Source organism: Varanus komodoensis, unplaced genomic scaffold, assembly GCF_004798865.1.
Source record: "Varanus komodoensis strain SLA01 unplaced genomic scaffold, ASM479886v1 scaffold67, whole genome shotgun sequence".
In the NCBI taxonomy this organism is placed as follows: Eukaryota; Metazoa; Chordata; class Lepidosauria; order Squamata; family Varanidae; genus Varanus; species Varanus komodoensis.
This window is the reverse complement of record NW_025336308.1, coordinates 2,076,617-2,146,825: the sequence shown is the minus strand read 5'-3', so window position 1 is coordinate 2,146,825 and position 70,209 is coordinate 2,076,617. Positions and strand designations below refer to the sequence as shown.

At 53.2% G+C, this 70,209-nt stretch overlaps 1 protein-coding gene and 1 long non-coding RNA gene across 2 annotated transcripts; one reads left to right on the top strand and one right to left on the bottom strand.

Annotated features, from left to right (window-relative positions):
- Positions 1-5,502: 5,502 nt before the first annotated feature.
- LOC123033815 lies at positions 5,503-14,993 on the bottom strand. The gene is made up of 3 exons (XR_006416647.1): positions 14,822-14,993; positions 14,494-14,658; positions 5,503-5,975 (listed from the first exon to the last, which is right to left on the bottom strand). It is a non-coding gene; the product is annotated as an uncharacterized LOC123033815 (long non-coding RNA).
- Positions 14,994-51,205: 36,212 nt separating this feature from the next.
- LOXL1 (lysyl oxidase like 1) lies at positions 51,206-69,698 on the top strand. The gene is made up of 7 exons (XM_044450558.1): positions 51,206-52,864; positions 61,764-61,872; positions 64,073-64,210; positions 64,893-65,049; positions 65,956-66,051; positions 67,073-67,188; positions 69,468-69,698. The coding sequence occupies exons 1-7, from the start codon at positions 51,661-51,663 to the stop codon at positions 69,472-69,474; spliced, it is 1,827 nt and encodes a 608-aa protein (XP_044306493.1). The 5' UTR covers positions 51,206-51,660; the 3' UTR covers positions 69,475-69,698.
- Positions 69,699-70,209: the final 511 nt, after the last annotated feature.

Here is a 70,209-nt window from a genome sequence, read left to right as displayed (position 1 = left end):
ACTGCTCCTGCCTATGTCGTCTGGAGAAAGGGAGAATCGCCACCTCCGCCATCTTGCCACACCGGAGTGTTGGAGAGGGTGCTTTTGGCAACCAGCAGAACCCAGAGAAGGGCCACCACAGATGGAGACCTTCTGTCTTGGGGAGAAGCAGGAGATGTTCTGCAGGCTCCCCCATACACGTTGCCCTTTTTCCAAGATGCAAACCTTCCCTGGTTTGATTTTCTTTGGAAGAGAGAGCACTGGAGATTTCGGGGGTAACATTTGCTTTATTTGCAAAGATGAAAGCAGGGTATTCGTTGAAACTCTCCTGCAAGGCAGCTGATGTGCCACTCTGCTGAGAAAAGAGGGAGGTCCCCCTTCTGTAAGCACATGGATTTGCAGCTGGGTGTCTCCTTTCAAAAGCACAGTGGCATCCGTTTGCCGGTTGTGGCCGCACCAGCTCCGGACAGAAGCATCCGACACCCATTCTGCCCCTACTGGTCTATAATCTATCGATCATAAGCATCGATGGTTGCCACATTTTTGGGGTCAGTGGGAATTTGGGGAGAGTTCCATGGGCCTTCCTACCAAAGGGGGGAGTTCCCTGATGACCACAGACTTTCCAAAGAACCATTTCCCGAAAGGTAAACCGGAGAAATAGAAAAACTGTAACTCAACAGCTGAAGTCTGAACTCCGATAAAGAAGGCCATTGATAACCAAACAGCAGCCCAGTTGCCCAGTCAATTCAAAATAGTAAGAGGGAGGCATCGTGAGCCTGGCTGGCTGGCAGATATGCCGGGGAGACCCCAGACAGAAAAGATTGGCTGGAAGTCTCCGACAGGAGGCTGAGATGCATACCAAAAGATGGCATTTGAGTATCCGTGGCCCTGCAAAGCATTGTTGTAGCTCATCCACCAGAGGCCCTGCCAAATGGAACGCCTTGAAACAGAGTAGGAGATGGTGGCTCAGACAGCCACCTCTGGGGAAGGGCGAGCCCCACCACTAGCTGTCCCAGAGCCTAACTTCAGAAGGGAGGTCTCCCAGCATGGGATGGCTGGGGGTCTTAACCGGTGGGGCAGACCAGATGAGGGGTGGATATGTGTCTGCTGGATACCTTAATTCTGGCGCGTCATCTGCACCTCTTGCATGAGCAAGCAGCCCTTGGTATCTCATCTCTGAAGAAAGTTCAGGCAGCAAGTGATGGAAAAGACCCCCTCCCTTCCTGGGGATTCTGAAAGATATATGCCCATATATGTGCCCATATATGCCCTCCCGCCCCCTACGATCGGCAGCGGATGCCCTTCTCCGGGAACCCTCCGTGAAGGATATTAGGAGGGTGAGTACCCGGAGGAGGGCCTTCTCTGCGGTGGCGCCCCACCTATGGAATGCGCTCCCCAGAGAGGTCCGCCTGGCGCCGTCGTTATTTGCTTTTCGGCGCCAGGCAAAGACCTTTTTATTCAAAAGTTATTTTAACTGTTAATTTATTAATTTATTATTATTGTATTTCTAGATTTTAATATATCTAGCCGAGATGGTACCAGTTTTTAAATTACTGATTGTATCTTTATGTTTATTTTATGGATGTTGTGAGCTGCCCCGAGGCTTGTTGCGATGGGGGAGGCATAGAAATGTTATAAATAAATAAATAAATAAATAAATAAATAAATAAATAAATAAATAAATAAATAAATAAATATGCTGCCAGCCTGTGCAGGCAACACTGGGCTGAATGGATGAAGGGTGCAATCCACTGAGGTGGCAGTGTCCTGCATCTAAGCACCCCCATCGCCTGTGCAAGTTTTCAGAGCTCATTTTCTGGTTCCTCTGACAAGGTTCCCACTTACGGTCTGACACACACGCTCATTTCAGGAAGGGACACAGCAGACCTTGCTACGAAATGTTTCCACCAGCCTTCTCACCCCCCCCCCCCGCCTGCTCTTCTCCGCACCCACACGCCCCACCACAGCGGCCTGGCTGCCGTTCCTCCCGTTGGATGCACAGCCAGCAATTTCCATGGGTGCTCGGCTACTTAAGATCAAAATAAGCAAACACGGACGGGAGAAAATTGCAAACGAAGTGGAGCGAGGCTGCCCAATGAACTGTAATATGTTGAAAGTGACCTTGACAGACTTGGTAGAACCTGGATTTGACGCTTATCGAATGAGACAGGGGCAGTGCGGGAGGGGAGGGAAGAGACTCGCGCATAACAAGCCACAGCCCCACAGCAGACGCACGCTTTGCATGTGCAAACCTGGCATTTCTAAGCGGATAGGAGAGGACCCTGGCTGAAACTTGGGACAGCGTCTACCAGTCTCTGTTGGCAGTACTGGGCTGGATGGACCGGTGGTCTGACTCAGGGACCTGTTTCTCCCCACACAACAAGCCAGGGCATGGGTTGGCCATGGGTAGAGTGTGGTTCTTGTCAAACTGCCAGCTGTTATTGAATTATGGGTTGTTGCGTTGTGTGACTCCAGCCATAGTAACAAGCTCTGGTGACAAGCCATGGTTTCTTAACCATGACCAACCAAGACTTTCCTCCTGAACCATGGGTTCGCTTCATGGTTAGTAAAACCATGGCTTGCAAGAGTGGCTGGGTTCAGCCAACACAACAGCCCATGGTTCAGCCACAACCCAAGATCCAACCCATATTCAACCTGGCTTGCTGTGTGAGCACCCAGCCACCTCTGCTCCTGTGTTCCTTGAGCAGCTCAGCTACAGAGCTAGAGTGGTCCGGCATGAGCTTGTTTTCTGAAACGCGCTGTGTGGATTGGGGCCACTGCCTATGGGCTGAGCCCCTCTTCTGAACTGCACACACCTAACCCTAATCCCTAGAACCTCTTGTTAGGTGGCCTTCCACAACCCGGTGTCTTCCAAATGTGTTGGCCTGAAGTGCCCATCATCCCCGGCCAATTGTAAACCAGCCCCAGGCTGGAAAAGGCCAAGTTGAAGGAACTCAGCAATGCAAGGAATGACGCAGAGAAGTGGCTGAGCTCACGTTCAGGAGGGAGCACTGAGGCAGCTGCACTTCCACGGGCAGTCTAGAGTCGCATCCCATGATCCCTCTTTTCCGGAAAGCCCTTCCGACTCAGTGGTACATGCGGGATGGGTTCCCTTGGCCCCGTCTCTGTCTTGCAGGTCGCCAGGTGTCTTTCATTCCACTCTCTGCTCACTGGTGTAACTGGACATGGCTTCGGGATGTAAGAGAGTCGTATGCGCTTGTGCATTAGCTCAAGGGTGCATTTGCTCAGATCCCCTTGAAAAGAAAAGAAAAGAAAAGAAAAGAAAAGAAAAGAAAAGAAAAAAGAAAAAAGGCAGTCCCACATCTCCCGGTTGGGTTGATAGACACCCCGGCTCATCTGCATCGGCTGTGGATTTCTCTGACATCTTAGAAGCAGCTTATTCTTCACACGGTGGAGGTCCTGGGCTCCACTGCCCCCAGGCCCAGCACAGCTGGGCATTTGCCAAGGGGCCACACTCCAAGGGGCCGGGGCCCGGAGTCTCCTGGCGCTGCTCCTCGGCCCCACCATTGCAGCCTGCCTGCTCACCTGCCCCCGGCAGGGGCTGTCGCTGCCTGCCTGCTCGCCGGCCTCTGCAGGCCAAGCCAGCAAGCGGCAACCATGAGGAGCAAGAGGGAGAGAAGTGGCTGCAGCGGGCGGCAGCGGGGGTGAAGGATCCGGCGAAGAAAGGGCTGCACTGAGGGAGCTGAAAACGCCACGCTGGGGCTGGGGCTGGGGCTGGCTGGGGAGCCGAAGGCAGGCAGGCAGGCAATGGGGCGCACGCAGGCTTGGAAGGGCTGTCAAGTGAGGCCCCACGGCAGGTGCAGCCTTTGTCCTGCAATGGGGGGCTTGGAGCTAGCGGGGAGGGTGTAGACCCGGGGAGCTGAGAGAGGCCGGGAGGGCACAACCCTGCTCGTGTTTAGGCAGGACAATGGTGAGCTGGAGCACTTTCCCTAGACTGGGAAGAGGTGGGTTCAAATTCTACGAACACCGTGAAATCCATGGGGGAGGGGTGCAGGGATGGGCCTGTGGTGAGCCCCCTTACTTATTGGTAGCTCCCTGTGCAGCATGCCAGACCAAGCTGCTGTTACTTCCCCTTGGGGTCTCTCGTACGTCTGAAAAAGCTTTTACCACTTCCTGTTGATTTACACTGTGGTTTTAAAAGGTTCCCTCGCTCTTTTTTGCTGATCTGTTATTTTAATTTGCTGTTCAGCGATTTTAAGAGTTTTCTGTTTTAATGGATGTGGTGTGGTTTGGTTTGGTTTTTCTTTTTTGCTTTTTGAGTGTTCAGATACAGAATCTGCATGTCACTTTCAGGCCTCCAAAACAAGCTGGGGAAAGAGCAGAACCTTTTTCTCTAGGAATAAAGAATAACAAAGAAAGACCCCTGTCGAAGGTGATGGATTATATTTCCACTGAAATTGTTCTTGCCAAATTTGCCTCTGGATCTAAAAAGGAGCACGTGCAAACTTTATGCAAATCTGAGTCCTCTTCTAGCTTTGGGCAGGTCGGGGGGGGCGGGGGGAGTGTAGGGGCCACCCATGCTGAGGCGGGTTGCCTGCCCCTCTGCCTTGCCCCCTTCTCCCCACCACACGGCCACTTCTGCGTTCTCCGTCCAAGCACAGGCACGATTGCAGCCACCGGCCCTGCCTGGCGTGACCGGGAAGCTCTGCCCACCTGCCCAGCCCCTGGCAGCAGCGGATGAGAAGGAAGACCCATGGCAATAGGGAGCACAGAGGAAGCAAGTTGGGGTGCCGAAGACCAATGCACCCCGGTCGTGGCAGGACTCAGAGCTGGGAAGCACATCAGACCAGAAGGCAAAGCCCCGGGCAAGCAAAAAAACCCTGCCTGGGGAGGTTTGGTTCGCCCTGCAGTCTAGCATATTCCTTTTTACGAATTGAGGGGCTCTTGGGAGAGAGAATGCCTTAAAGACACACACACACACACACACACACACACACACACACACACAGAGAGAGAGAGAGAGAGAGAGAGAGAGAGAGAGAGAGAGAGAGAGAGAATATGGAAATTCACATATGCAATCTGTGCAGCTCGTTTTTGTCCTATGGGCCTTACCCTCAGACCTCCCACTGGCCCTCCCTGATACATGTTTAACCAAAAGGAACAATGCCGCCTATTGCTCCGCCATTCGAGGCCTTTTCCTGCCCCCTCTAGAGAAAAAAACAAAGCAAAAAATGGGTGCCCTGCTCGCTTGGGGCATTTCCTATTTCTGCCTCTTTTCTGTACAACTTTTCTTATCTTCTAAATGAAGTGTGTCAAGCTGCATTAGTGGAGATTCCCAGCCAGGGAGCCTCCACTGCAGAAACAAATATTCCGGCATCAGCAAAATGTCTGGAATAATAAAAGGCAGATGCCGGAAGAAGGAAGCTGCTGCTCTGTATTAACATCCACTGGGCATTTTCATCCTATATTAGATGCTCTAAATAAGATATTGGCAGGTTTTCTGCTCAACCTGCAAGAGAAGATGTGGATGCCCGGCGCCTCCCCATTCTTCAACTTTTCTGTGTGCAAGTTACAGCATTCCCATGGGCGCTACATCTTTGTGGGAGCTGACCAAAAACCACCAAACGTGGAAACCCATGGAAGCATCTTTTCAAAGGACACGTACCACGTTACCAACCTGAGACACGGTGAAGGGTGGGATGTGAAAGCTTTAAAGAACTAAATAAATATGTCATCACCACAGTTCCAGGAATGATTGTCTTGGAGAGGTGCTGGGAAGGCAAGAATAAAAAAAATGTCAAAAAGAAGCCATCTTTCCTGTTCATCCTTTATCTGGAAACTTCAAAGGCGATGACCTGGTGCGTGGCCAGGTTGGAAAGCTGTTTTGCTTCTTGCATGATCAAAGCACAGAAAACCGTTCTCTTTTCCAGTAGATAAGTGGAGTCCTCTGGCCTGTACTCGTCTTAGTATTGCAACAGCTGTTCGCATTCATTAGCACCCCAGTGTGGTTACAGGAGGCTGCACCTGTTGAACCTCTGCCCAAAATAATTGAGAAAGAAAAGGTGATTGCCAGTGAAAAATTCAGAAACCGGTCCTGTTGTGGAGAGAAAAGTAATCAATCACAGTGTGACAGATCTATTATACATACAACATTCTCTTATCATAAATATATCTTATGATATATTGCAGGGTGATTAAAAAACTGGTACAGAAATGATAGGGTTCTTGCATTATGGTTATAATACACATATAATTGATCTGTCACTTGGGTGGTTGTTGGGTTTCCCCCCCTAGTATATCATTTCCCAGTTCTGGTGATGCCTCCAAATCATTGGAGGACCCACACCAGAAGTTGGGTGTGTTAAATATGAAAGGCTCATAACGGAGAAACCAGAATGATATTGAGCTGCTGTGGCAAAGCTGGAAGGACTTCAGGCTGCCAGGTAGCCAGGTGCTTGCTTGACTGGTGGGGTCAGGGATAAACCTGCACACCATGGCAACCGCCATGGCTCTTCTCCATGGCATATAAACCCAGACCCTGCATGTGCACACTTTCAACGTGAATGAGTTGTTATGGGATGGAACACGTCCTCGCGTTGATGTTCTTAGGATGAAGGTTCCGTACACAACACATGAGGTCTGCTGGACCATCAGCACATGTGGGAATTGTGTCAACCCACCTCAAGGAGGTTTCCTCAGAAGTTGGCACGGTAGAAAGCCCAGTTGATGGCCCAAACAGCTGTCCTTCAGGACAAGTTAGGCTTTCTGAGTGGATGGCCGTGCCTTTTGGACCAGTGGAGGCTGGTGGACCCAACCTCAGTGGGAAGTGAATCCACTCCAGATGGTAGCTTGAACTTTACAGCAGCTGTCCATGGGGATGGACCCATCCCTGCTTCAAGTTCTGCCCCATGGATAGCTCCGTGACTGATCGGAAGGCAGCCAGGAGTGGGTGGACACACCGCTGCACTGGCATCCAGGCCACCAGCCTCCCCTGGGAACAGCCACTGAGAAGGTCTGAAGAAGAGAAAGAAGCTTCCATCTGCCGTCTCCACATGCCCTTCGCACTGGCTACTGCGCACACTATAATGACCTGTTAGAATCAGGAAAGATTTACTGTGCTTCACAGTGTTCATATATTAATTGTACCTGAGATCCAGCTCAGCAACATCCAAGAAATATGGCCCAGATTTTTTTAAAATTACTTTTTTTTTTACTATCAGTGCTGTTGTTGATGAGAATAGAATCGTCTGTGCTGTGATTGAGAAATGAGCGAAGTGACAGCTGCTGGTTTCTTTCGCAGGTGAAGAAGAGATTGCTCCAAAATGAAATTGTTTCCATTAATTACATTCCATCCCCGCTGAGATTTTTTAACTAGATTATTCCTTTTGAGCAGCATTCCCTCAATTAAAAAGAAAAAGAAAAAAAGAAGAAGATGAAAGGCATAGCATGTTCGATGTGTTATTAAAAAAAAAAAAAAATCAGCAAGGAGTAAGGAACTTGGGGTCTTCTGTGTCTCCAAAGTTGTAAGTGGAGCTGAGCTGTGTGTAGCAACTCCATGTCGGTGGAGAGGCAACCATGTCAGGGGCTGTGGAGAAAGAAAACAAGAATTCCCTGTGATGGAAATCCAAACCCTGCAAACTCATTGGAGGGCGGCTCATGAAAATGACTTTCTGTGCAAACTTTCTGTGCAAATTTCCACAACTGCAGTCTCGGCTTCCCCGTAAGCTGCCCGCGAAGGTGCTTGTTCACACTTTTGCCTGGTTCACAATGGGCAGTGCTGTGCACCAAAGACATTTTAGACTCCAGACCAATCGGTCTTGAGGAGAGATGGGCTGTTTTGATGGCCGATAAATTATTCCAGTTCCAAAACTGGAACTCAGGTTTCCGTTCTCCACATACCGTACCGTACCACCATACCACGCCAAACTGCTCGATCAACATTCCCCATGTGTTGCCAAGAAATACATGCCATCCCTGATCAAAATAATCGCCTGACTATGTGTCATTTCATGTCATAAATGCACTGAAACCACAGCCATGCCATGACTGTGAGGAGAGACTGGGAGAACTGGGCATGTTCATCCTTGAGAAGAGAAGGCGGAGGGGGGACATGAGATCCCTCTAGAAGTCCCTCCAAGGCTGTCACAAAGAGGAAGGCCAAGACCTCTTCTGGCTGATGCCAGAGTGCAGGACACGGAATAATCTAGTCAAGTTGCGACAGCCCCGATTCAGACTGGACGTCCTTCTCTGCCTAAGCTTCCGTAGGACTGCAGCTTTAGAGATTTAAGCATATAGAGTGATATATAAGCATTATGAAAGCAATAGATGATGGAGAGCCCTGTGAGAGCTTTAACAGGCCTAATAAAATAGGGAAATGACAGATGGATAAGAATGAGGACTGGAGTCTCTCTCTCCCAAGCGGGAAGGGCTGGAAGTGATGAGCGATCCGGGGCCCTTTCTCTTCCTTCCGGCAGCTCTCCTCCTCCAACCCAGCCAACAGAGCTGGCCCTGCCACTCGGAGGGAAGGCTGGGGACTCCTCGGCCCGTGGGAATCCACCGCTGCCGCAGTTCTTACTGGAGCTGCGCGGGAGCTGCCCGTGGTGCTGGAATCCACGGGCAACGCTCGGCTCAGCGCTGTGGAGCAGCAGCGCCACTCCGACGACCCTCAGCCTGAAGCTACGGCAAACAGAGCTCCCCGCAGGTGGGGGCATCCGCGGCCCTCCCTGAACCCCAGGCAGAGTGAGGTGACCCCCCGTGGCAGATGCGAGGAGCTTCCCTGCTAGCGTCCCATCCATTCCACTCCCTTGAGAATGGAGGCGGGGGCTCAGCTTATTGTACACCCCCTAAGCATGGCTCCATCCTCTGGGTCAGAGGAAGGGCTCTGTCCTGTTGCACTAAAATTCCAGTTGCTGGACCTCTGACCCAGACCTTGGAGGCCAGGCAGGTATATAGGGCGGAGGCGTGCCGTCAAGTATCCAGGTCCTAAGCTCTTCAGGGCTTTATAAGTCATCACTAGCACCTGAAACTGGTCTTTTTTGCAATTTTCACCCCTGGTAGACAGAGCAGGGCTTATTGGGTGGGTTTATCCCCTGCATGTTGCAGCTCCGTGCAAGGATCGACTAGACACTCTGCCGGAAAACGAGGCCCCTCCTCCGGGCTTCAGAGCAAGGCCAGTGGAGACCAGAGACCGAGGGACAGGTGCTCTCCGTTTCATTTTGGCACTTTAAAAAGAAATTGCTGGGAAGTGTTTCATCAGCGCTTCTGAGAGGATGCAACCGCACACGGGGATCAAAGCAGGGAGAGAATTTTGCCTGGCTGTTCGCTTCAGAACCTGATCAAGTCGGTAAGTCCTCCTTGGCGACCTCGCTGCCACTCAAGATCAAGTGAACCAGACCGTGGGTTCGGTCATCCTATTGAATTCCAATCAATACGTTGTTCCTGCAGCTTCACAGAGTCAAGAACAATCGAAAACACCTTGCAATGATGCGCCCAGCGAGAGGCCGTAAATTTGGTGTCGCCGTTCTCTTCAGTCAGTGGAGTTCACAGTTGCAACCTGTCATGGCAGCTTTCTGCATCGTGGGTGCTTTAAACTGATCCAAGGAGGTCCAAGGAGGCGGACATCTATTTAGTATTCATCGCCACTACCACCACCTCCAATGGGCTGTGATCTGGTCTAGGGAGACTGGGGCTGCCCCTTTATCGTTTTGGTTTTTTTACGGTTTTGTTGGTGGTGATATGCCGGCAAACTTCAGGTATATTTATTTTTTTAAAACATTTCTAGACCGTCCCTTACCGAAGTCTCGCAACAGTTTAACAATACAACAATATAACACAAAACACAGCATATGTGTCTTGTTACACCTGATTTGGTCTGTTTCCCCCGACCTGCAGAGACGGGAGCTGGGGCGTACGATCGGCTGTGAGACAACCTCCCTTCGAAAGCTCTGCCTGCAGCTCCCAGCACTGAACCAGGGGGGTTGAAGGCGACACGGACGCCTTTCCAGCTTTGCCATTTCTGCATTGGAAGGATCACCAGGCCTGTAGCAACCATCAACGTCATGCCAGGAAAAAGAATCGGAACCACAGTTTCAAAATGAAGCACCGCACCTATAATCAATAGGCTGAGCTTTTTCTCCTCTGCGCTGGAGTTCTCGGCTGCCTCTCTCCTTCCCACCTCCGGACCGTCCTCTTTAGTCCCCATGGAGCAGCATTTCTAAGATACTCCCTTCCTGCAGAGACTTGATAAAGCCTTTACAAGTGCTAAAATTACTGAAGTAAACAACTTGTCTCAGTCCTGCGGAGTAAAAGGCTGGCAGGAAGCCACCTCGCAAGACGTGCGCTTGCAAAAGAAGCCATGCCATGCCCGGCGACGCAGTTCCCACATTGGCAAGTGCACTCACGTGAAGTGGCAGAGTAAACATAGAACAATGCTTGACCAGGTGAGCCCTGGATCCGTCCCCAGCAAGCGATGCTGTTCAGGAAGGAAACGGTTTCATCTGGAAAGGTGCAGAAATGGGCAAGGGGTGGAGCATCATTCATGAAAGCAGAGGGAAGCCTGGGTCTCTCCAGTAGGGATGCATGAAGAATCCATTTGCAGAGTGGAGATCCACTGGGTCCCCTCCCCGTCTCCAGTCTGCTTTATCGTGGGCCTGGATTCTGGGTGAGCATGTCCGGCAAACAACCCACGAAGAGCCCGGGCTTTGGTCACTGTGGTTGGTTATCTCGGCTGGATCCACAAAACACAGCAAGCCACTGTTGAGCAACAACTCACAGTTCAGCAACAACCCATGCTCCACCCTTGAGGGTGGGTTATTGCCTGTCAGGCGGTGATCTGGAGTTTTGCCCTGAACGTGACAGTCTCCTTATTTTGACTTCTCCTCATTTGCGTTCAGCCTGATTCGCTCCTGGAACGTGAGTGCTTCTGCTGCACTGAATCTGGTCCCTCGGCTGGACTAGGAGGCAGCCCCTCCCTGCCTTCTCCTTCCCCATCCAGAAGGTGGCTTTGCTCTTCCGGACCTACCTGAAAGTGGAACGCCGCCCCCATCCCAAAACAGCATGGACAAGTAGGAAGATGCAAAAGAAGTCGGATTCCCTTGTGAAATAGCAGTTTGATATTAAAATATTCACTGGATTTAAGTCAGAATCGGAAATGAGGGAAGTGGGGCTTCTGAACTAGGGAACAGCTGGGAAAATAAGTGGAAAGTGAAAACCTGCAGAAGGCTAGCATCCTTTCTTGCAAGCTTCATCTGGATCCCAGACAGACTGTTGAGCACATGCCGTGCCAGAAAGCTGCCTCCCTCCCGAGTGTCTCTGCGTTCGTCACCTACCTGGACCAGGTATGAAAGAGGATGTGCCCCTCATGGCCAGGAAATTGATACAGCCCGTAAAGGGCGACGTGCCGTTCTCATTAAGGCAGCAAGTCACACTGGCAGAAGTGGAGAACTGGGGAGCTCTTGGAAGGGAAGAGCTGGCAAGCACGGCAGCAGCTGGCAAGCCAAGGACCACCCCCGGCACGGTTGGCAAGGACGGGACCGTCCGCCCGCAGGGCTTGATCCATGGCTTGTTAAGGCAAGCAGAGGCGCACTTCAAAGCGTTCCACATCGATCTCGTCTGATGTGAAGTGATAAAGGCCGTTAGGGATGCCAGGGAAACCGTGCAAAGGAAAAACGATGGGGCAGAACCGCTCCTGCTCGGAGTGTTTGCACCACAGGTGAGAAGGCAGGAGCCTTCCTTGTGCTCTTCCCGGTGCCAGGTGGAGCACTCTTCCTTCACCCCGTCCTTTGGGCAACTTTGCAAGCAAAGCCGCACTGAGGGCTGAAGCGCAAACCGCATGCTTGAATGCCGCTGCTGCTGTGACTACTGCTACCATTATCACATTCATGCCCCCCTCTTTCCTCCTCTTGCAAGGAACACGGGTGCTTATATGGCCCCCCACCTCTGCATTTTATCCTCAACAGTCCTGCAAGGTAGCTCAGGGTGAGAGTTCAACAACTGGCCCTAAGTCACTTATGGACCAAAACAGACACAGATATTTTTCAAGGAAACAGAACTCTTGGGGAGTGCAGGTCCCATTTGCAAGCAGAAAAGACACCCCCAAAGCCACACTTAAGCAATATCTAGAGAAGCTCAGGACTAGAGGAATATGCACCATATTGGCCGGGTGCGGGGGGAGATTTTTCAGATCTTCAGTTCTTCTTCCTCATGGGGCAAGGCGTGCCAGCAGTGCAGGGAGGGAAAACCACCTCCTTGAGCTCTCCGTCTTCTTCCTCTGCCCCCTCTTGCTTGCCGCTCTGACTTTAGCATCTCGCTGCAGCCGCACTGGCCCACTGTGTTGCCCAGAGCTAACAATTCCTGGTCCAAGTTTTGCAACTTCCCACACATATGCCATTTCCACATATTGCTCTAGGGCCTGGGATTTCTAGAAGCCATGCGGCGGCTGCAGGTGGCAGGGGGCACACAACAGCCACGTCGATCCCCAGATCAGGAGTTCCGGTTTGCTTCTCCGGGAGAATTCAGGTCTCTCCCCATGGCGGCCAGACGCCAGCAGCACCGTCCAGGCCCAGGGCCAAGTTGCAAAAGCAGCCGATCAGAACAGCCGTGCACGGAGAAGAAGGCAGGGTGGCAGGAAAGCCAATGCCCCTTCCAGCCCTAAATCCGCCATTCAGTGTCCTGGCCAGGAAGAGAGACCAGTTCACACATCCAGGGAGATCTGTCAATTTCGCAACAGACCTCCTCTGCAATTTATGAATTTATGCGGCAGAAAAACCTTTTGCTGACGCTATTGATCGTGCCTGTAGGATGCAACAACCGAGCCGGGTGGAACAGAACGGCCTTCCACCCCACACTCCCATGTGCTGATTCTGCTGAAATGGGGTGGGGGGTTGTATAGGTTGGAATTGGGGCTGGTTTCCCAGTTTTTGGCTTTCCACAGGCCTGGAGGAGAGCATTCCTCAGAGAAACAGGGGCGGGCACAAAAGTTTATTAGCGATGGCATTAATGACTGTAATTCTTCCCTAATCAGGAAAGAGCAGATCCCAGGGGTGGGAAAGAGGAAAAGCAGGCCTTCTGTTAATCTCGCAGATGCCCGCGGTGAGCCAGCCAATGCTGTTTTCTTAATGAAAGGTCACTGTTGTTACCAGCGGAGCTCATTTTAATGACTTGGCCTTGGGCTGGCTGGTTCAGTTGGGGAAGCTGACAAAACATTTTGTTTTGATCATTCTTTCATTTATAAGTGTCCTGGCCGGCACTGTTGACACAATGACTGGAGGTATCATTAGAGCAAACGGCAGGAGATGACGCTAGTCATTAGAAGAAGGGTGGCGGGTCGGAGGAATTGTTTCCATGCTGCATTCGCCACTCATCCAGACATGCGCCTTGCGGGCCGGCCTGCCGCATCCTCGCCTAAATGTGGCTTTGCAGGGAAAGCTCCCAATCAGAACGGCAGGCCCAGGGGCCACCTGTGCCCCTGCATCAGCCACCATGGCCCACATAACCTAGGCAGGTGGGGACGTCATCCCTCGGAAGCGGGGCACATGGGAAGCTGAGCACGGAAGGGGCTGAGCTGGATCTCTGGAGGGCGCCTCCCCTTCGAGGAGCAGCCAGTCGGTGGTCTTTGCCCAGAGGAGCCCATCCAGTGAGACCTTCTTGGGGGGCACCAGACCAGGGGTGGGCAAAGGAAAAGGGGCAGGGAGAAATACAAGGCCCGCCAGCCAGTCACCCATTACGCCTTCAGAGCAGCGTTCCGAGCTTTTGGAACAGAAGCTAAGAAACCTTTGATTTTGCCCATGGGTAAAAATTCCTACACACAGGATGAGATTCTGTGCTAGAACGGACTTCTCTTCCAAGCTCCCATAGACAAGTTCACTGCTTTCCAAGCTACTAGTGGGGTCAGGTCACCCATCCCTGGTGGGATGGTCCAGTATTTAGCCCCGAGCATCACTAGTGAAAGGATGTGAGCGAGACAGAGAGAGCTTAGAGTTTCCGCTCTCCCTCTCTCTCGTCTCCCACCACCAGATCTCAGAGCTGATGAGCGAGTGGCACTAATTCCTTCTGATCGGTCACTTGCCTGGGATGCCCCTTCCCGCTGCCTGACAAGGACGGGGCCAAGAGTGTACTTCAAAATCCATCAGTGCTGCTGTTGCGTCTCTCGTCTTCTTCAAGCTGGCATTAACCCTTAACCTACTCCTGGCAAACAGCCTTCCTTGACAAAGTGTTGTTTCTTGCACTGATGCGTCCTTCCTACCTCCGCCACCGTCACCAAAACCAAGGACACATCAAGGATCCACTGAGAAGCACGAGAGAAGAACTTCCTCAGCGGCAATGCTAAGAACTATTTGAGAGGGAGAGAGATTCCACTTTCATGGAGAGCCCACTGTATTTTGAAAAGCCGCTGGAATGTTAGGATGCCCTATGCATGATTGGGGCATTCCCCCAGGGGAATCCTGGGAGCTGTAGGACTTTTTTCTGCTAGCTGGGGGATGCTGGGAGCTGTAGGCCTTTTTCCCAAACACGCGTAGGATCGTGCCATTCATAAACTGAGGTTTGCGTGCCCACCTGCCATTTCTCTTCTCAGCAGCACTCGAGCGGCATTCCCCTCTCCCACGCAGCTGTGGCCCCACGCCGAGCCCCACAGGAATTGGGAGCTTCCATACAACTGGACCAGAAGGGCAGGATGATCGGCAGCATCCGTCCAGCCCAAAAGACTGCTGGACCAAGCACCTGTGAGGAAAAATTAACAATTCTTGGTGCGTGCTTTGAAGTGGGGACCCTGCGAGGGTCGGTCCCCTCAGAGCCGCCCCTGCCCCGAGGCTGCTCGGCGGTGCCTCTCCGGCTCTCCAGCTGCAGGACCGCATCCTCCTCGCATGAGACTGGCTGCTGTTACCTTTCCGGAACGGAAGGGGCCTTGTTGCTACGGCAACAGGAGCTGGGAAGCTGCTGCCTCTCAGATGCTGCGATGCTGCTGCCGCCGCGCCGAGCCAGGAGGAGCTTCTTTGAATTTACAGTTGATGGCAATCTGGCTGATTAGCTATAAGTGTGCAGAGAAGACAGAAAGAGGGGGAGGAAAGAGGGGCTGAGAGACCAAGTGAGCGAGAGAGAGACAGCGGGGGTGGGAGGGAGGTGGCAGGGGCAGGGTGATTCCACACAGTTTTTGAAAACGCTCAAGGTAATCACTCAGATTGGAGCCTTTCCCTCTCCCCCCCCCCCGCCCCCGCTATTGCGGAACTGTTTACTTGTTTAGTTCAAACCCCCTCCTGCTCCATGGTTGGTGTGAAAATCAGAAATCCTGGCCTGCTGAACAGGCATGAGCCCCCGGTTGGATAATGGCATCTCAGCTCGAAGCACCAGTCTGCTTCCAAATGTGTGGGGAAGATTTGCCTGCAGAAGACGGGAAGGGGCACCCGGGAGGGACCACCACCAAGTTTTCTCCTTAGTTCGCACTGCTAAGGAGAAAACTAAGGAGAAAACTTTCCCAGGCACGTTTTCTCCTGAGTTCGCACTGCTACCAAAATACCTTCCTGCTTCTTGGAACCTGGGAAAGCTACGAGCGCTGCCCCTTGGCCGCTTTTGGAGATGTCTGAAGGCTGTGTTCATTCTTTGCCTGATCATTCTTCACCCCAAGAGCACGGGATGCGCCACAGACCTGTTGACACCCAACTCTAAATCAAGCTTTCACCTTGTTTCTTTTCTGCTGGGGTTGTCCAAACAAACACAACATCATACTGCGGACTCACACAGATGTGGGAGGTGTCCACGCATGGATGGAATCACCCCTTCGACATGTTTCACTGTGGGTGACTTTTCATGGTTTGCATCTAAACGAGCAGAGAACCCTTCCCCAGCTGGGTGCCGGGGAATTCGTTCTGTTTCCATTTCAGTGTGACCCCCCCTAATTTTGCATTTCCTAATCACTCTGAACTGAGGCCTTTGCATTGTGGTGCTGGAAAAGATTCCTGAGAGTCCCTTGGACCGCAAGGCGACCAAACCGGTCAGTCCTAGAGGAGATCAACCCTGACTGCTCTTTGGAAGGCCAGATGCTGAAGATGAAGCTCAAATATTTTGGCCACCTGATGAGAAGGAAGGACTCCCTGGAGAAGAGCCTGATGCTGGGAACAATAGATGGCAAAAGAAGGAGGGGGCGGCAGAGGATGAGGTGGCTGGAGGGGGTCCCTGGGGCGGTGGGTGTGGGCTTGGGTGGACTCTGGGGATGGTGGAGGACAGGAAGGCCTGGAGGAATGTTGTCCATGGGGTCGCGATGGGTCGGACATGACTTCGCGGCTAACAAAACCATTCTGCTGATCCGGATATCGCTTCACATTCACACTTCTCTGAATGTTGCTCTGGAGTCTTCCAATCAAGCAATACGCATCTTGAAAGAAAACAAAATTGCATGCTATTAGTACAATTGGTTAAAAAGCGTCTCTTAGGTAAAAATGCACATAAAATGCATGTATTAGAAGAAAGCCCACAAAGGGTCATAACTAGTTTTGTTGCTGTTGTTTTGAATTTGTCTCAATATTTAGGATGCACTGAGATGTGACTGAAGAAACTCTCAGAGTTTGAGACAAACTGAACTTAATGAGAAAGTGAGAAGAAGCTGAAATGGGCAGACCCATCCGTTCCTGCTCTCTGGAGGGGTTGGCCCATAACTCCCATCATCCCCAGCCAAATTAGGAGGCTAAGGACACAATCCTATGCGTGTTTAGACAGAAAGAGTTCCTACAACTCTGCAGGTCTTTTCTCTGTCTAAACACACATAGGAGTGTGTCTTAGACAGATTAAATACCTGCCTGACACTGTTCTGCCAGCAAGGACTGAACAGGAGTATCTGTACCTCCTCCATCTCTTCTTCCCATTACTGTACATCCAATTTCCCAGTGAATAAAGAAACAGAAAATCTGGCTCATTCTTGACAGCTGGGCCGGAGCTGATATTTGATCAGGTCTTTTAATGAGCTTTTCTCAGTCAGTCAGGCCCAGCCAAGCGAAACCGGTGGTCGTTCCGGCCGCAAGCAGAGCTCGGCTCGTCTGTCAAGGCAAACATCACGTGAGGAGGAGGAGGCGTGATGACCGGCGGACAAGAACTCTGCATAAGGATGAGACACACACTCCTAAGAAACACCTCTGGCTCTTCCCCAAACAGCAACGGGTCTTGCAACACCTTCAGGGCCAACACATCGACCACGAGAACTGGGCTGCAGAGGCGCCTTCTGCTGGGCGCAAGAGGCTTGGATGCTAGGGACCTCACTCCCCACCTGGAAACGGTGACTCTTCCCTCTGAGAGGACGCAGGACAGAGGGGCAGGGGCGTGGATCCTCAGGCCCCAGGCCCTCTGGGGTCCCCACATGGCCACACCCCCTTCTTTGCCCCTCAGCCCCGTTCCTCCAGGGGTCCCCCGGCTTTGCACTGCTCCCCCTCCTTCCAACAGGCTGAAATTCCTCTCCTAGAGGCTGAATGACTAGCTGAGAAGGTCTGCCGCTCTGCTGGCACCCGTGGGCGTCCCTGGCCCTCCTCACCCCTGAGATGCGCTTCCTAGCGCTTCTTCGAGAACCTCGCCAGAAGCCTCCCCACATCTCCCTGCCCCCTGCCCTGCCAAGTCCTGACCCTGCTGACTGCGAATAAGAGCCGTGCGCCACCGCACCCGGGGAACTGATTTCGGCAGCCGCGTCGCCCACCGCGAGCCCTTGAATCGCACAAAAGGCGCATTTCGTGGCAGCTTCGTAGAAGCCTTCCCAAGCACCAGGGTGAGAACGAACAAGGTGTTGCTGTTAGTCCGAAAGTTCACTGCTCACGCCGACACGCATGCCCATTCCACTCTGGGGAGTTTTCCAAAGACAAAATGGGCATTTTCCCCCTTCTGGGGGGCTGTGGAATTGCGGGGGAAAGGCACTGAGCTCCCTCTTGCCTTTGCTCGATGAATTCCACTTCTGCACCAGATGACGACCGTAGACTTGCATCCCGGGCCAATCACTGCACTTGGCCTCCAGCAGAACGTTTTACGCAACCCCCCGGCCCCCAAGAAGGGCTCCCTCTGCCGGCAAGCAAATTGCCAGCCAGCTGCCTCTCGTCTCTGCAGCCTCCCGTCCACTGGAACACGCTCCTCAGAGAGATGCCAGCTGAAGCACGGACCCTGCGTTCACAAACTCCGATCTTGCTTCCCTTGGAGCGGGGTCCCAACACACCGTCTGCACATGCCAGGCGCTGACTCCAGTCCAGTGCGGGTGTGCACACCTTGCGAGGATCAGAGCTGCACCGTGCCAAGGCCATGCAAAGTGCAGGTTGCACAGAACTGCATGCAACTATCTGCCTCGTTGCAGGGCCAAAAGAAGCGTTACTGGAGTAGCCGCATCTTCCCTGCACCCCGTTTTGCTCCCTGTGCTGCAGATGGAGAAAGGCACTCAGCACCCACACCTGGGTGCCCGTGCCAGACCGGTGCCTTGCAGGTGGAGGTGGGGAGAGGGACGCGGCTGCTAAAGATGGACTCAAAGGGCCCTGATTGATGATCTCAGGGAGGCTTCCATGGTCCTGGAGCTGAGCTTTTCTCTGCGCTGGGTGGATTAATGCCTCTGTGTAGCAGCAGCTGGGTGGCGAGTAACCTGGGGAAGGGGACAAGGGCTGGGATGTTATTCTTTAATCTGGACTGGCGACTTGGGTCTCCTGAAAAGGAAGATTACACATTCACCATGGGATTAAGCAGCAGTTGCTGCAGCGGAACAGAAGAAACCGATCAGCAAATGCTTAATTCTCTCAGTAATAACAGTGGGGACAGATTATGGCAGGATAAAGCAGCTCGTTCCAAAGACTCCCCTGCTATGAAAGCCCCTCCAGAGAGGATCCAACCTTGGCTATGAAGAGAATGTTGTAATTACAGTGGCAAAGGCTTTTTCCTGGCAACGAGTCTGAAAAGTGTTGGCCTCTTTCCAACAAGATTGGCTGTTTCCTGCTTCCAGGATCTTATGGCAGAAAGACATAAGATCCCAAGGACAGTCCTGTTGAATCAGACCAAACCCTTTGTCTCTTATTTCTGTGTCTATTATTTCTATGTCTTTCTGGAGAGACTAAGCAGACATCTCGGGGAAGTCTCCAGAAGAACGCACGCAACAATACGCCTTGCCTGCCATTGGTATCAAAACCGCTTTTCATGGTAGACTTTCTCTGTGCATGGAGGTTCTATGCAGCCAAGTTATTTTAGACTCTATTTACTGGTCTTGGCAGGTGGGCCGCTTTACACGGCCATGTGCCCAATGAACCTCTTTCTCCTCCCTGCTTTCCACAGTTTGCAACTGGTCCAGCTTTCCTGATATGCTCAGAGGGACAACAAAACTGCTTCTCAACTCTGTAATCTATGCTGAGATCAATATCATTTTTATATAATATCAGAGCATTTGCGATGTCGCATTATGGACTCACTTAAACCTTCGTGTCATGGCGTTGGCTTCCGATGCCTCTATCCGCTGCCGTTCTCCAGTTGGCCACCAGGGGTTTCCTCTTGGCTACACGGCCCTTGACTTTGGTCCCGAGCTCCAAAATAGGAGTCCTGCTGGCGGGGGGCCACGGAAGGCTCTGCCCCGCATTTGTCTTCTCCCCACTGAAAGCCACGTAAGTGCACAGTGGCCGTTCCCACATCCTGCAGCAATGAATTCCAGAACATCACAAGGGGAAGGCCAGCCGCCCCATCAAAATCGAGAAAACGTATACCCAGTAAAGAGGGTGTGGACTGGCATAGCATCCATGTGTGCTATTTATTTTATTTTTATTTATTTATTTTTTGATTTATATCCTGCCTTTTTCCTACAAAGGGCTCAAGGCAGCTTACATCATTCTCCTCCATCTTATCCCCACAACAGCAACCCTGTGAGGTAGGCTGGGCTGAGCGTCTGTGACTGGCCCAGAGTCACCCAGCTGGCTCCATGGCTGAGCGGGGACTCGAACCCAGATCGCCTGAGTCCCAGTTCCGTGCTCGTAACCACTGTACCACACTGGCTCTGTATCAGTGCCACTTCAGACCTTTTCATGATGACTTAGATTAGAAATGCAGCTCATTTCACCCCCTTGGGGGGATGGCTTGGCCAAGGGACAGCACCCTCCGGCCTTTATCTCAACAGGGATCTGCCCTGATGGCCCACAGAGCAAAAGATGCCTTCAGCTTGGGGCAGTCCTCCAAAGGAGCCGAGAACTGCATCACAGAACTCAGAGTGATGCATTCAAGGGACCTCATGGGCCATAATCTGCAATCCTCGTCCCCAGTCCCTAGCGTTCCAGGAAGGAGAAGCAGAGAGTCCGTCCAAATTTAGTGCACAAAAAAGGGAGGAAGGGAGGCAGGAAAGGGGGAGGAGAAGGAAGGAAGGAAGGAAGGAAGGAAGGAAGGAAGGAAGGAAGGAAGGAAGAAGAGAGAGAGAGGGAGAAGCAAGCAAGCAAGCCCATCTTCATTTCTGTTGCAAACATGCCGAAACTTCTTGTGCATGCAAAATAACCCACTGCATCTGTTGCACTTGTGATGCACAGACGGGAGGATGCATCTCCGCCCCCAATTTAGAAATTCAGAACAGAAATGCCTGTTTGAGGAACGAGCACCGCGATTCTGAAGTCGCTCGGTGCGGCGCTCGGCACTGTAACGCGCAGCCAATTATCCTAATTCTGCTTACTCGCCCCGCCACAGAGTCATCGTTCACCCAGAAGCTATTGAATTAGATAAGAGCAGAACAAACAAAACGATTCATTTTGCTCACTCTGTATTTATATACCTCTGCCCTGTATAAACATCCAGTGAATCCTGGACATTATATATTCCGTACGGTATCACGTCAAAAGCAACATTTATCAAGGCTGCGGGCACTGTAACTCTTTGGAGTGGCTCTTTGGAAAAAGGATGACCCGCTCTTTCCTTCCTTGAGAGACACGCTCCATATCTCACCACAATCCCGGCTGCAGCCTCATGATTTGTCCTCAACTTTCAAGGATTTTTCAGCATTTATTTCTGTTCTCGCTTGGCCATTCGTCACACCTCCCATTTCCTCTTTAGGGGGGCTACCTGCAGAGAGGCGGCAATGTGACACTTTTTATAATGGCTCTATTCTGAAAAATCCACAGGGATGCCCTTCCCACTAGCGCCGGGCCCGACCAAGCAGTCCCTCCATGCGCCACCTTGAGTCAAACGTGATTCGAGGCAGAGGTGAGGAAGTTCGGGTCTGAGAGTCACACCCCGCTCCCCTGGGTCCCGTTCCGGCCCCCGTGCCCAGGGTCCTCCTGAGGCCACGCCCTCTTCCCCTGGCTCCACCCCCTTTCCCATCTTTGGTGCGTTGAGGCACCTCCAGCATCAAGTCTGAGTCGAGGTGGCACCCCAAGAAACGCAAGCCCCTTTGCCCTCCGCACCGCAGCTCCCAACTTTAAGCACCCCACCAGTTCCAGCCCTGGGGGGCGCTCTCTCATCTCCCCCATGCGGGGCTCCAGGAGTTTCAGATGGGCATCAGTTGCTTCCCTCCTTCCCCCAAATGGCTCGTCCCAGTCATGGCATCCCAGGATGCTCTCCTTTGCCTGGGGTCCCATCAGTCTGTCCATCCCATGCCTTAACCCTCTCCAGACCCGGCTGGCTAAGATACCGCTCCTTCTCCATGCCTTTCCCCCCCACAAACTCAAGCGGACGCTCCCCATTTCCAAGTCAAATGGGATGCTTCGCCGTGGGTAATCGAAAGAGACGCTGGGTGTCAAAAGGAGTTTTGGGAGCTCAGGCTCAGGATGGTGAGAATAAACAGCTGGGATGCGATGGCAGCCCTCTCAGCCAGGCAGCATCCCCTCCCTCTCTCGGACGGGTGTGAGGTTGTGATAACAAAAACAGAGGGGAGAATGATCTGATCAGACGACACTAAGAGGAAAGCAAATGATGTGGGAAAGGCACAGGCTGGGGAAGAATATTGATGACTCCGGGGCCTCTCCGAGCGGGTCTGCGGAAATGTTTATGGAAGAGAAACCGACTGGCTGCAAAGCTTGGAGGCCGGCTGGAGGGGGAAGTGAGGGGCCGAGCCCGGGGGCGGGCAGGCCTTGAGAACGTTTTCCTCCCCCTGTGCAAGGGAAGCCACCTGAGGACCTGGGTTAATCCCAAAATGCCTTCGGACCTCTGGCCGGAGCAATCCCTCCCTTCTCCAGAAGCCCACAGGGAGGACGTTGGGGGAGAAAGAGGCAGGTAACAGAAAGAGAGGTGGTGATGGCAGGAAGGGGCTCGCCCAGAGAGAAAGGGGGCAGAAAGAGAGGGGACAAGAGAAGGAGGGAAGGGGAAAGGAGAGAAGGCGGGGCGGCAGAAAGAGCGAGGGGGAAAGCTGGCCCTGCACAGAGCAGCTCCGGCTCCGGCCCCAGCTGGCTCCAGTGCCTAGCCAGCCGGTTTCCCCTGGGGGAGCACAGCCTTTCGCAGAACAGAGGTTTGGACCCTCACATGACAACACAATCAGGCAGTAGCGCTCGCCTTTGGAATAAAGCACGTTCTTCCCAGGATGCCAAGGGGTCCAGGACCCCAGCCAGTACGGAGATGAAAGTATCTCCTACCACCGTTAAAGAGCTGGCTCTTTCTCACAAGCAACAATGGAAGCAGCCTTTTTAATGTTGGAACATTTCCACTTAAAGAATTAGAGTTTCTGGTTAGGCATTCTCACAGGGTGTGCCCCAAATTCCAGCCAGATTTCCCCATGGGCTTTGAGATCACACTCGCCCCATGTTCAAGGGATCCTGGCCTCATGGGGGACCCTCTTAGTTTATTCAGAGCAAGGCAAGGTACTTTAAGGAAACGGGATTGTTGGATGAGGGCAAAGGCTTTCTAACTAAACGCTTGCAAGATGGTAACAGTGACCAGTTGGATGGCTTTGTAGTACAAAAGAGGATGGCAGAGGCCAGTAACAAACGAAGCAAGCACGCTCCGAAAACTGACCGTTTGGGAAACGCAGCTCAGTGATAAGCAGCTGATTCAAAAGAAACAGCCCCCCTCCATTCCAGACGGAGAAGAGCAAGCGCCATCTTTAAGGTGGGTCCGTTGTTTCTCTGCCAGATGCTTGGAGTTTCTGAGGCTGCACTGCTCTGCCCTCCTCACCTTCTCCTCAAATTCAGGGCATTCGGTCTGCCTCCTCCCTATCCCTTTGCTCACTAACTTCCCTGCAGGATTGGAAAGTTCCCGATTCTCAGAGACAGGCGATTCCAGGCCTTGGCAATGCAGCTACGGATTCCGCTCTTCCCAAGGTCTTTCTCCTTTGCTCTTTCTACATTTCTATTCTAAAACATTGATAGGAACAGCCAAAAAATGCCTAGCATTTGGCCCTGGGTCCACCAGAACCAGAACTGTCCACAGAATTGTCCTCAGACACTTGTCCAGGAATGAGTTCCTCCTCCACATGCGGAGCCGCCCAAACGACGGGAAGTTTCTGCTGGTTATGAGAAAATCAATCGCACCTTATTCTCCTTCCATCTTTTGAAGCCTCACCTGGAAACGTGGCAGCTCCTCTTCAAAGGCACCGTGCTTGATCTTCAGAGATAAAAACCCCATTTAAGGTGTCCTTTCTCTACTGTCCTGTGGATCTAAGTGTGTGCGACCAGTTTTTGCGGGCTCTGCAGTCGATCCTTGAACTGCCTGCGGATCCTCTTGGGAAAGCTGAACTACCTTCGTCACCCCTTCCTGAAATATGTTGGAGCAAAGATCTGCTCCCCTCTGAATTTCCTGGCAATGTTTCTCTAACTTGGCTTCACATGACAGCATTCGGAATTAGCATACAGCCTGGTGCTCAGCCAGCCAGCCAGCCGGCCCATCTTCGGCCTTGTAATTTCTCGGCTTTTGCAAATCCCAATTTCCTCAGGACATTGTAAATCCAGAGTGTTCCTTTTGATGATTTCCAAAGGCTGACGTCCCGTGTCGCCATCCCCAGGTCCCTTGAATGTGCCCACTCTGACAATCAGAAAAGCACCATGCCTGATCGGTTCCTTCCCAGGCCACCAGGGTGCCTCGACCAAGTCCCTTGCTGACGCTTGCAGACCTTTTCTCCTGGAGGGATCCAGGGGAGACTACATCTCCTCCTCCCCCTGTCGTGATAGCCCTCCCTTGGATCCCCTGATCCCACTTGGATCCTCCTCAGAACAACAGACTTGCACACCACCTAAGCCATTCCCCACTGTGGTACAGGAAATCCAGAGCTTCTTGGCGAAAGACGCCACACACTACACCAAAGGGCGAGAATCCCTAGACCTGTAGGGCAGTGCCCCACCTAGAATCCCATCCTGGCCCTCCAGATGCACATCAGGGGGACACCAACCCCTTTCTGTGGTCCCAACTCTCCCCCGAAGCTGCCAATCCTTCGGTGGCTGAAACGCCTTCACGACGGCTCTCCTGCTGCCAAGAAGAGCGTCAAGCGACCCGGTGCTGATACTTTGGCTCCGCCTCTTTTGCTTTGGGCCACACCCACCACCCGAATATCGCACCCCAAAGCTGCTCTGAAATGCAGTCGGGCCTTTGGGGGGGCAGACTGACGTGCATGCCTGCTCTTGGCCCGTGACCACGCCGTGTCCCCAAGTTCAAGGGCGCGCAACGCTCGGCAAACCACTTAGGACTCATTGAAGTTCTGAGCTTGATTTGGAAAATTATAACTGGAGCTCCCTATAAATAAGCTACTCTATGGAAATACATCGCAGACAAATTTAAAACATATAATTATCTACTTTGCCTTGCTAATGAATTCTTGTCTTCCTTTTCTGCAAGATGCAGAGCAAAGACGGAAGATGGCGGCGGGGGGGGGGGCGGGTGTTAAATCTCGGAAAAGCAACGGGACAGAACCCAAGAGAAGATTCTGTCAGCTTTGACATTCTAAACGAGACCGGGTGGGCACGGAAGGCGGGGCGGGGACGGAGAGGATGCTAATCAAAGCACCTTGGGTTTGTTTATCCTGGGGGGATGCTGCGGATCCGCTAGTGAGCCTCGTTCTTGGTGAGTAAAGTATCTTGCTTGTCTCCCCTGTCAGTTTGGAAATTGCTGCTCAACTCGGGTGCACCTTTCTCCCTGCTTAGCATTCAGTGGGGCTCAGTTCCACTTTGTCTCAAGTTTGCCATCTAGTGGGCTATGATCGAAACCGGACGGGAATCGTTTCCATCGATGCAGCGGCGATGCATCCAAAACCGGGTGGCTCCAAGACACTTTGTGACCAGAGGTGAAGGACAGGATGGTCCTTCTTTTTATGGAAGCCCGAGGGAGAAGACTGGGGTCTTTCTGAACACTCGGCAATCAGGGGCATCCAAAAGAGTTTGGGTTTCTATGAACTCGGGGGTTCCACAGCAGGTGGGCTTTTTCTAAGACACATTCTGCAGACGTTCGGCCCACTTTTTCACTTCGGGGTCGATTTGCATGAATTTGCATTTGTGCTAATGCACGCTTGCTACATTCCTACCTCGTTCCTCATGGAAATACCAGCCAAATGATAGGAAATGATTGAAGTCAGAGGGAGGGAGACGAATAAAGTCCTATTAATTACGGAATTTAATTTTGCTCCCAAGGTAGGCATGCGAGAGGTCTGGCTCTCACAGAGCTTCAGCTGTACCTCAGCGCAGGCATCCGAGTACCATGTCGCCTACATTTTCCTGCAGCCACATGCGCCGGCATTCCAAAGCCTAATTAATCTCCATTCAGCACTGGAGCTTATAAAATATTCAGCACCATTGCATGTTAACCATTCGCCTATAAATAAGTCAGTTCCTAGGCTCAGCACGGAGCCCGAGGCCAAGGAACACGATGTTCAGAGGTCTCACAACAGGAATATCCCGATATAGGCCATGCGCACAAAGAAGCTCCTGGAAGTATGGCTCCTGCTTATGCTGACTGCAGCTCTCTGGGCCCTGGTATTGTTCCCTTTGAGCAGCTACTGGCTTTCACATTCTCAGTCGGGGCTCTTTCCTGAGATTGTCTGCAGGCCAAAATGGCCCTCCCGCTCCCACTACCCCGTTTTCGCTGCCAGCACCCTAGCTCCAGTACCGTCCGGAATAAGCAGCCCGATGGGTAGGGAGACAGAGAGGCAGGGAAGTCACCCGTTTTCCGGTGCTGTGGGCATGTCTCTCCTCTTTTCGCTTCCTGGCTGATCAGGGTGAAAGGCTTCTAAAACAAAGCCCTTTACTGAGCTAAGGCTTGCCAGTTAGGACTAGCTTTGAGATCCAGAGAAATTAATTGCACAGTTGTGAATTAGCCTCTGTCAAAATGGCGATCCCCCTGGTGACCATGTCCCTCCTTTCTCCCCCAAATGGGGCTGGCTCCACTCTCAGGGAGGTTCAGGCTCGGACCACTGAACATCGCTTCATTGGTCTGCTTTTTCTGGACTGACAATGAACCACTGAACTCACCCCCCTTCTTCCGCAATGTCTCCCAAGTTAGTTCCATGGCTGAGTGGCAACTAGAACCCAAATTGCCTGAGCCCCAGTCCCACCCTTTTAACCACTACACCACACTGCCTCTCAGTGCACAGTCCTTACATCTGGTAAGAAATTTAGGTTTAGAGTAGTAGTTAATAACAGATCTTGCTGTTGTCCCTTCCTTTTGTACCCAAGCTGGAGATTTTAAAACGGCTTGGAATGAGAGTTTTATAATATTTAACATTCCAGATATTTTAGTCATTTCTAATTCTATACAAAGTTCTGTGTGCTTAAGAGCATGATCCTGGTGGAGTGCTGAGGGCCACCTCCAGCCCTCTGCCTGTCCCGTGCCCTGTGACCAAGGACCGAGCGGGCAGGAGCACAGAGATGGTGCGGCCCCCTTGCATGCCTCCTCTCCTCTCCTCTCCTCTCCTCTCCTCTCCTCTCCTCTCCTCTCATGTCTGCTTTGCCTCTCTGGGGTGAGGTTGGTGCTGATGATGCTTTCGGATGCCACAAGCCTCCATTCCTCCTCCTCCTCCTCATCTATCAACCTTTTCGCTCTCTCTGGCTTCTCTGGTGGGGTTGCAGAAGGGTTAGTGTTGGGGTTAGCCTGACATCCCACTTCCTTATTCCTGTGCATATATGTGGTTATGCACATACACACATGCATACGAGCCCACCCACTATCACTCCCTTCATCCAGAGGTGATGTTATTCCACCATCAGCAACATCTGGGCTTGCCTTTTCAAATGCACACATTTCTTCTCAAAGGGGTGGGAGGTGGAGAAGTCAAACCGGGGAGTGAGCTTGGAGGGTGACTTTGAGACCAAAGCTAACCTTGGCCATGAAGACATTTGCTTCTTTTATGAGCTCCACAGAAGGCCTCTGGGAGAAGAGCACAATCCTCAGTGGCCTTTGTTGGCAGCGTGTCCAAGTTCACGGAACACGGCGACTCTGGGGCTTATGAAACAGAACTATATTGGCGATTGACTCATAATTGGTGCTTCTTCTGTGAACTTATTGGACATGCTGCACAGTTTTTAAAAAACCAGACAGTGCCCTGAGAAATCTGTACTGACGAGTACCTGGGCAATCCCAAAAGGACGAAGCCCTGTAATTGTATGAGTGGTTTGCTGCTGAAGACCTTCAATCGATTTAGCGGGTCCATGCGGTGCTCTGAAGCGTTGCAGATGGCCGGGTTCAAGTAGGGTTTGGGGGCTAATAAGCTTGCAAGTCACTCCATTAATACAAAAGTACTTCAGGAGTCTAAAGTACCCATGAACACAGGACTGGAAGATAAAACTCTTAGTAGAAGGATGCTGAAATCTTGAGAATTGGTGGACTAAGCTACATGCTGTCCCTGCTCAAGAGCTTGCTACTCAGGGGTGGGAAGCTGAACAGATCCAGTCACTCCCTTGGAAGCCAACGAGGGGAGCCAGAGGAGGTCAAGCCATGCCACGAAGCCCCACGCACCCCCTCGAAGTCCTTCATGGCCCACCCGTTTTGCTCTTCTCCATGCAGAGGGAGACACACCTGGAAGAGTCGAGTTGGAAGGGGCCATGAAGGCCATCCAGTCCACCCCCTGCTGCGGCAGGACACCGAGCCACCCCACCCCACTCGGAGGCTGCCCAGTTTCCTCTTGACTGTCTCCAGTGTGGGAGAGCCCCACCTCTCCGGGCGGCTGGTCCCGCTGCCGTATTGCTTTGAATGGAGGCTCCTGGTTGACCAAGGTGCCTCTTTTGCATGCCGTGTGCCATTTTGGCTGGCGCAAGACGCTGGAATCCACCACAGGAACCAGCTGCCTGGCCTTGGAGAAACTGGGCAACAGAAGCATGTTATTCCATGGAAGATCCCACTGGCCATGGCCTGCGCGGAAAAGGCTGAACCCCAGGGCATGGCTCAGTTGCTCTGTCTCTGATGGACTCCATCCCATCACCGTTTGCTCAACAGGCTGGGTCACTGAGTGCGGCACTTCAGCCACTGGGTGCTTCAACTGGAAATCCAATGCTTTGCTACAATTTTAGGCCCCCATCCCCTGGGCCTCACCCCAGAGTATTCTCCTTGCAGAGAATAGGAGGGCGGTGGGTGAGAGAGTGGGGCAGAGGGAGGGAGCTGTCACCACGAGTCCAGGTCATGGAAGTAGATCATGGCACTAATGAGCTCCAGCCATGCCTGACAGCTTCGGGGATATCTAGGAAACGGGATGCTGAAACCCCCGAAGCATGCAAAGGAACCCGCCTCTTTCTTACGCACCTCTTCCAACACGCCTTCGTTTTAATTCAGTCCGCCTTCCCCAGTGTGGCTCCCTCCGGATACACTGAGCCCCGGCTCCCCCGCCGATGCTGCCCGTATCTAACCCAAGCAGGGGCCCCAGTGCACATGGCAGTCTGTTCCTGCAACCACAGTCTGGCTACAGGCAGGAAGAAACAATTAGCCAGTGTCATTGGGTTGAATTAATTAGCACAAAGACCAAGGTATTCTTACAGCAGCTGATGGCTCAGTTATTCAGCAGATCAATGGTTAATAATCCATAATGGTCCATTGATGCTTCATCAGCGGAAGCGACAGGTTAGGAGACAGATTCCTGATAGTTATAAATCATTCTCTCTCTCTCTCTCTCTCTCTCTCTCTCCAGGGCCATCAAGAATAGCTTGATGGGGCTAGGAATTACAAACCAGGAGCCTTGAGAAAACCGGACCGGAGAACCCGCAACCCACAGGGGCGTCTGCCCCATCAGGAGCTGGGGAGTCCTCCAGACCAGCGGGGATCCAGCCTTTGCGAACTCCACGCTGAGCTGAGACACGCTCCCTCGCGTAATGTGCAGGCTGGAACTCGCTTATCCAACCTCTTTCACACTTCGCTTCCCAAATGTCCCCGCATGGTCCTTGACTCGAAAGATGAATCACCACCCGTTTAGAAATGCAAGCGCTGAGAAGAAATGCATTTAGACAGGTGCATTTCAATATGACTTCAAAACAAATCTGCATGCAGATCCCCCCCACCCAGCCCCCGCCCACCACCAAAACATCCAGATTAATGTGGAAACAGCACGGCACAGCTTACGGGTTTTGATTAACTCATGTCCCGAGGTTTACAAGGAGTCTGACCTGCTAAGACTGACTATGTTTGGATCTAGCCCATTACCTTTCAGGACCAAATTCACAGTGCGGACTGAGAAATCATTTGCGCAGCATTTTTAAGGAAAAGCAACAAACTATTAATAGCAGGAGCTGGGGAATTATCCGGACTATGGCACATGATTTTGACCCATCATCAACTATAGTTTTGGGAAAGTACGCAGATACCCCGTTAGCCTCGGACGCAGGGGTGCAGAACTTGAGCCCTGGGGCCAAAGCCTGCCTTCACAGAGGCCCAGTACAGCATTCTGGGGTTCTTTCCCCCAAATATGATGGTTTGGCAGGCTTCTGGGTGCTGTGCAGTTCCCTTCCCCCATCCCCAAAATGCCTCTTCTGAGGAGTGACGAGTGAATTTACTCCATGAGTATCGTTTATTATACAAAGCCCCATTCTGTCTGTGTGAGAACTCACACCTGGGCAACATCAAAGGGCATCTTGGGAGGTGTAGTTTGAAAGCATGCCGTCCTTTTCGCAGGACTCACCTGTGCGATGAGGCCGTATGGTGTGCACTCGCTATGATGGACCACCTGTGTGAAGATGGACTTCCAGAGCCATTCTGCTCCTTGTATTGCTCACTTCAAGGTGACAGTGGCAACAGCGAAGAAGCGAAGGAACATGCAGCAAGAAAGACAGAAGACTACCGAAAAAGGAAGGGGTGGATCTCGGTACTGTTCCACTGCGCATACGTCAAAGCGCACAATCAGTTCTCCTCTACATGGCAAAGTTCTCAAGCATCATCCCGTGCTCGCTGCAAAGCTGAGCATTATGAATGAACAGGTTCTGAGACCTCTGAGCTAAAAATATCCACCATTTTCTGGCTTTCCCACATCGCTTTGGCCTCATGTACCACCAGAATGTGGCCCCCATGCGGTTCTCCAAAACGGAATTCAGCCCTCGGGCTGAGAGACTTTCTTTAGCATGGGCTGGACTAAGGCAAAAGAGATCCCAGCTTCTGTACTGTTAATCATTGTATAAAAGAAGAAATGCCCTTCTCTGCTACTGGGAATGATGCACTAGCTCATTTCTCTTCTGCATCTGGACACCCTTGCATAGCATCACAGGTGAACCTGCCTCACCTGGTAGGGATCATCTCAGGACCGCCGGGATGCTACAAGTGATGTGCTTGGGAAGGCCACGGGGAAAGGGCCGAGCACCCCTCTCCTCATCTAGGGGCTGCTTCCTGCGCCCCCCTCCCGCAAGATTTCCGCCCGGGGGCCGCTGCCAACCTTCACCTGCCCTGCCGGCAGCAGCACCCAGCGGCGGCGTGTGCAAGTCACCCAGGCAGGCTGCATTACGCCTTTTGTTATTGCTCTCTTACGCTGCATTAACCCGGTAAAACTGAGGTGCAGAAGAGATAAAATGTGACAGGAGCTAAATAGCTTTGTTCTGCTGTTTGGTGTGCTCATTAGACCAGGGTATGGATTTCTCCCCATCACACAGGGTATGTCTCTTTCCACTGACAGTTCCCTAACTCTTGATGTATCCGAGGCTTCCTTTTTTTATTAACCCGAACTTTAGACAAACACGCCTCACTTGGGGATACTGGGGGTGCGGGGGCAAGGTGAGCTCAAACAGGGCAAGAGGCTGTGAACGGGGGCTTGGGGGCTTCCGGTGGAGCTGTTTTGCAAGCGTTCTCAGAGGCGAGCGCAGAAGCCGCAGGCAAAATTCTGCATTCCATTCTTTTCCTCCACTCCAAGCTGTGAGTTACCTGCAGAAAATGTTGTCTGCGAATTTGGCAAGCCCTGGATAGCCCGTCGTTGCTTTGGCATCGCCCACTGGCTCGCTGTATTTTAATGGCCAGCAAGTGTGGCTTTCACTGGCAATCATGACACTGTTGGTCGTATTTTCATGGAAAGAAAAGGAAAGGCTGTGAGAGGGCAGATGCTGGGAAACTCGTGTGTGGATTCCTCAGTCGCGTGGCTGCTTTCGGGGTGACATCAGAATACGGGGACAAGAAACTAGAGTCCGCTGGCCTTCAAGGCTGCTCCGTTTCCCCAGCTTCTCAGTGACGGGTGCAGCTAACTGCTCCTTGTTTCCATTTCCGCCTCCACCGCTGCTCTCAGGAATTGTGTTTTCCACAGCCAAACCCACACGGGTCCGCTCTGAATGGGGCTCAGGCCTTGGGGGTTTCTGTGTGCGAGGCTTTGCAAGGCTGTCCAGACCGCCCCACACGCACACGCACGGAAAGGGGTCTACTGACACAGAGATGCGTGCATCCAGAGCTCCTCCCTATGAGCATAGCCACTGATCAGGCCTTACCTGCAGGATACCTGTGTAAGCACACTGGACTCCCACGCAGGCACTGGCCAAATAGCTGGTGTCCGCTGCTCACAAGCTGTGGCCTCGGGTGGCCGTGGGTCTCACTGGACAGGAGAAAGTCCTCAGTGTGGGCACGGGCTCTCCTGCATGGCTGCCCAGTCCAAGCTTGGTTTAAAGTGGAAAAACTCTAAGAGGCCAGGAGAGCAAAGGGCCGGTGTATAATTCTATAATCTCAACCTATTTTAGCTTGAAGTTTGTCCCAACAGTAACTAAGCCAAGGGAGAGGTGCTTCCACCTGTCGATCCTGAAGAGGAAGGTGCACCTCTGAAGGCCTTCACCCCAGATTAAACCAAGAGCATTTCTCCAAAATGTGCCTCCGCTTAGCAGTGCAAGCGCTATATAAATCGTGCGTCCTTTTTCTTCCTCGTTATTGGTGCCCCGTTACTGGTGCCCCTTTTGGGGCAATGCACGAGCGCTCGTTCACCCCCAGCGGTGACCCAGTGCGTGTGGTCAAATGCCCCTTCGGATGGCTGCTTCGCACATCTATGCAGGAAGTCTGGTTAGGCGTCTTCTCAATAAAAGGATCTTTACCCCTCCAGCCCCATTTAATCAGTTAGACGTTTTATGCCCCTCTTTAAAAGCTTTCTAACAGAGGAGAAGCACCTTGGCCTCTGCCCAGGTCAATATAACATGATGCATAGCCCGGCTTTCTTCTCAATGCAGGATAGCATTGCAAAGAGCCCCCCCCGATCCTCCCCCCAGCATTAAAGCAGCCCTAGGAGGCCGAAAACCTGAAGAAGGAAGCTTGCTGGAGATAAGGGAAAGGCATATTTCTCGAGCAGAACCATTTACATTAAGGTGACATCCTTATTAAATTTACAAGAGCCAAGAGGAACCTCCAGCGAGCGCAGCGGCGCATAAAGAGTCACTCTGCGCTGCCTGTATCTCGGCTGCAACATCCAGCTTCCCCATTAGAAATGCTCCTCTTAAATGCCGCTCCGAGGCAGGCCAAATCCCATTAGTCTCAGAAAGAATTTAAAATAAATTATATATTCTATGGCCAGTTTGTGGGGTGGGTGCAGGGAACAGGGCAGGGAAGCTGAAGATAAAATTACGAAGCCGTCATGTAAATGTTTCCCAGATGTTCGGAGTGGAGGATCCACATGCCAGCCTCCGCTGGATCACTCCAGGGTGCGGATCGCTGCACGCCTTTGCAAGCCGGTGGGTTGGGGGTAAAGTCGAGGATCGCAGGCTCAAAGGTTTGGCAGAATCTTCGGTTGCATCATTGGGTTATATAATTTATATCACACCCTTCCTCAGAAAGGATAAAGGGCAGCAGATGTAAAGCACAGCACACAAAAAATGCTAAAACTGTGACTCTAAATCGAAATATATAACAAGAATGTTAGTGCATCGAAACAACAACACCAACAGAGAACTTCCTGCCCACAGCGCCAGAGCCTTCACAAATTCGTATGTCCTTAAAGGAGGAAGGAAGGGAGGGTGGATTTGCTGGTCAGGAATAATCGCTAGCAGGTTTTTACAAGGGGAGAGGAGAAGACTAGATTGTATCCACTGTTCAAAGGGTATTTTGCTTCTTTGGGTTTAGCATTGCCTGCTGCTCCCCTGGGACATCAAAAGAGGGTAATGACGGTACCAGAACTGGACCAACAGAGGCGGAGATGCTCAGAATGTCACCTGGGAGCCTATACACGCCTGTGCCTCAGCTCCGTGCCAAAGCCCAGCTTTCCTGCTCTCCTAGAAAATGAAGCCTGCCTGTGAGGGCTCTCTTGCATCTGCTGTGACTCCGGGAGTAGGAAAAAGGAAACAATAGGAAGACTATTCCAGCATCTCCTTCAGTGAAGGGCGGAAGTGGGACTTCCCCAGGGCCATTGCGGACTCTTGGCCAACGCAGCTCGTGCATGTGGCTTCCTCTTTCTCTCTGCACAACGTCCGGTGGCTTTGCTCCTCTTCATTCAGTTTCCCCGGCACTGCTGAAAGAGCTTTCGAAACGCTGCGTGGTGTTATTTCCGTTGGAACCTGGGTGGTGGTGGCGGCTTTGACAAGGCCAGCAAGCGAAGCAGGAAGCAAAAATCAGAGGCCGTGATAATTATAAGCTTCATTGGAAGGGGGTGTGGAGGAAGGGATGCTGGGAGCAGGGCGGGGGTGCGGGGAGAAAATCAATGCAGATTGCTAAATGGGATGGAAAGCACGAGATGAGGAATGCCAGGCAGCAGAGGGGGGAATGTTTTGCCAGAGCTTGGAAATGTCGACCAAGAGACGAGGGGGTGGCCGGAAAGCGTTCTCTGGGAGGCTGCCCAGGTGAGAGGATGTGGGACACTGAATGATCGAATGATGTTCCTTCCACCTTCTTTTACTGAGAAGTCAGAGTATTTTGGCTGGCTGGGCTGGGCTGGAGGGGGCAGCTGTTTCAGTGTGTGGAGGAGCGCTGCTGAGGGGCCGAAGGCTGACGTTGCTACTAAGCGTCTCCAGAGGCTGCTAATTGCTTTTTGGACTCCGTTCAAGGCACTGGCTCTGTAACCCCCTAAACAGGTGGAAGCAAAGAAAATGCTGACGTCCGGTGCAACTGGGCAAGGAGACACAACGAGTTGTGTTCGTTTTCTTCCAATAGAGGGCAGTCCTGCTCAAACAAGAGAAGTGGCAGGAGATGAATGGAGGCAGCCAAGTTCCCGAGCCAAATTAATGCTCGAGAAAAACAAGATGGAGATGTTACCCCGCCGATCTGTGAAGCCCCGTGGCTCCACCCCAAGGTTTCAAATCTGAAGAGTGGAAGTTTCATCTCGGTGCCACAAGGAGACTGGCGCCCAACGGGGGCTGGGCGGGCTCCCACTCAGACGGCGATGTGTTTTTATTGAGATGCAAAAGTAATAAAGTGAGTCCCATTTCGGCTGACACACAAATGAGGTCGCAAATGCATTGCCAGCTGAAAGCACTTCCCAGCTGCTGTGACTGCAAAGCACAGATGAGCAATGGGAAGCCGCGTCTTGCAATAACGATGTTCTTCTTGGGGAAGCCCGCGAAGCCATATTTCCTGATTACCCTCCATCGGGAATGGCGAATGGGACGGACTCCCGGCTGGCCAAGGAAGCCTTTGCCCCCACTGGTTGCTGCACAGCAACGTCGCCCCCGTGTGGATCCACGGACAGCACCCCATGTGGTTAACCCTTGAACTGCAGCCGGCACCTTCTTCATGGAGTATTCTGTTCCTGGACTGACTCTGTGCAAGCAGACAGAGATGCCTGGACGCGATACACCGGGGTGGCCAAGCCAAACCTCGGGGGCCGCATGCAGCTCTTTGAGTTTAATTTGTGACTTGGCCCCTGCAGGAACCTGCCTGCTGCTCTCAAGCACCTGACATTTCCTGCCTGTGGCTCTTCCATTCAGCAAGTCTGACCAACCCTGCAGTATATGGTGCAAGGACTCCCTAAAAGAGAAGACAGGTTCTCCGGAGTTTTGCTGTGGAAAGTGTCTCTGCAGATGATTGTGATGTGGTGGACACAAGAGCAAGCGGAACTCTGTGTGTGGTCAGTTGGAAGCTTTGCTTTGAGAACCAGGTCGAAAGTGGTCGAACACTGAAGTCCAGCTTGCTTGCTTCACCCAGTGAAAGGCTGGACTGGGTGAACTTCAGACCTGACATGCAAGGGAACACGTTAACGTGTCTACATTTCCACTTAACACACGCTTTGGAAAATATGTCTACCTGATACATCCATCCAGCTCCAAGGATGACTTTTCCTTTCTTCTGTGGGTTTATTTAGGACTTCAAAGGGAAACATAAATAAATGGAGGTGGGGAGAGAGAGGTGGAAATGGAATAGCAGAACTGCTGACACCAAAAACAAAGCTGCCCTTTCTCTGAGTAATTCTCCATGAAATTGTTCTGGGGAAGCATATCTCAAGAATTAAGTGGATCAGAAGGAAGGAAAGAAAACTCATTTTTTAAGTTTTCTTTCAATGTTGATTGTGGTTTCTTGTTTACTTGCTTCTTTGCTTTATCCTTCCTTCCTTCCTTCCTTCTTTTTTAAATCGCCTGATCAGAACAATGCTTCTTATTACAGAAAATGAAGATAGCTGATTTAAAACTGAGGAAAAAAGAACAGAGCAACAGAGGGCAGAATGATTAAGAAGCAAGAGCAACTGAAAAGAAAAATCAAGCAGGAGGGCCCCATGAGGACTGCCCAGTCCTGTTCCTCGGCACTGTTGCCACAATCACACTCGGGCAGGGAGGTGGCTGGCTGGTTTGCATCGTTTTCACGCCTCAGTCAAGCAGGATCTCAAGGCAGCTTAGGTGCAATGAATAAAAACAGATACACAATTTAAACATGCAGCATGTGCGAAGAAAGAGGGGTGGGGAGGGAAGAGGAAAAAGGGAACTCTTCCAGCAGGGTTTGCGACTGCCATTAATCCTTCCAAAAAAGCCCGCAGAATGTAAAGCACAGTGAGGCACTGTCACAGAGGTCCTTAGCACCACGGGCAGGTTAGCCCCAAGTCAAACCACCCTCGTCAATTAGGACCGGGCTCGGTCGCGTCTCAATTATTCATAGCTGAATAGGAAGTCAGCCCTTTCTGCAGCATTAATCTATGCATGTTTCTGTGATCAGAACAACTTAAGGGAAATATTCAATTTAGAAATGTTCTATTTTACAGCCATCACAGACCCTTTGCTGGCCAATCCATTTAATAATATTACATGATCTTCATGAATTTGACTTTAACAAAAGGCCTCATAATTTGATAACATGAGATCCAATTACTCGCCTGACTAGTTGTTGCAAATTACTTCAGAATGTTTAGGCAGTTAGCTTGCAAATAATTGAATCACTTCCCTGATATAAAGGAATGCATAAACACCCGCAACTATTTTAATTTACCACAAACTGTCAGTAAAATGGAAAGACTGTTTGATCTCACCTTTACCTTGCGGTACACACCTGGGAAAATATCTCCAGGCTTTCGCTCCTTCTCCCTTTAAATGCAGGTGTTGGTACATTTGTAAGGAATGTGTTGCTACTTTTTAAAGAATATTAGGTTCCCCCAAGCAATCATCAAGGACTGATTGATCACCAGAAAACGCCTGGTTGTTCTTCAAAGTCCCCTTTTCCATACCTGTTTGTTTCTATATTTGTTTAAAATAATGAAATCAGTGTGCCAGTTTTCCATTCACCATGTGATTTTTTTCCCAGAACTTCCAAAGTGGAGTGTAGACAAGACATGGAATTGTTCCATTTCCACCAGTTCAGAATTCTTTTTGAAATATCCAGCAGTTGCTGAAAGGACAAACCAATGGATGCAAACCATACGCTATAAAGGGAGAAAAACCAACTGTTGTTGTGCTTTACAGCCTTCTCCAAATAGTGCCATCTAGAGGGGTTATGAAGCAATGGCCATCTTCCGGAGTCATCATGACCATTGGGCATAACGGCTGGGAAGATGGGGAGGCAATCCAGTCCATGCAGAGGGGACCACGTAGCATGCTGAAGGAGGATGTAGTGAGATTCCTTATCTTTATTTTTGCAGCCTTTCTGGCTCCATTTTTAGTGTGTGTGTGCGTGTGTGTGTGATATTAGCACCCAAGAGCACTGCACTCTAAGTCAAGGTACTGCATTATGTAAGGTTACTGTTAGAGCTGTTATTAATCCAACTTATTGCAGCAGCTGCAGCCTGTGCTGCCATTAATATGATTTACATAACTGAATATAGATCAAGGGTGGGGAAAGGATGGGACAGGCGTGCTGCGAGAAAAACTATGACAGACCCAAGAGCAAGATGCCATAACCACAAATCTGTGATTCTTAGCAGAAAAAGAAGAAAAAAGCAGCCGGCACGATATTAACGCGCCTGCATGCAGCCTGCGAAATACACCGTCGCTTCCGGTTGGACCAAGAAACACCCTGACATGGGGGCCGAAAGGGAAAGCTGGAGGATCTTTCAGTCCATATGACGTTGCTCTGGAACACAGCCTTTGAGGCCCCGAGTCATTCGCAGCTCTGCATTTCCTTCCCAGGGATCCTTCATCCTCAGCCGTCCCAACTGCCTCTCTCGGCATCTATTTAGCCTCGGGGATACGAATGTGGGGAGAAGCCAAAACGGGGCACTCTAGTTCTGTTTTGAACGAATGTCACTCTTGGTCGATCTGTAGCTTTTATAGCTATGCCTGCATTTGTGCACATACAAGAATCTGTGAACAGAGTCGGCATAAAGCAATAATACTTTTTAGGGGGTTAATTTCCCTTAAAAAGAAGAAATGGCTGAAATGCGGAGCGGGAACCTTCCCGCAGTCCGTCGCGTGTGCAGAACGGAATTCTGGGCATCAGAAGGCGAAGACCAACCAGCAGTGGGGAAGGAGGGAATATTCCAGAGTGCGGTGTTCGTCCAACTGCCAGGCGGCTTCTCCAGGGGAGGAGGCAGCAAAGCAGGGGCACGAGGGGAAGGCCGGAGAGCGAGCATGGCCTGGACCACCTGCCGTGGAGGCCTAGTCAAGCGGAGGCATCTCTGCTGGAGCTTGTGGTGGCAGCTCAAGCAGCTGTTCCCCTTGCCCCTGCTTGGCCCTAAGGTGCCCCACGGCACCCACCCGGCCCCTAAGAGCCCACGGATGGGAAGGACCGGTCCGGCCGGGCTGCAGGGCCTCCAACGGCGCCCACAGGTTGGTCACAGGAGGACGGATGGAGCACGGAGGGGCCCAGGAGCAAGCTTTGCGGAGGCGGTCAGTCCTTCACCTGGGCTAGGCACCCCGGGAGGGGCGGGCACCGGCCAGCGACTGCTCCGCCACGCCACCACTTCTCCCAGGAAACTACCAAGTCTGGCACAGCCGTGGCATCCTGGAAGAGTCGAGTCGGACGGGGCCATGAAGGCCATCAAGTCCGACTCCCGCTGTTGCAGGACACCCCGTCTCACCAGCTCACCTGTTGGGGTATAAAGCTAGCAGGGGGGGTCTGACTGGGGGAGCTGGGGTGGGGTGGGGTGAGGATGAGGGTGTCGGACTGGGAGCCGTCAGATCCGGATTAAGCCTTGAGGGTGACAGCGCGCCTTCAGGCCCACCTGCTGCACCAAGTGCTTGCGAGAGCGAAGCCAGGAGAGAACGGCGTGGGCTTCCCCGATCTCCTCGGGGGAAGGCTGGGTAGCGAGGCACTCCTTCAATAACATCAGCCCTGCGGATCATGTCAGCGTGCAGCTAATTGAGTCACGAGCTGGCGAGGCGCCTTCCATCGTGTCCGGGTTTCCCCGTTGCCGCTCTTGTCGGAGGTGGGGGGTGGCAGAGCATTTAAACCGCTCCGTCCAGCTTCCTGGCTCCCATGTCCTCTGCGCCTCGCAGGATATAATAATAACAGCAGTGGTCAGGGGCTGGTGGCCATGAGGAATGTCCGTGGCTGTTTGCCATCACGCTGCTGACTAGCTTTCCCTCGCTCGAGCCGTTCGGTGCGAGAGCAGGCAGAAGGCACAACCGGCCCCGCTTAGAGGTCTATAGGCAATTTGCAGCCAGCCAGCTAGAATTGCGTCCCCCTGGAGTCCCACGAGAGTGACCATCAAGCCTTTTCCCTCTTGAACTCAGTGAGGAGGGAGATCGGGGTGGGTTTCGTGTAAAGCAACTCAGGGGCTCATTTCCGGCCCTGATGGAAAATTCCTGCTCTGAGTTTGTGCCCAAGGGCATCCTGCTCATCGGTGTGCAGGGTACGTCCACACATTCACCCAGTTGCTGTTGGGGGGTGCCCCAAGTCCCAGCAAAAACCAGAATGTATCCAGCAGTTGCGTGTTTGCTGCCTCTGGTTTTGTGGGATGACTGAAGATTTGGACTGGACAATATCCCTGCCTAAGTTCTGGTGCAGAGTTAAATAATTTGCTTGCAGATTCCAAGTTGTTTTCCACTCCACGCCTTTCTTGCTTGCCTCCAAACATTTAAGGAATAGTCAGCATCAGCAAAAAGCAGCTCTTAAAAGAAATGATTTAAGAGGACTGACACTCCATCGGATTGCTTTGACCGAACATTGTGTGGCCAGCTGCAAATGGCTTTGATTGTTTAATGGAAAACAGTGATGAACTACAAATTAGGAGAAGGGTAAGTGGACGGGGACAGATTAAAATAGGTGAAGATGGAGGAGTCAACATTGCTGAGGTGATGAAAGGGCAGTAGATGGACTATGACCAAACTCGCATAATAGCTAAACGGAGATTGTCCTATTTGCAGGATGAATTGTGAGACTGGATCACCCAGTAAGTGCTTGTGCATGAGAGCAAGGCAAGTCATGAGTTTTCTTTTTAAAATCTTGTAAATGTGGCAGGTTGGAGAGGGAGAATTATCGCTTCTAAGCTTGCCTGGGGACTACTATTAGCCTCAGGGGTAGAATGCCTACAGACAAGTTTTCCTCCTGCTTTTCTAATTCTAGAACTTGAGTCATCCAACCGAGCTGAAGAGTGGCAACTTTAGGGGAAATGGAAGACGTTTTTTAAGGGTGCATTTTGTGCATTCATGACACAACCACCAACTTGGAAAGCTTCAGGGAGATTAGGCAAATTCAGTGGCTAATTGTCAGGCTATTATTGTTGTTGTTATTGCTATTGCTATCGCATTAACATTTCCACACTGCTGATAGGGTTCCATATGATTCGTATTACTTTAAAGCCACCTTTCAGCTGGGGTCGACCATGATGGGAAGTTCCAGATATTGCTGGATTGCAACTCCCATGGTCTCTGCCTAGTGGCCATGATGGCTGGGGCAGATGGGAGTTGTAATTCAATGACATCCGGAGGTAAACACTGAGATAAACAGAAGTAGGTCTCTCCTCTCTTAAATCCACGCAAAAGGCGGGCTAGGCAAAAGGACCATGAACGGCCTACGGCCTACGGCCACCCTGGGAGTCTCCCTCCTGAATGAGGTCCTGGACTCGCACCTCTTAGGCCAAAGTCCAGCCTGTCACCCCTGCAGCAAAGCGATGCTGGCGGTCATCATTTGCCTGTTCATTTGTTTAAAGCCTGCCCTTCATCATCACGCTTTCTGACGAGCCATTTGCAAGAGAAAAATGGATATAATCATAATAAACGGGTGGCGAGCAGGTGTTTGGGGACAAAACCGGAAGCGAGTGTCAATCAGACAGGAGTTCACGAGTCTGCCTTTCCTTCTTTCATGCCTCGCATTCAGTGGCCCTGATCCACCCGTGCAGCTGCCCCGGCGTAGCAAATTTTCCCTCTGCTCCAGTCTGCACGCTCTCATCTCAACCCGCTGAAGGCAGAGAACACTTCCAGAGCTCATGGACTTTTCCCCAAAGATGCTTGGCAAAAGGCAGCAGGACTGTTCTCTGGCAACACGGCAGGACATGACCCGAGCCTCAGCAGACGGCACAGTCATGGGACAGCCGCCTGGCGGTTTACATATGCCTGCTGCCGTTCTTCCAAATCCCACCCCGGCCAGCTGCAAGGAGGGACGGGGCGTGTGCCGTCCCTATCCAGGGCCTGCCCTGTGATCCCGCCATCAATCAATAAATAACATTTTGTTCTGATTTCGGCGCCGCAATGGCTGGCAACATCTCAGATGAAATGCTGGGACACACACACCCATGAGCATTCCTGAGCCCATCTTCAGCGTGCATTATGAACTCTCAGAAGCTCCTGATTAGTCATAAAATAGATGATCGTACCAAGAGCCAAAAGTCCATTTGGTCCGAATCCTGCTGCGCACAATTGCCAGTTAGATGCTTCCAGGAAGCCTAGACGCAGACCCAACAGGCCCTGCTGTTGCTAAAGTACTCGGCGAAATGCTTCCAATGACATGGAAGCTATTTATTTCCATTATTAATTTGCCCCTTAAATGTTCTCCAAGCAGATTACAAGCAGTTTAAGGCTAAACAGCCAAACAAACTGTGTGATTTAATGTAAACAATGCCACGACATCAATGCGGCCATCACAGACAACAAACAGACATTTCTTATTATTGCTATAATCACTGTGACCTTTCACACTGCAAAAAACAAACAGAAACTGGTCTACACAGAGAGCGATACAGAAATCCAGCAGGACAATCTCTCTCTTTTTGCTTCCAGAAATAATGCTCCGTTCCTGCCACCCACAGCTTACCCTTAAAGAAACTTGGAAAGTGTTCTTTTAAAACACGTGGTACAGAGGAATCACAACATGAAACAACCCATAAATAACCATACATATGGAATCAGGAGGACTCGTCTCCAAAGAAGGGCACCTGGCTACCCGAATCCTGGCCCATCCATCAAACTAACCGCAGACTTACACACGCACATGAATGCACACACGAAGCCTCATCATTAATTCCTGACTATAAGGTGACAATTAACTAGAACAGGGCACCACATTCTGATCAGCTTTTAACCTTCAGAGTGTTTTGCTTGGAGCCAGAACTAATTTACAGGAGATAAACATCAATTCCTCACTAAACACTTCTGCATTTGAGCAATAAACTCCAGTTTACAGTTCATTAGAAATATATCACCCAGATAAAAATTAATGAACAATTTGAGCAGTGTGCCAAAAGACCCCCAAAATCCACTGAAAATTAGCGGTGACATTTGTCTCATGCAAAATCAAGGCTGGGCCCAAGAACACAAGATTAAAATTTCTGAGCGGATGTGATATGAGTTTTTAGCCATTGGTTTTACCCTTTTGCAATGTAAGGCACACATAAATAACACTAAAGTGCAGACATGCATCTCCGAAAGGCTGCGGGGAATAACCATGGGAAAGAGGGGCTTGGGCCTCCTCTGAGAAGTGCTGCCAGGTTCCTTGCGGTAGCACATAGACCGGCTCTTCCACAACGCTATGTTGGGTATTGCATGAGCGGAGCTGGCTGAGGCCAGGGGTCAGACTAGATGGCCTGGGCGACCCCTTCTGACTTGCTTTGCCTTGATGCCTCCTCTGCAATCGTTAGCAATCTTGCATATTGCTCGTCAAGTTGAGAGGCACCAGGCTAGCGAGAAGGGTCCTGCCACCATGGTTTCAATTCATTACCCAGTTTAATTGCATTTTATAAAGGCTGCTATATAGGGAGAAAGCCATTAAGGAAAACGAGCGGAGTGGAAACCGTTGCTGTCCGTCTCTGCTCACAGCTGAGTTCACCTTTGCAGGAATCCATCTGACTGCTCATTCCTGGGGAGGGACTCCCTTAGATCCAGCAAGGGAGCAGGGAATGAATTTTGAGGGGGCGGTTAGCAAGAAAATTATGACGTGTGCCTTCTCTACCTTCTCACCTCCAAATTGTGTGTCTACAGGATAAGAACACTTGATCGAACCAAAGGCTCAATAGACGAAACTCCCAATGTTCGTTTTTTCCCCCCTGCTCTCTCTCTCAATTTTTAATTTGAAATTCTTTTCATTTGGAACGTTGAAAATTCCCCGGTCTTAAGCTCATCCCAGACTTTAAGAATTTTTTTTTAATATTTGCATGAAACTCCAAAGTCATTTTGGTCAACATTTCCTGTTCGCATAGATTTTTGCCTCACGTACTCATTTTTGCAAACATGGCTCCTAATGCATTTTAATGTTCCTTCTCCACAATATAAGCATTTGTTTCTGCGTGTTTTGCTTGGAGACTTGATTTGCCAATTTTGGAGAAGTGTGCTTTCAAAAGAAAACAGATTCCCAGTTGCACTGGTTGTTCAAAAGTCCAAACTTTAGCAAGTGAGCAATCAATGCGAACTGAACAACATGAACTGATTTTGCCTCCATCTCTATGTTCAGCATTCCAATTTCCACAGCGGCCAAATAGGTGATTTTAGGAAGTCCATCGACAACCCATGCACGGAATAATAGTGCTCCCCGGCAGCCTTGTTCAGGGGCAAATGTCCCTGAACCTTCTTCCCAGACAGCCATCACAACTGGTCGGAAATTCAGTGTCACTCGTGTTCTGCAACCTCTGCCCCACGGGCCTCATATGGCCCATGCAGGGTCCCAATCCGGCCCCCAACAAGGGGTTCTACAGACAGCCACTGCTGCCACCCCCTTTTTACTGACCTTCCGGTGGCTTCCCAGCTTTTGCAGAAATGTCTCCTTGTTGTACAAGGCTGAGGTACATCTCCTACGGCAGGGATGGCGAACCTTTGAGAGGCCGAGTGCCCAAACTGCAACACAAAACCCACTCATTTATCACAAAGGGCCAACACTGCAATGAAACCTGAAGACTGAGGTTTTAGTTCAGGAAAAAGCAACTCCCAGCCAGTCCAGGGAAATATACGTATATCCTCGGCAGCGCACTGACCGGCCATGCGAACGCTCGGGCTAGTCGTGGCTGATGACTCACGGCACGTGCGCGCGGCCCCGGTGTGCGCTGGTGTCCCATGCGCAGCTGCTGGGCGATGCTGGGGCGGCTTGGCTCGCGGGCCGACAGAGAGGGCTCTGCATGCCCGCCGTGGCACGTGTGCCAGAGGTTCGCCACCCCTGTCCGAAGGGTTCAGTTCCTGGTCATCAGAGCTTTAAAAGCTGAAATATGCTGGTGTTCTTGCTGTTTTGGCTCCCGCCTTTGCCTTTTGATCCTCCTCCACTGGAATGTGGTCACAAAATAGAATTTAGTCCTCAGGCTCAAAGGCGCAACCCCAATTTGACTGTCAGGATTCCATTCCTGTCGATTCTCTCGCTCGCTCGCTCGCTCGCTATTTGGAATTGTGCCGGGTGGGAGAGAAAGGTTAATCGGCCAACAAAATGCTGGCGAGAACTTCCAGTCTAGCGCATTATCACGACTCATTTCCAGTATGACAGAAGACTGAGGAAAAGATATCATTATGTTCGGCTGTATACCTTGCAGAGTGTTGATAGCAGTGCCTGCAGAGTTAAGGCAGGCGCCCGTGGGGGGAACGAGCCATTGTCTCCCGGAGAAGTAAACAGCAGATAATAGATACCTTGCCAAGAGCCAACTGAAAGGTGATCATTTCGGCATTGCTTGACTGGCAGGCAGATTGCTAGCTACCATGCTGCTTCACAAAAGAAGCCAGAGATATAATTAATCTATTTTTCTTAACCAAGTTATGCAATGGATTAGTTCTCCTCTTCTTGGCGGAAGTCTCAGAGGGACTCGTTCCGGGAACTTCATCCCATGGATGTGGGCAGATCAGGGCCAGCATCAAAGGGAAGCGGGCTGGGCACCTGCCCAGGGACCCACTGACCAGAGCCTCGGGACTTCCTCCTCCTCGTTGCTCTTGCAATGACCCCGACTGCCTGCCTTTTGCCCTGGCCTGGACCCTGTCGAGGAGGAAAAGGAGGCGCTGGAGAGGTCCTCGTGTCCTGGCTCCCTGGAGCCTGGCCGGCCAAGCAGAGCCGTCCTAGGAACGGGGAAAGGGAGGCAGAAGCAGAGCAGCGGGTGGCAACGGCTTCCCCAAGGGAGCTCTCCAGGGGCCCAGTCCAGCAGTCCCCCAGAACCCAGAGCCGGCTGTGTGAGGGGCACCCTTCATGGGACTGCGTGGCCGGGACGGGGCCAGATCCCCCAGAGCCCTTTATCTGATCCGGGAGGGAGGCAAGTCCAGGACCTGGCTGCAGCACGGCCCGCGGAGCCCGCGTCGCAAACACTGCAGGCCAAACGTTGGTGTTAGTGCACCACCTAGTGCACCATCCGGGTCTCCTCTGCCAGCGCCGCAACCGCCGGTCTTGCAGATCAGAGGTGTCTTGGCCGAGGAGGCACCTGACTTTCGCTCCCATCTCTGCTGCAGAAAGAGAGCGCGAGTCAGAGAGACAGAGAGAGAGAGAGGACTCCCAGTACCGTGGAAGCCGGCATGGACCGAGTCGCCCCTGCAGCACATGCCTCCTGGCCCACGGCCAACGGGATAGCTAGACACTTCCATAATCACCCACAACCGCCGTGCCACTGGAGGCCAGTCGCCGGGGACCAGCCACGGGGAAAGGCTCGGGGGCGCTTCTCCCGCCGCTCGTGGGCCCCTGGTCCTGCCGCAGTTGCTGCGACGGCCGTTGGCCCGAGCAGCAGGCCCCTTGGAGCCCCGCCGACTTCATCCGTGGTGCCGTGGCGCCTGACCCCAGCCTGACGCAGGCCACCAGCAGTGCCAGGCCCCGGCTCCCCAGGGGCGTATCTCCCTTTTCTAGGAACCTCGCTACGCTCACGGTGGAATGAGCCTCCGCTGCCAGTGAAATTAGGTCAACATGCTGTCCTCATTCCTTAGAAACACAGGAAGCCGGTTTCTAATGAGTCAGACCTTCTCCGGGAGGGAGGCAGCATCCCCCCTGCCTGCTCCACCAGCCCCCCCCCCCCCGTCTCCAGTAGATCCCACTTGCTCGGCAAACGACACCTCTGCCGTGTGCCAGACTCCGAAGCAACACTCCCCCCACACACACACACACACACTTTGTTTCCCATGCCAAATACACCCCCCCACACACACACACACACATGCTTATTGTTTCGGCATGGGGTGACACAGGAAGAACCGTTACAACAGAATAAAAGGCCGTGAGAAACTGAGCTGGTGTGCAAGGGCAGCCCCAGTGCAGGGGTGCAAATTGCACAAGTCACAGCACCACTTCAGCCAAGGTTGTGTTTACACGTGCAGCAAAGCGCTCTTGGGCTTAACGCAGCCCCTAATTTTGTTTGCATGCTGACACGATGAATCAGCGGGGGAAGTGACCTGAAGTGGAACCAACAAGCCCCCGGGAGTGCGGATTCTTGGCCTGCCTCTCTTCCAGCCGGAGAGACGTTATTGTGGAAACGCGGCTTCGGGATGGTGTCGGCTGGGCTGAACGGAGCTCACCGCTCCGCAGTGAAATTTATGGTCTCCAGAAAGACCCAGGATTGTCAGCAAAGTGTCGGCACCAGTGCTTGGCAAGCTCCCTTCGCTTAGTTCAGAGCTGGCTCCACCGTTACAAGTTTTCTGAGCAAGAGTCCAGAGCGAGCGTCGCCTTTCCCTCTGAGCCTGTAACGTGGGTGCCAGCACACGGATGGCTGGACAAGGGCCGCCTCTGCTCTGATGCAAACATCGATTATTTCCTGAGCAGCACCGTCTATTGATTCCTCCTTGTCCGAGGAAGGGAAGAGAGGCTATGGATGGTGAAGGGAAAGACTGGAGGGGACTTACTGGAGCCTGCAAGTTTATCCAAGATTTTATTTCTGGCAAGGGCTGCCTGTTCATGACATCAGCTCTGGTATTTCCAATCCCTGAGGGAAAAGGGGGGAAGGGGAGAGAGAGGCAACGGGAGAGGGTGGAATAAACAGGAAAATGGCACAGTGCAGTGCTGACTTCTGCAGGGTCCTAAAAGTTCTGTTGTCGTTCAGGTGGGAGGCCGCTTGCCGGCTCCCTGGTCCAGGGCACGAGAAAACCAGTGGCCCAGCTAGAACCTCCTGACTGCACTGGGCCCTGGCCTCCAGGCACCTCGCCCTTCTCTTTGCTGGAGCTGGCGGTGTTCCCGCCCCGCCGGACGTTTGAGCTGAGAATTGGAAGCAGCAGGGGGAAAATAAATTTAAACACGGTCAGAGTTTAAAGATACAAGATCCTCTGGTAACTCTGCTTGCAACGGGCTGAGTCCCGGTGCGACGAGGAAATGCTGTGCTCCAGGAGCCGGCCAAGTGCAGGCTGGGGGCGGACGAGGGCAGGTATTCCTGGCCCTCTGCTGTGCGGCCTCCCATCTTTCCCAGGGAGGAGAGAGAGATGCTTGTGATACCCCCCCGCCCACCACCACCACCTGCAATGCCATCATTTGGAGAGTCGCCGCCTCTTGCGTGGAGACGGCCATGTATTGTGAAAGTTCTCTTGCGCAGGGCAGTTCAGGCTTGTCCTGGAGCCAGGAAAGGGGCAAGCCTACACATCAAGGTCAAAAGGCTGGCAGAAGGCCGAATCGATGTGGTCCCCATGCGGAAGGAGCGCAGTCCGCAGCAGGTCTGAGCAACCGGTGGCCCCCTGGATGGGCTGGCCTGCTTTCCCATCAGCCCTAGCCAGCCTAGCCCATGGTGGGCAACCACAGTGGTAGATCGAGCAGCCGGAGGGCCCGAAGTTGCACGCTCCTGGTCTAAGGCAAAACTGAGATCAAACATACAGTAGGTGAGCTGTCCAAACCAAGCTCCATCCAGGAGGCAGGATCCTAGCAGAGGCCCAGGGGATCAGCAGCCTGAGGAACGGTCCAAACAACACGCAGGATCAGAAAACCACCCATGCCCAGCACTGCAGCTGGCTCTGTCCCCATTCATGGTTTCCTCAGGTCCACCACCATGGAACACCCTGGGGCTGAAAGGAAGGTCTTGTTCCAGCAGCTCGATGGTGCCTGTGGAAGACCTCTCAAGGCAGGTGTCCCAGTCCACACCAAGTCTCTCCCTCATCATTCCCCTGCTTCTGAGAGAAGACCGCTTCCTTCAAATGCCTTCACAGCCCAGCTCTTTCAGACTCCAAGGATTGCGCTTCACCTCCTACTGGCAGCCCATGCCCACAGCGCTGGGTGGGCAGTGGCTCAGACCCCTCCTCTGACACCGTGGCTGACGCATGATCCTCCATCAACCGCTGGAGCCATGTTTCCGAGTCTGCCTGGGCAAGGTGCTCTCCCTTAGTTCCACGCGGCCCTCGGGATCTTAATCACAAAGCTCATCCTTCGCAGCAGTCCCATCTTGCACTGAAGGGGTGTCAAACCTCAGGCCTGTAGGCCAGATGTGATCTGCCCGTGGTCCCAATGCTTTAATAAGGGCCTTCCATATGGAAAGTGACTTGACAGGGATAAGCTACCGGAAACCACAGAATGTGGTCAAAGGGGCATGTTGCAGCGGAGTCTAAACCCAAAAAGTGGCCGTGCAGACTTGAAGGGTGAACTCCCAAGCTCCCAGTGCCTAACTAAATGCAAAATCAAAATTCTTCTTTCCGTGAACGTGCATTTTTGAAATACAAATAGCCTGTGGTGGGACCAACCAGGTCTGGGGCCACGGCAGGTGGGAACGAGCGCGTGATGCTGCCTCATTCCAGTCCTAATGACACACATACGCACCCTGCAATTCCCCAGGAGGAATGCTCCCACCAGCTCGTCCAGTGGAAACATCCCTCGATGTTCATGAAGTCCAACCTCCGGCTAAAGCAAAAACTCTGCTGCAACAGCGTTTCTGGCGCTAATTGAGGGTTGGGCCTAAGCAGCAGCAGAAGCCCATTCCGTTGTCCATGTGGATGCTCCTCAGATATCGGAAGATGACCGTCACACTGCCTCTGAGCTGCTGCTTCCGTCTCTCCTCACAGGACTCATTCCCCCGTCCCATCACCAACCTTGCTGGCCTCCACCGGACATGCTCCAGATGGCTGGCATCCTTCTTAATCTGTGGTGCCCAGAACCGGACAGAGTTACCCGGCCAAGGTTAAATCGGAGTAGAGCAGAACCTCACCAAAGCAGGATCCCCTGCCACCAGCTGCGGCAACGGTGGCCAACTTCTAAGATGATGGACTTAATGAAGAGCGTCCAGATGGCAGCGTATCACATCTCATGGCAGTTGGGATGGTCTGGATGCCAGGGATGGCACACTGCATGAAGGGGTTCTGTGGCACTGCTGTGGGCGTCTCAGTGGGGCATTTGTCTGGCAAACAGCACTGGAGGTGGTCGGTCCTTTCTCTAGCCCAGCATGGTTCTCCTTATCCTTCTTCTTCTGAGTGGTATAGGAGAAGATCCCTCATTTTGTGGACAGCCAGTGGCACGCTTGATTTCCCCTCAGAGACCGTGTTTTTCCATTTTAGCACAATAAGGCTTCTACCCTGGAGCAAACCAACCATCTTCCTTGTTATAGGACTGCTGTCTTCATGGAAGGACCTCTATCAAACTCTTTCCAAAGCACTGTCTCCCAAAATAATCCAGAATGGGGATGGAGCTGGTCTGGTTTTTCTAGAGCCTTGAAGACCTTGCAGCAAAAGTCAGTTCTAGCCGGACAAATCGGTGCATTGAATTCTGCTTGGTGTGGGTAGAAATGATGGACTCCTGACAGCACGGAGAAGTTTGCTGACGCAGTCAACTTTGGCCCAGACATTAATATTCTACAAGCCTCTTTCACGACAGGGGTAGGCAGCTATGAATCTGGGCTCCATGCAAACAGGTTTGGGAAATGCTGGTCCAGTGCCAACACAAACAGAAGAATGTTCAATACACACGCCAGTCCTATCAGTCCTCCCGGTCCCCTTCAGGCTAAAGTAACACAGTCATTGATGCTGAACCTGTTCTGCCATGATGGCTGATTTCCCTCATTTCCTGTATCCTGAAGGTACCATTCTTTGCATTCCGTTCAACAAGCAAACCACGCACCTGCTTGCAGTATTTCTTCTGTGCACAACCAGACAGTTTTTATCTCAAGTTGTTTCAAAGCAAAACAAACACAGAACGGGGCTACCTTTGAAGCTGAGACAATTTCAGGGATGAAGCTACATCCATGGAGCTTCAGGACTACAAAGAAGAGATGCCACAAGTCTCTGTTTAGGGCCACACGTGGCAACCTGGTAGCGGAACACCTGTGTCCCACGATGTGACTCCACATCTCTGCAGATGTTCCTGAACACTGACACCAACTGCATGAGAACTGCCCTTCCAGTCTTGACATTATACACTGGGAAAGGTCCATGTGAGCAGCTCAAACAGGTGATCGGAGGAGTAAGAAGTACGAAGGAGTAAGAAGTACGAAGAATCCTTCTGGTCAGGCCAGAGGCCGACCTAGTCCAGCAGTCTGCTCCCACAGTGGCCAACCAAGATGTCTGTGAGATGCCCACAAGCAGGACAGAAGTGCAATAGCCCCCCACCCCAAGGCTGCCCCACAAGTGGCCTTATGCTGGAAGCAACGTGTGGCCCCCGTGACCAGTAACGTGGATCGCTTTCTGCCCCACGGATTGTCCAACGCCTATGGAGGTCAACCAGGTTGGTGGCCATGACTGCATTTTGTGGGAGCGGGTGGCACCGAGCCCCCAGATTGGATGGGTCTTCCTAGCATCCCCTTGGAACACTCGGCAGCCCCTGCAGACCCTTTCCCTCCACTGCCTCTCCCTGCCCAAGGGCGAAAAACCTCACCCAGGGAAGGGGATGCCATGGCCGCAACGGGAATCCAGGTGGGCAGGGACGGTCCTTCTCTCCAGAAAGCAGCAGCCTGGGTGAGCCCTGGACCCAGCTGAGAGGGAAGTATCTGCACGAACACAGATACAGAAAGCCGCACACAGGGTCAGGGCCTTGGCCCACTTAGCCTAGTATTGCCAACACTGACTGGCAACAGCTCTCCATGGTATCATCATCATCATCATCATCGGTTTGTAGGCTTCAATATAAACGAGAGTTTCCCTGCACGCTCACTTCGGTTTCCTTGCGTGTCTAAACCGAGTGTTTCTGTTTGCACAGAGAAGATGCTGACAGCTCACTCCTCCCTCTCTATCATGGACCGATAAAACAAAATAAATGTTTCTGAACTTTAGCTCACTCTGCATCTGTGTTGCCAGATCTTTTCTTTTCCCCCTTTTCAGAATTTTGCTCTGAAACGTTCTACGATTCAGTCTGTTCCAGACACTTTAAAACACACACACTCACACGACCCACTAGACAGACCGACAGAATAAAACTGGGAGGCTTTTAGGACCCTGCATGGCAAAGGCTCGCAGGAAGCCCTGAAACTTCCCAGCATTTTTCAGAGCCTGATGCTTATTCATTCAGAGCAGGAGCAAGGCTGTCCCAGGGAATGGGGGCGAGCAAAGCAGCGATGTGAAAGAAGCGAGAACGAGAAACTGTCCCGAGGAAAACATTCGAGGTGCTTTGGGGTGCTTAAAAAAGGCTCCTTCCTTGCTCATCCTTCTCAAGTCGGACATGAAGCTTGCTGAGGACGCCCGGAGCAGCTTGAAAGAAGCCAGGAATGGGCAGAGCTGAGCCTTGCTCACCTAAGGAAGAAGGGAAGGACGCACCGAGAGGGGGAGCACAGCCGGCCGCCGGAGAACCTCCGGGCTGCCCGCCTGCCGTTCCCCGCACCAGGCGCCTTCTGCTGGGGCCGAGCCCCTTGATCTCGAGCCCACCATGACACCGTGCGGGCCCTGCACTCTGTGGGCTTTGCTGCTCCTCAGCGCTCTCCTGCCGGTCCACGGGCAGTACCCCCAGGGCAGCGACGCGGAGGGTGGGCGCTGGAGGCAGATGATCCAGTGGGAGAACAACGGCAGGCTGTACAGCCTCCTGAACTCGGGCTCGGAGTACGTGCCGGCCGCCCCGGTGAGGGCGGACAGCGCCAGGGTCATGCTGGCCGACGCCGCCCCGGGCCAGGGCAGGAGGGTCCCGGGGAACATGCGGCGGCAGGCGCCCACCTTGCCGGCCAGGGCGGGCTCCGACACCATCCGCGGGCAGACCCGGCACCCCTTCGGCTTCGGCCAGGTCCCGGACAACTGGAGGGACGGCGCCACCGGCCACGGGAGCGCCACCGCCGCGCGGTCTCGGACGCCCACGGCCCGGCAGCGGCAGCTCGGCGCGGCGTCGGCCGCCTCCTCCTCCTTCTCGCATGCTTCCTTTGGGCAGCTCTACCCCCCGGCCTCTTACCCGCAGCCCCCGTTTGCCAACCAGTACGAGACCTACGACCCGCAGGTGCCCCGCGCCTACGACGAGAGCTACACCTACTACCGCACGGCCGGGGCCGGCGGGGGCGCAGTGGCGGCCGCCGCAGCCAGCGCGGGAGTCGTCTACCCTTTCCAGCCCAGGGTGAGGTACGAAGAGTACACCGAGGAGCAGAGCCCGCACCGGGCACAGGGGTACTACCCCGCCCAGGAGACCCCCTACCTGCCTGCCTCCCCACAGTTCCCGCCCGCAGACGGCCTGGACCGCAGGTACTCCCACAGCCTCTACCATGACACTGGAACGAACTACGACCCCAGCGTCCAGGACCCCTACGCGTCCAGCCAGAGCCAGCAGCCCATGGGCCAGGGGGTCCCCATGGCAGACAACCTGCACCTCAGCCCAGGGACTCCTGTGGCCGCCGGCACCGGGTACGGGAACGAGCCGTGGGCCGGGCAGCACCCTCCGTTCCAGGACCTTCCGGCCGAGCCCTACCTGCCTCCTCGCAGCGTGGAGCCGCAGCCGCCTTTCCGGCCCTTAGACCCCCATGGGGTCCCCCGGCCCGAGCCTTACCTGCCCATCCGGAACGCCGAGCCCGCCCAGCTCATTCCAGAAAGCCAAGGCGCCAACCAAGCCCGGGTGAGCGTGGGCAGCATCTACAGACCCCATGAGAACGGGGGGGGGGGGTGGGGGTCGGGCGGGGGGGGGGGGGGGGGGGCGAGCAGTGCCTCGCGGGGTGGCTCTCGGGCGTGGGGCCAGGAGGGCGGTGAGTCGGAAGGGAGCCCCCGGCCCCAGCGGGGGCACCCTGCAAGCTGCCCTGGACCAAGGCATGCGCTCAGCTCAGCGCGGAGCTTGCCCAGAATGCTTGGCTGCGCTGCAGCAGCAGAGACCCCTGCCAGGCTTCTGGTGCGTTCAGGCCTCACGCCGTCTTTGCTGCGGAGGCGGCGGTCCCAGCAGCCTCGCTTCAGCGGCCCTGGCCCGCGGAGCCCATGGGGTCTTCCCTCTGGGGTGGGGGGGCCCGAAAATGTGCGGACCCGCAGAACCGGAGGCATGGGGCCTCGGGCGGTGGCACAGGGACTGCCTGGCCGGCAGGAGCCCCCCGGGCATCCCCCAGGATCCCGCCCGGATTCACCCGCCTTGGGTGGCCTTGAAGGGGGGTGACACAGGCGCAGCGGAGGCGAGTCCCGGTGGCGCTAGGCTCGCTCCCATGTCCCAGGCAGGGTGGCTCAGCACACCGCTCGGTGCGCCAGCCGCGGGGGGAGCCACCGGAGCTGCCACAGCATTCGTGCCCCGCTTGCGAGGGGCTGCAGGTGGCCGTCGGCCCTGCCCAGGGCTCAGCCATGGTTTGCCAGTTCAGCGGCCCCCGCGAGCGACGGTGAGCATGGCACGGTGTGAGCAGGCTGCTGGGCTCGGGGGACCGCGGGTCTCCTCTTCGGCTCTTGCAGGACATCCGCAGCCATCTGGCGGCTTTACAGGGGCTTGGGCCAATTCAGAGGAAAGGCTGCGATCCGAGGCCGCGAGTCCTGAGGGCTTCATGCTACCTGCAGTCTCAGAGGCAGAGCGCCTGGCTGCCAGAGATGCTGCCAAGTATGCGCGGGGTGGTCCTCGTAGGGTTTCCCCAGACCTCTGGCCGGTCTTGTGGTAACAGGAGGTTGGAGCAAAGAGAAATGGCTGCTCTTATGTCTATTGCCTGCTGGGTGTAACCTGTTCCGCGCAGGCCGTGGCGCCGCCTTCCCATTGAGCAGAGCCCATGTGCCACAACATGTGCGAAAATGATTCCAGGCGCTCGCTCTGCACTGCAGTTGGGCCGCGGGTGGAAAGCTAACGGGCCATCCATGCGGTGGACCAGCTCAGGCATGCCCATCCCAGCCTATCGAGCCATGGTCATTCGATCAGGAACGAGCCCGCGGAGTCCGTCCTTCCCCCTGCCCCTCCTGCCTCCTGTTACCACTGGTTCCACATGGCGTGACAAGCAGCCGACAACGGGAAGCCACGGTTGCTTCCCCGCTTGGCCAGACCCAGTCAGGCTGCACGGCCATCCGCTCTTAGTCCAGCTGCCAGCCGTGACTCGTTGTGCCACCTGAACAGGGAGAACACGTTCCTCTTCGCGAGACCTGATCCTGGCCTGACGGCTGGTCTTGTACAGGGCTCTTCCACCATGGTTTTGCCCCTGGTTTGGGGCACCGTGGGAGGTTGTGGTTTGAGAAACTAAGACGATGCCGTGCCATCGGAGAGTGTGGAGGAGGAGGAGGCCTGCTGGCACTCAGGAATCCAGGGGTGCCAGACCTTAGACCCCTTGGGCCACATCCAGCTCTCTGGGGCTCTCCAGATGGCACGGTCCGTCCACTTCCCCCGCTGCCCCCGCCCTCTTCCCTCTGGCCACCAATTGTTGGAACACCCCCTCAAGTGGGACAGCTGCATGCAGACTACAAGGAGGGCCAGCCATCCTGCAATAATCCATGGGCTGGTGGACCACCGTGGCTACTTGGCCGTGAGCGAACTCCTTTCGAAGGAGCCTAAGGCAACTGTTTCCGGGGCCAGAATCGCACTGGTGGGGCATGAGCTGGCCACCCAGGAGCTGCCCGCTCTCTTCCTCTTCTCAAAGGCCCATGCCTCCCCATTACATAGCGCGATGCTCACACACCACCTCTTGGAACTGTGGGAAATCCCAGCGGTCCAGGCGGACGCCAAGCTCCAAGTTGGTTCTTGCGATTAGGCCCGTCCTCTGAGCCCCGTCCTTCTTCCATCCAAGCCGTCACGAACAAAGGGCCAATTTTATGAGCTTGACCTCGTGTCCTTTTGGCCTGGAAGGAAGACCTCTGGAAGCAGAAGGCTGCTATGAGCATGCATATTTTTGTCGGCTCAAGCAGACACGCATCAGGCTTTCTGAATTTTTTCCTTAAATCTCTGGCTCCTTTTTGCTCTGCTGGTGCCGCCCGCCCTCTCCCCATCCCATTTCAGTGCACCCCAGTTGGGGAAGATGCAGAATTTCTTACAAACCAAGCTCTGGAGAGAATCCAGCCAGTCCTCAGAATTCAAATTGGGGTATGAAATCGGGCCCTGCCTGTCCTGAGTGAGTCGCATTTCACTGTTCCGGAACTGAGCATTTTCTGGCGATTGCAAAGACAGGATGTCAGAGAAAACTGTAACAGGTCCGGATAAGTCCAGTTTTCTGTGAATTTGGCCTGCAGATCCATCGGCAAACTGGCTTTTTCCAGGGCACGCAGATTCCACGGCATCATGGACCATTTTTTCCACTTCAGGGGGAAATTTGTGCTGATGTAGGGTTTGCACACACAAACTCATCTGCCGCAGGTAATACAGATTCATGCTAATAAATTCACACGAAGCAGGGCAGACGTGCCAACATCCCTTAGCACAAGTAGAATGAAAGTCTGCTTTAAAAAACCCAGTTCCATCAATGGGCAGATGAAGGAATAAAACATAAACAGAACAGATTTTGCAAAATCTGTACATCTGCAGTCCCCTATTGCCAGGAACAATCCTTCTTTTGCTATCCAGCCATTTCCTCGAGAAACCACTGTCTGTATTTTTTCCCTAGTCCCGGTTTTAAAGGGGGAAAAAATCCAAGGATTGGCAACTGCAGGCCAATTAAATACACAGTGGTCCAGAATAGCAAGCCAGGAGTCTAATGCCTCATAGCACAGGGGACGAGAGGAAACGACCCGAGAGAGCAGCAGGTGATGGGGCCGAAGCAAACACACCTGGCTGCAGGGTCTGATTTACCTGGCTGCATTGCTGGAGGTGCTCTCAGTCCTGTGAGTCGCTGAGGATCGGCTGGCTGGGGCAACAGTCTTTGAAATGAGAACTGGGAAGGTGTAGGCTGGTTTCTATTTTCACCTCTAAACTGTTTGGATGGTATAATCCTGGCTCGGTCGCCCGTCCAGAACTTTGTTCTTCCTTCCTTGGCAACAAAAAGACATTCCTCCAGTTCAGGCCTCTGAGAAGAAACAAATCAGTCTCTCCCGTTTGGGGTTTTTATTTTATTGTGTTTACTGTTGAAAAAAGGAGCAAGCGAATTAGCCAGCGATGGAACATTTGGGGCAGCAAAAATCCTTTTCGAAAGTCGACCTTCTGAATCAGAAGTGGCCCACACGGCACGCAGATGTCCCAGGCAGTCTGCAAGGGCGTTTTCGTGGCCTTGGCCAATTTCGTGGCACCAAATCTACTGCCCCAGCAGCAGGCAAATAAAGGGAAAAGGCCATTTTGCAAGGAAACTAGGTGTGCGATGGACACACGCCTCGTCTGCATGCAGGATTGTATTCCCAGAAGTCTCCAGTGACAAATAACGTGTGCTCCCCCCACACCAGCACCACCACACGCCTGGTCTGTTTTCTCCTTACACAAGTCGGAAAAGGCATTTGCTCACGTTTTCATGCATAATCTTTCCCTCCCCATGCTTTTTCTCTGAAGAAAAGGGAATGCTCCTTAAAAACAGAAGCAACACTTGAGGATGTCGATTTCATTAAAAAAAGATGAGCGGCAAATGACAAGCACACCATAAATCGCTCGTGAGAAAAGCCCCAACTCAAGGTTGCTGTTTGCTTGTCTGTCGAGCATTTTGCATCCACTGCAAGAGAATGAAAAGCGCTCTTTGATGCAGGCCAGTGTTGACTCGTCTGATTAGATGCAGACCTGAGATCTGCATTGTAGGAAGGCCGTTTAAGAGGGAAGTGCCTTCTCTGACCTGGAGGAAGAGAGAGGCTACTTCGTGCGTTGCCAAGCACCTCGTATTTGTCGAGAGGATCATTGAAGGACAGACAGAGCTTCATTTGAGGTCAGAATTCTCTGAGGACGGGACTGCTTGGGTGGATTCCCCCCCTCCCCAGGGCTTCCTGATCTGCTTGAAGAAAGACCAGTCCTGCTAGTATACGTGCGATCCGGTTCAGGCAACATGAAGCACGGGGTGTGTGGGCTGTCCTTGCAAGGTTGGCTGTGGCCAACTGTTGGCCCAAGTCCGGCCAAGCTAGCAGGCCACACTTCACAACCCAACAACAAACCATGGGTTAACTTCGCAGGTTGTGTGTGGCAACAAGCCATGACTTAATAGGGCAGGTAGGTCTGGATGACATGATAATAATGCTAACGATTATTATTATTTCTTTCCTTTCTATCCTGCCCTACAGCCAAAGCTCTCTGGGGAGTTTACAGTAACCCATAAAACATATAATAAACATCATAAAAGCATCAAATATTAGGAAGCTGAAAACAGCTAAGAAAGACCATAACGAAGTCCTGGTTGAACAATAACCCATAGTTCAGCAACAGCCCAGGTCACAGAACCACAGAAGAGTGGAGTTGGAAGAGGCCAGAAGGCCTCCAGGTCCAGCCCCCTGCTCGGTTCAGGAGACTGAGCTAAGCCACCCCGATTCTCGAGTGTGGTCTGAACCCAGGCACTGAGTGGGGCAGGGAATCACGACCATTTCCTGGTCCCAGACCCAATTTCCCCATATCCAGTGACAGCTTTCCACAGAGAATGCAAGGACCTGAGGGCCTGATTAATTTGGGGCTGGGATGGGACTGGATGGCCACCATCTTGATTCCGCAAGCCATGTGGAACTGTCATCGGCAAGGTGCTCTTTTCACCCTGAACACATTCCGGCGATCATGCCAAAAGCGCCCCATGACAATATTTCAGTTCTCACTGATGCTCTGAAAGGTTTCCTTTCTGCTCTGTTTGTATATCCCAGATTGTTTCCCTCCGTTCTGTTTCTTGATCTGCCCACTGAGGAGCTGAGCTCCTGCAAAGAGTTCCAGGTTGATCAAGCAGGATCTGAGCTTATCTTGCTTCTCTAAATCACGGGGAAGCCAAATCACAAGCTGTCCAGAGACTAGCAAGGTATTGGATGGGGTAAACATACCCAAATAAATGAGTCAATAAATAAGTTTCCTTCCCTGCACACAAAAATGTGGGAGGGTAGAAGGAACTGATCAGAGCAAAACTTTGGGGCCGGGGAACAGTGTCTCCCTCACGCCACGCCTGACCCCTTAACCAAGAGAGGCGTCCTGCCTGCAGCCAACTGCTCCTCCTCCACTGCCTCCACATGTCCCTGATTAGATTTATTTTCATTTTATTTCTGTATATGTACAATGGTCACTTAGCAACAGCTCGATGTGGGATTATTTGTCTTGGATTCCCACCAGGGTTTTGATTCATTGCGTGGGTGTTGGGGGTGATCTCCCCCATCCCACCTCGTCCACTCTGTTTGCAAGTGTTTAATCCCTGGGCACCGGGAGGTGAGCTAAGCCGAGCTCCGGACAGCGCTCTCCTTCCCCTGAGCGCTGACCTCGCCTGCTCATTTCTGCAAGGGTTTCACCCAGATCTTGACCCTGGGTGGCCTGCCCTGAAAGATACCTTGACAGTTTTGATGGAAGGGAGGCAGGGATGGGGGCCGGAATCAGCCTCTCTTGGCTGCTTTTCCATCTGAGTAATTCCTGTCTGGATTATCGGAAATTCCCTGTGTAGATTCAGTTACTTAAATCCTTCTTTAATAAACATGTTTGCATAGCTTGCCTAGCCCAGAAGAATTCTCCACTCCACTTAAGCAGGAGCTGGGTGTAACGTCCCCAGATGTTCCCAGACTGCAGAGGAAACGGACAATGCCCAAAGCTCGTTTCTCTCAGAGGTGGGGGCCCCTTCCCACTCACAGCCGTGCCTGCTCTGGAGCATCAGTAGGAAGGAGACGGCTTTTTAATGGATCGGACAGCTAGTCTGCCCAGTTCAGTACTATCACCACTGACCGAGCTCAGGCAACACAATAACCCACAATCAAAGGTGGTTGTTGAGATGTGGGTTATCTTGTCCAAAAAACAAGCCATGGTGAACAACCTTCAGTACCCAGCCCAGCAGCTCGTCATAGCTTCTCTTCATGGGTTGTTTGGGGTTAACAACACGTGACTCGTTAGAGCAAGACAACAGACAGCACAAAAGCCACCTTTAGGGGCTGTTGTGGAAGAATAGGTCATTGTGTTGTCTGAACCCAGCTGAGATAAGAAACCACAGTTCACAGCCCAGCAACTAACTATGGATTCTCTTCGTGAGCTCTTCGTGGGCTAGCTGGCCCCATGTTTCAACAGCGTCAAGTTCAGTAGCAACCTTCCAGTGGTGCCTGATCCCAGTCTCTGATTGGGTGTTGCTCCCCGGGGTTTATGGAAACGCAGGACGGCAGCGTTGGAAGGGGCCACTAAGGCTGTTGGTCCAACCCTGCTCAATGCAGGACTCCAAGTTTAAGCAAGTTTCAGCTAAGAGTCTTTTCTAGCCCACTCTGGACCTGCCAGGTATTGCACCTGGAACCTCTTGCATACAGAACAGGTGCCCGGCCACCAAGCCCCAACCCCTCCAGTCAGTACCTTGAGCTTCTTTGGGTCCCCTTCTGCTTAGGCTCCTCTCGTGTCTGGCTGCTGGACAGACGGACCTGGCAACACGCTGCTTAATATTCTAATCAAGCCATCTTCTGTGTGCCGGTCGTGGAACCATTATCGGTTATCCACAGGCAGGAGGTACCAGCAGGCAGGGAAAGAACCCCCAAGATCTGCGGACACACAAAAGAGGGGTAAACTTTGCTAAAGAGGGAACAAAACAGCCCCAGGTGGCCTGAGCAAGTCAGGTGGCCACAAAACATCGGTAAAGACATGCCCATGCAAGGGGACCTTGGTACCCACGGGCACCGTGTTGGAGAACCCAGGGCCTGGGACATCCTCCCATCTCCCAGATGTGCTCCTGCTGATGGGAGCTGAACTGCAAAACATCTGGAGGGCACTCGGTTGGAGAAGACTGATGCAGAAGACGAATCTTTCCCCCCAACAGCACCCTTGCAATGTCCCTTAGTCATTAAACAGGCTTCCCCTACGCCCTTGCACAAAGAGGTGGGGAAGACAAGCTCTCAGGCAGTGCTACTTTTGCTAAGGTAAGCGATGGAACAAGTGATTCCCCCCCCCCCCCGGCGACCCCCCCCCCCCCCCATCACCCTCCCTTGACTGTGCGTAATGTGAGAATCCTCAGCGGATTACATCAGCAGGCATGACCAAGCAGAGAGGCAGGAAATGAGAGCCGAAGCAGTGACGTGAGTCCCCTGGGGACGGCAGCCCGAGAAACAAGAAGGCATTGTTCCTTTTCGGCCTTGGAAAAACATACCCCAGGTCAATGGGCTCCCGCTGAAATCCGGGAAGAGATGGCAGGATTTTATGGATCAGAATTAGACTAACTTCAGCCTCGTTCAGCTTAAATTCTTTTAAAATTAGGAACCTTTTTGGCCGGTTGAGAAGTTTAAAATGTATGTGGAAAGAGAGTGTGTAGCCTTTGTTTCTCCTCCATTCAGGCATCCGTTCCATGTAATCCGGGTTAAACAGCTCTGTGTCCTCCAAAAGGAGGATACGGAAGAGCGCGCCTGTGTCCAGGCCAGCTTTTCTCTGGGTCACATAACTCCAGTACTGGGCTTGGTCCATCCCATTTCCATGGCAGTGTGAGCATTTTTTTTTTTTTACAAAAGAAGAAAAGGCTTGCACTTCTCCTCTTTTGTATGTGGCTTTTCCTAATATATGCATTTTTGCAAGCAATGTTCTTAACAGTACATTCAATCTTACATGCATTTTTGTGTAAACACTCCCCGAAGAGATGCGTTTTTGTTCATCCTTTTTATAAATTTGTGAACTCCATTGCAAAATTTGGAGGTTTGAGAATTTCAAAAGAAATTCTGGTTCACACGTAAGTTTGAAAGAGCAAAATTAGGTAAGCAGAGCAAAATTAGTTAAACATATTCAGATGTAGAAGGAACAACGTTTCTCCCCCACAGATGCTCTGGTGCACCTTTGTAATTTGGAAAAAACAGGCAAATTGAAACTTTCATCCTCAGTTTTAATAGTTAAGGGCAGAACATCAGTATGACTGCGGGTACTAAACATTTCTTCAGTTAATATGCCCGGTCAGTTCAGTTTCGTTTTTGTTGTTTCATGCCCAAAAGTATCGCATTTTTATCAGTGTTTGTGTAAATGGGGACCAGCCAAACTGGAAGACTTTTCACTCATTCGTAAGTTAAAAGCAAACAGCACAATAATCAAGGTAGGAGTCTGTGTGCTTACGTTTCTGTGATTCATTAAGTTTGATTTAAAATTAGGTTAATATTAATATTATGTTTGTGTGCATATGTACAATATAAAAATATGAGGATTCAGTCTTTTAAAGTGAAGGACAGATGAGAGTTTGAATTGATTGGTAGCTGATGGAAAGCCATTATAGCGAGAGAAATCATCATGGGTGCCCTGGACAGAAAGCATGGCTAAATGGAAATACTGATTTTATCAACTCCAGAAGAAAGCCCACCTGGCCTTGGATGGCAAATGGTTTCTACTTGCCATTATCCAAAAGCTCAGGTCAGACTTAGGCAGGCAGGTTCTTGAACTAAAAATCAACACCTCACGTCAAGGTCCTCCCACTTTGCGCTTTTACGAAGAGAACAGACCCCCTGGGCCATTTCCAGGCAGCGCTTCCCAGCTGGTCTGCAGTGGCTGAACCGGCACCCTGCCATCAGAGAGTCCCCACTAACGCGGCCGTCTCTCCCCAGGCCTCCCGGACCTCGTGCCTGATCCAAACTACGTCCAGGCTTCCACGTACGTCCAAAGGGCTCACCTCTACTCCCTCCGTTGCGCCGCAGAGGAAAAGTGTCTCGCAAGGTAAAGCTCTCCCTCCAAGGTCCTGCCCAAAGCGACTTCATAGAATCCGAGAAGAGTAGAGCTGGAAGGGGGACGAAAGCCATCAGGACCAACCCCCCGCTGTTGCAGGACACCAAGGCACACCCTCCCCGTCAGAAGGCTGCCCAGTTCCCACCCTCTTCCCTTCAAGCATCTGCAAAGCCTTGGACGAGACACCCCGGCGGGTCTCTCCTCCAGCGGGCCTGCCTCCTCGGCGCCACGGACACCAGCTGCTGAGGGCCTTTGTCCTCTTCCTCGCCCTGGCTACTTCTTGCTTGTTGGCAGGCAAGGAGCCAGGAGGCTGTGGCCAGGGCCAAAGCTGCTTCATTGCCGGGGCAGGGCAGGGCAGGGCAGGGGAGCCAGCGGATTGCCAGGGTGAGGAGGGCGAGCCATCACTCGCTGTCGGGCCACTGCTGCTTGGCAGGCGCCTGCGCATGCTTAAACGTGAGATCGGCTCTAGCCACACAGCTCCAGGGCCATGCGCCACACCCTGTCCAGCAATGCGCCTGTTGTTCGTCCACATGTGCTGGCGCCTGGCTCCAACCGCGACTCCAAGGCACGGCCCCAGAGGGTCGCTGGAAGAGTGGAAACAGCGCAGGCGATGTCTCGATGAAAGGGGTAGCCATACACCCAGCAGTGCTGTCTGCACATATATGAGTTTGTACATACATGTGTGGCCCCCCCACACACACACACACGACTGAAGATGCTTGCCCCCGGTTTTCACATCAAGAATCCAAGTCTTGGTTTCATCCAAAGCCAACTCTCCAACATTCGTGGTTATGGAGAAACCTTTGGAAACATATTCCGCTTCCCCCTTTCCTTCCCTTTCTCCTCTGCTACCCCTTCCTTGCCAAAAAGAAAGAGAATAATAATAATAATTGTTGTTGTTGTTGTTATTCCACCAGTCACATGTTATTTTAAATCTAGAAGCAGGGACAAAGGCCCACAAAGCAATCAGGAAGAAATGCTTCTTCAGGAGAAATTCTCACTGACACTTCACATGCAGCAACTGTGCACAGAATTGGAGCCAGACAGCGGGAAGCAGAATTCATGTGCCTGTGCCCTTTGGCGCACATCACTCCTGCTACCAGCAACTCGAGAGCCAGGCACAACGGGGCCAACCTGTGACCGCCGCAAAACAAGCTGCAACAGCAGCCTGTTTCACGGCGGGAGCAGATCTGGCATTTTTCAGAAGCGCAAAACAAGAATCCTTTAAAGAAACAACCCAGGAGGTGGGTGGGGGGACAAAAGCCACGGGATCCGCACTCTGAAAATCGGTCTCCTTGCTGGGATACGGAGTCCTTTCACACTGTGCCCATCTACCCTCCAGCAGCCCCCCTATGCCCCACCCTGTTTTAGCCCCGTACAGCAGGGGTCTTTAGGACTGGCCTGAAGCGCGGTGGTAGCTCAGGATGGCGCAGAAAGCAAACGAGCTCTGACTTCTAGACATTCGACGGGCAGATTCAGCAGCAGAGTTGCAGGCTGTTTCACACAAGTTTGGTCACAGAAAGATGGCGAGGAGGAGTATGAAGTGGGAACGAGAAAGGCATCTTTCCCCCACGGGCAAAAGTGAGAAGGTGCACCCTGGGGGGTTCACCCCTGTTGGAGGAAGGCACACACCTTCCGAAGCACAAATGTGCACCGGAACACAAGTTCGTGACACGGGAAACCAGTGGCCGGCACGGGTGGGACGAGAGGCGCCCTTGCAACCCACGCCCCCCACGCAGGGCACAGCTGGCAGCTCCCCACCGAGCCCAGGCACCCACTGCCGTTTGGGGTCAGCCGCCCTAGGCGAGACGGCACAAAACGGGTCCATCTCTTTTTTTAATTGCCCTTTGTCCCGACAAGGAACCCCTGGGGGAACGCAGGACCTTCCTCTTTCCATTGGATTCTCACAACAGGTCAGGTCAAGAGCCCGCAACCCGTCCAAAACCACCCGGGGGGCCTCCTGGCTGAGTGGGGACCAGAGCCCAGGTCTCCGGTGGCTCGTCCCAGCACACTACCTACTAGGCCACACTGCCTCCCTGAACAAATTGGCGTATGACGCGTTCCCTGCCCTGGGCCCAAGCATGGTCTCCTGCCAGTCCAAGTGCAGCTGAAAGGCACGCAGCCCCAGGGTCGGTCCCCTTTACAGAAATCAAGTTTCCGGTCCTCACTCTTTGCCTCTGCCTCCCCACAGCACTGCCTACACCGCCGAAGCCACAGACTACGACGTGCGGGTCCTGCTGCGCTTCCCGCAGCGGGTGAAGAACCAGGGCACGGCCGACTTCCTGCCCAACCGGGCTCGCCACACCTGGGAGTGGCACAGCTGCCACCAGTGAGTCGGGGGGTGCTGCAGCCGCCTCTGGGGGGCAGAGATGGGGCTGGGAAAGGGCGGGGAGCGGCTGGGGCTCCACGCACCCCCCCAGGAGAGCCGCTTGGGGCTATGGGGGGCGCTCACTGCTCCTCATGCACCTCCAGCAGGGCAGCACCTTCCCCGGCATGGCTCACGCGTGTGGAGACGCCAGGCGTGTGACGCGCAAACTCAGAAAGCAGCTCTTGGGGTGGAATTCGCCATTTCGAGACACCAAGCAGTCCCGATGCTGCTCTTTTGCTTCTGTGCTCGCTCCTTGCCCCTGCCGCCTTCCCTTCCCCTTGTGCAAATGCATGTTCTCTGTTGCTTTCCAGCCCCTCCCAGACACCCCCACCCCAAAATAACGGCGGCTTCTAAACCGGGCTCGAGGGAGATCTCCCGAGCCCCGGCACACGCGTGGGCTAGCTTATTTTGCTGGCGGCAGTCAGGCAGGAGTCCACGTTCAATTCCCCACAATGCCCTGCTGGGACAGCAGGCCAGAGGCATTGTGGGAGGCGGAACATGGCGGCTCTTCTACCTAGTTGCCTCTGGAGGGGCAGCCGGGAGGGGCCTGGGTGCTGCCAGCTGCCCAGGGGAAGGACGCGGGAGACGGTGCTGGAGCCTCGGCGAGGGCGCTGGCACTGGGCCCCCTCTTCCACACCCGCAGGCATTACCACAGCATGGACGAATTCAGCCACTACGACCTGCTCGACGCGGCCACGGGCAAGAAGGTGGCAGAGGGACACAAGGCGAGCTTCTGCCTGGAGGACACCACCTGCGACTTCGGGAACCTGAAGCGCTACGCCTGCACGTCGCACACACAGGTGAAGCTGCGCGGGGGCGGACACCATGCCCTCTGCCCATTGCTGGGCTTGCGCAAATGGGCGGTGGAACTTGCTTGAGGAAAAGTTCTTAAGCTGCACTGGAGCCACAGATTTCCCGGTTCCCTCTGAACAAGCCTGGCAGGAGCTCGGGGGAAAGGAGACCGAATGTTCCCACATCCGCCCCCGTGGGCGTGCAAGGCCCTTTGCGATGGGTTTGCCTGGAATGGGCGGACTGAGCTCCACCTGCTTCAGGGAATCCTCACGGTGGAGACGGAAGCAGCCTGTGGGTAGAGATCGGCCCGAGGTTGGGCTCCTGCTGGCTGTGGCTGCGGGGAAGTTGCTTTCTCATGTCGCAAGGAGGGTCTGCAAGCCACCCTTTCCCACCACACCGGGAGGCAAAGAACGGGGCTGCGCAGCCCCACAGTCGGTCTGCCGGCATCGCATCCTGCCCACGTTGGACTCAGCCCACCGCCGCAATGGCCCTTTTGAACGAGGGAAAGGAGGATGAGTCCCGCCGGCAGGCGAACCGGCTGCGGAGCTCAGAAAGCCGCAGAACGGCTGAGCTGGATTGGGCCAAGAGGGCCGGGAGGTCCTGTTCAACGCTGGCCTCCTAAAGGGGGGCCTCGGGGGGGCTTTCCCCAGCCCTGCTGCCAAGGACCCTTCTCCTGGCTGACCTTAGTCAGTGGCCATTCATCAGAGTAGGAATTTAGGACCCCACTCAACAGAAGGGGCAGGCGCAACCCCCATTGCGACGGGGTGACCTTCGACTCGCTGATGCAAGGGAAGGACTATTGGCAGAGAACCCACCCTATCGGGCCTAGAATGCCCGTTTGGCTTTGAATTAAACCTGGGATTTTCAGCACCTGCTCATAACCAGGAACTGGGGGTGCATGTTCTTCATTTCAGGGGCTCAGTCCTGGATGCTACGACACATACAACGCTGACATCGATTGCCAGTGGATCGATATCACAGATGTGCAGCCCGGGAACTATATCTTAAAGGCAAGTTGTCTTTCCTCCAAAGTTCTACATGCCCCAGGATCGAAATGATCTGAGCATCAGCAAGAAAGCAAAAGCTCCCACTTATATCTTTTCCTGCAGGTTCCTACCTGTGCCAGAAATGTTCAGATCGTTTGCAAGGACTAGGATATTTTCCATTTTTTTGTTGGCATATGACATCGAAACTCTGAGCAAGTCAGAAGGGCTCTCCGGGGCAATCTAGTCTGACCCCTGGCTCCAGCCAGCTCCACTCATGACATGCCCACCATGTTTCACAGCCAAAGCATACATCTCCAAATGCATCCTTTGTGAGGAGGGAGAATGTGGCAAATGAGAGAAATTCAGTTTATGGACGGCTGTATATGGCGGGGATGGGGAATAATTCAACCAGCCCTTGGCCAGATTCCATTTTGGAAAAGCATTCAGGGTCTGCATTCCTGTGCTGAGCAACATCAAAGGAGGCAGAAACACCCCCCCCCCCCGCGCGCAAAAAAAACCAAAACAGGATGGTTTAGCCAAAAGCATTATTCAAGTATTTCTCCCTCTTAAAATGGGGGAGGAGGGAAACTACAGAAGAGCAAAGCAATCATCAAATGGTTTGTATCTGGGTAAAATGCTGGTGGGTTGGGGTTAGGACCACACGGAGCTGCAGAGGGCCGGATTCGGCCCCTGGGCCACAGGTTCCCCACCCCTGGTACACAAGACTGACCCAAATATTTTGCTGCCGGGTGCCACGCAGGACACGTCTCCTTCCCACTCCACCGCAGCAGGTGCTTGGGCTGGGAGCTGATTCTTGCTCCAGCACTCGGGTGGGACAGTCTTCCAACACAGCAGAGAAGAGCAGGCAAGGCTGGGGGCCAGGGCAGGCCACGTAGAGGGGAAACGGCCAAGGGGGCACAACCCCTTCCCCGGACCCACACCCGGCACGCACTGCCTTGCAAACATTCTCCCTGTGGCTCCTGCCTGAGGGAAGCAGCAGCGGTCCAGCTGACATGTTCTTTCTCTCTCTCACCTGCTCACGCAGGTCCAGGTGAACCCCAAGTATATCGTGATGGAGTCTGACTTCACCAACAACGTAGTGAGATGCAACGTCCATTACACTGGGCGCTATGTCGCCACGACGAACTGCAAAATCTCCCAGTAAGTATTCTTGGCCCGGGAGCCTCCTGCGTGTTCCTAGGGAGTGCGCAGACGACGTCCGGCTTGGCTGCGAAGACCAGCACCCACCCGGCGCATGCCTGCTCTTCACGGGCATGCGTCCCGCGTCCTGCCTAGCGCCACTCCCGCGGCTCATTCCCAAACCGGCCGGAACATGCAAAGGGGGTGCCAAAAGCAGAGGTGGCACATGCGTCCGCCATCGTCTCTGGGCCCCGCGGGTGGCAGCCGCACCTCACTGCGGCTGAAGCGGCTCGCAGGGCGAGGCAGCCCGGGCGAGCGGAGGGAGGCGCGCACCGGGCCGCTGCAGCACCAGTGGCCGCGCAGGGGAGGGCTGAGGCCGCCACCGCCGCCCTGCTGCAGGGGTTTCCCAGAGATGCCTGGGCAGCCACCGCGGTGACCAGCCGGTGGGCAGGGTGGATATTTGGTTTGGCCCAGCGTGGCTGTCCGATCTTCCCCTGGAGCATCGCCTCCTGCCCAAGCCCTGGAAGCACAGGCGAGGCGGGGGCTTCCAGGCCGGGGTCCCAGTCTGCCCCCAGGAGCCCCCCGGCACCGAACGGCAAGCGCTGGGCTCTCCTTTGTGAGCTGCCCCGCCCAAGGCCATTTTCGGGGGCATTTCAGCTCCCCAAAAGCTGCAACGTGAAACATTGTTCCTACGTGGCAAGTCCATGGAGGAGCAGACTTCCATGAATCTGATGATCTGCTCAGGGTGCAGATTCAGATAAAGGGATTTTTTTTTAATTATTTTCTTTTTGGCTTGCCATTTTTGGGAGAAGAAACGGGTGGGCTGCCTTTGCCTCCTGTGACAGTTGAATATTCATTCCCAAATGAACATACGCAGACATGAATCGGCACAGGTGAACGGGGTCCTAGAGGCTGAGTTTGCATGCCTAGAGTCCCGTCCCCCCCCCCCCCGCACACAGGCAAGTGTCCCATGCGGGTGCCCAGAAGAAGCAGAGCAGAGGGAGGTAGGGGCTGAGATCCCCCTCGCAGCCACACGCTGCAGCTTTGATCTTTGCCACCCCCCACCTCCTCCCAAGCCCGGTCTTTCCGCCTGTTTTGCTTCCCGGGGCTGCCCAGAGCACGTCTTTTTCATGCCTCTTCTAACCACATGCGACGGGCAGCCAGGATAAACAGGGCGGCTTCCCAGAAATGCGCCGTGATGCTTGTTGATCTTGACAGAGGAACTGAGAGGGGAGGGAGGGAGGGGAGGGGCATCTCCACCCCTACAATTTATGGAGGTGGATCACAGCCCTTCTGCGAAGTAGCAGAAAAATCATTAAAGGCGCAACTCTAAGCCTCGACGGGGAAGAGGCCTACAACTCCCATAGGCCCCAGCCAGCTGGGATGTGGAGTTCTTTTTCTGCATGGGTGTGTGAGGGATCAGGAAACAGGAACTTGCACACTCACGCACACCGCAAGATGCTCCAAAGTCCATTTCAAATTCCCCCTCACGTCCGTGGCTTCTCGTCCTTTCCCATGAGCAAGAACGGTGCCTCTTTCAACTGGGGGAAGGATGCTTTTCCGAGGCCATTTTCCAACAGGGAGCCTTCTCCTCTTGTCGCCAAACCTGCAAAACGGCACTCCTAAAGGAAGACAAGTGTGCGTGTAAACATGCACGGTTGTCAGAAGACAGTCTTCTTTCCCATATCACAAGCTTGGATTGTGCGAGTGGTTTTCGGGGAAACGTATTTGGATGTGGGCTTGCAAACAGGGTGAGTTCTGATACGGGCACCTGAACTCTCGAGTGGGCTCCAGGTCCAGGCGGCCCTTGGGCAAAGCACCCCAAAAGCACCCCCCGCCCCCGAGAGAGAGAGCCTTCTCCTCACCCTCGGCACCACCCCTCGGCATCCCCAGCAGGGAGCACATGGGCCGGGCAACCCCTGTCCTGCTCACCTGGGCCTGGGTGCGAGGCAGCTGAGCAAGCAGGGGGCAGGGATGAAGAGGAGGATGAGACCTGATGGGGTCTTGCCACTGGACCACTGCTGGAATGCGGAGCCTTGACACATGCCCAACCAAGCCTACTTCTGATGGCCACCCTAGCAAAAAGACCGGAAAGATGCTGCTGCGAACAGCACATCCCCCAACTCTGAAAAGCATTTGAGAACTCCTCCTACTTAAACAGAATTGTAGTGAAGGCAGAATGCCGAATTCTGTAGGGTAAGCGTGCAATAATAACGGAATTGCACAAAAGAAACCAACTTGTCTCCAGTAGACAAAGCCACTCACCCTTAAACTTCTCTCCCTTTTGTTCCCTTGCACAGGTCCTGATCCCCACCCGGTTGGTAGAAGCCTCCCCATTTCTTTTATCCTGACCCCCTCCCCCCACCCCCCATCCAAATGTCTCTCAGACTGGTAGCATGTGAAGAGGAAGAGGTGTGCAAGCATCCGGCAACCCACATGAGACCGGGAAAACATTCCATGGCTTTGTTTGGGGAACACAAGTTAAATGAGCGTTGCCACTTTAAATACTTTTATAAATACTTTGTTTTTCATCTCTGTCTCCTTCAGAGCAAAGTTTGTCGATCATTTGGGTGGTCTGCAGGGTGGGTGGAGGCTGTGCAGTCAGGAGCGATCCGACCGCAGGGTTCTGGCGCTCGGGGCTGCCAGCCGCTCCACGAGCCACCAGCAGGAACCAAAAGGGTGAGAGGAGGGCAGGACGGCTCGCCGCAGTGGCCCCACGGGAAATACGGACCGGCTCCTGAGCCTACCTGGCCGGTGCACCCTTCAGAGGACAGGGAGGGGCCTGGAGAGAGCCTCGAACATTTGGAGAGAGCTTCGAACGTTGCGCAGCCCACCCTCAGCCCGCCCTCTGTCCTGCAGCAGTGGGCCGGCCGATCGAAGGGTTCCTCTGCCTGGATGTGCAGGATCGCAGCGCGAGGCTGCAGTGAAGTCAGTGGGGACCAACTTCTAGGGGTGCGCACACAGGTCGGACCTGCAACGCTCGCCGGAGGAGCTGGCTCAGCACTTCCACGGGAGCGACTGCCTCTGCCACACAATCGGCCC

Bases quoted from the DNA above. Each gene is read 5' to 3' on its own strand.
- LOXL1 (XM_044450558.1), top strand. From the start codon at position 51,661: ATGACACCGTGCGGGCCCTGCACTCTGTGGGCTTTGCTGCTCCTCAGC. The intron at 52,865-61,763 runs GGGGGTGGGGGT...GTCTCTCCCCAG, and splicing joins ACCCCATGAGAACGGGGGGG to GCCTCCCGGACCTCGTGCCT. The intron at 66,052-67,072 runs GCAAGTTGTCTT...CTGCTCACGCAG, and splicing joins CCGGGAACTATATCTTAAAG to GTCCAGGTGAACCCCAAGTA.